We start from the raw sequence: 72,089 nt of genomic DNA, 5'->3' as shown, positions 1-72,089 counted from the left end.
AACAGCAGAAGAAAGCTATTAGCAGCATATTCTGTTTGAAAGTTTAGTTTGCCATAAACATTTGCAATAACACTGCAATATGTGTTAAAATTACATGTACAGACAGTTCAGCAGCTCTGTCGATACCATCCCTTTGCACAAAGCATGGTTTAATAATGATTGTTACCGAACTTTATTCGAACTTTATTTATACTTCTATAAATGATGCCATATTTCATCAAAATGAGGAGTCGTGAGGATTAATTGGTGTAACGGAGCACGATGAGAGTTGATGTACATCTACCACAAGTGTGTTCTACATCAGATAGTTCACAAATGGGAACTGACTTAACCAGGAACTCATACAAGTATGAAGGCAATTGCACATTGTCCTCTGGAAAAACCCCTCTCCACTGACACATTTTATGAGTGAGTAACCCACTTACATCAGATTGCATTGGTTCAAAAGCCCCCTCGGAGGGTGTGTATTGCCACTGGTTACAAGAGCAAATGCAAATGTTCTGTATGCGACTGTGGCAGGCTGTACAAGCATCAGACTGTCACAGTAGCCCGCTGAAGGCAAGTAGCATTTCCACATCAAGAACACTCTAGGAAGGATAAGTAAACAAACTCCACATCAAAATTCCTCTTTATCCTCCATCATGGAGATTAAACATGTGTTTTCGTCTGTGTGTGAGATTCACAAACATCTTCAGTCAATTCAGGTCCAAATGGGCAAATAAAGGACAAGATTATAAGCCTGTATCAATGTGAACTTGTTTTGCTACTTTTGCCATATGTGAAAGCATGTTCCTCTCAACAAATATACATAAATCCTACCTGACCCCTTTTCTAGTGTACTTTCTATTTCAACAACAAAAACAACTCGGGTGAGAGATGCCCTCCTTAAAAGGACGATGTATTACTGGAAGGGGAGTCGCCTTGAAATATTACCCTAAAGCTTGTGTGACACACATTTCAATTGAAGTGTCATGCACGTAAACAATTCATTTGCACCCTGTCATTTTTATTGTTTTTTTTTTTCACCTTCTGTTGTTGACTTTTTTTTCCCAGGCTTGAACGATTAGTGCTGACGCGCCGGTGATCTGATGGGTCTTAACGACCGGTGGCATCTTCCACCCCAGGGGTCCCTGGTCTTTCTAGTGGGGCAAAAAAAGGAGGATTAGGCTTCCTGTTTCATCGCAGTGAAAGTCAACATATTTAAAGCTGCTTGTTGTCTTGTGGACACCAGAGATTAAGCAGCCTGATTTAATCTGGTGTCTCCTCTATGTGTGTGTTATGGACCCATAACACCCTTCTAAAGGAAATATAGTAAATATGATCCGGACCTGAAGAGCATAGACGGACACAAAGCAGAGCGGCCTGCGATTAAACTCATATGCTCTCTTTGATTTAGGGTTTCGGTGGCACAGGACAAAACACTAGGTTGGATTAAATCTGTTTATCTGTGGATTACATTGACAACCGAGAAAGACTAAACCATCTTGGTGAACATCTTTTGCAGTGTATGTGTGTGTTTTTGGGATCTTACAGTGTTCAGTACAATATTAAATCCAAATTTATTGAGAGAAAGAAATATTTTCTGGAATATTCTCCCTAGAGACCTTGCCTATGCTCAAATCTTAATGGCTATGCAAAAGACCTCATCAATTCTCTGGCTGTGACCTTGCGATTGTGCCATTATTTCCCACCGTAATACTGACACAAACATAGACCTGAATGCACCACTGGCTCCAGTCCCCAATTATGTGATCAATGCCTCATGACATTTAGAGCTCACAGTTTTCCAAAATGTGCGCAGAGAGATACCGGGCACACCACGGTGGGGGGATCGAAAACATTTCCAGACGATATTAGCATGACCTTCACTGGAACAAAACAATGACTGACAATTTCAAAACTGCAACCCGAACTAACACAGCAGGCCGAAAATGTGTTTTTGAAATGCACAATTACGATGTAGTTTGTCTCTGGAATGGACTGATGATGACACAGGAAGAAAAGTCGAGTGACCCACAAAGATGTTTCCTGCGGGGTTTCCTTGCGTCGAATGAAGACAGATTGAAAGAGTGGCGTGATGTTGGTCCACGTGGTGATGTTAACTGTTTGTGTGAGTAGTTTGGCTCCAAAAATAGTAGTATTTGGAAAACACAACATGTATGTAGGAAACATAACAGTATGGGCCCACTATAAGTAAAATTCAAACAAATCTTCTAAAAAAGTACTAAAAAACATCCATTCAAAACCCTCAACCCTCAATGAATGTGTTTACCTCTCTCAGAGAAATGAGCCCCCTGGCCCCTACAATTTTAATAAGCAGATAGATACCCTAGATACGGGTGACCCCCCACCTTCGCACACACCCCTTACAATTTTAATGAGCACACAAAAACAGATACTCTAGATAATGCCATAACACCTCGCTCCACCCAAATAAACAGCTTTGTCTGTTACCATATTCAAACAGCATTACACCAGATTAGCGAAAAAAGACCTTAAACCCTGAAAACAATACAGGCATCTGATATTAGATTGTCCTCGGTAGAGGATCTCAATGAAGATAAGGGACTATTTCCGCGTGGGAGGGGGGTCCTCTCTGTAGGAGGTGTTTGTAATGTTTGCTAATGTGCCGACAAAGCATCTGGAGTTTACACTCACCCGTCCCAGCCTCCTTAGAGGAGGATAATACTGTTCCAGGTCTCACGCAGACATAACAGATATACGCAAACAATAACAATGTAGAAAAAAAAAAATCAGCGATTTGTATCTGTGAAAAAAAAAAATCAGTGATGTTGGAGCGAGCCATTAGGAAATGAAACAATGAACTCCTTGAAGTTAGTGTCGACTTGGATTTATGCAAAAAAGTTGCAGCTGGTAGGATCTTGAGCAGGTTGCACATATGCTACTCCACGGGCATCTCCTCTACTCCACGCCCCTCCCTAAGCAATGACTGGGGCACACGGTGTACAAAGTCAACAACAATGTACAGGGAACACACAAGGGTAATATGATGAAGCTTAATCTTCCTCTAAATCTTTATATAAGTTTATATAAGTACAAATGGAAAAGTTATACAAAAATACAAACGACTGGGGTTACACTTTCTGATGAAGAATGGGAGATGGCTCTTTTCAGGGTACATGCCTCGTCTATTTGCTCAAGACATGCCTTAATACAGTTTAAAGTCTTGCACCGTCTACACCAGGGGTGTCAAACTCAAATACACAGAGGGCCAAAATTAAAAGCTGCGTCCAAGTTGAGGGCCGGACATGTTCAATATTTATAACGCCGCATGGTGGGACTTGCAGTATAAGTGGTGCGTGCGACATACATACGGCCGCGGCAGGCCAGCTCTGATAGACATTAGATATCATCTGTCGGGCCAAATAAAATGTCACGTGGCCCATTCAAATCAATGAAACATTGGATGAAATCGCTTGGCAGGCCGGTTCTGGCCCGTGGGCCTTGAGTTTGACACATGCGGTCTACACTATTCCAAAGTTAGACTTGCAAGAATATTGCTGTTTATGTTATGAATATAAGTTATGGTCAAGTTAATGTCAAGTTCTGGGATTCCTATTTCAAAACAATTTCCCAAATATATAATTATAATATTCAGCCTTCTTCTGCCAACTGCCATCTTTAGTAGCACACCATGTTCAGAGGACTCCGATCCCCCAGCATACCTACAGCGGGTCTTGCTTTCTCCTCATTATTGGCTAAGCGTGCCATTCTTTTTTAAATGGAGGATTCAAAGCCTCCAACACATAATCAATGGATCAGAGAAATGATGCTAAACATAAAGTTAGAAAAAATAAGATGTACTCTAAATGGCTCAATGAATACATTTCATAAAACATGGGATCCTTTTATAGAACATGTGAATGTTACCTGGCCTAGAACTGTAAATATATATATATTGTCATATATCTTGTCAGTATTGATATACTCATATACTGAACTATACTGGGATGCTGTTTTTTTTTTTTTGTACTTGTTCTCTTTGTGTTTTTTCCCCTTTCCCTTAGGTCTGTCTGTCATATGTCATGTGAGATGTCAATTGATGTTGTTGTTACATAATTCTACATCATATAACATTTAAAATGTATTGTGTGTAAATGGTTAAAAATCACCATAAATAAAGTGTCAAAAAAATGTATACAAACGGCTAGGTGACGAGAAAAAGCATCAAACGTAATAAGATCAAACAGGACCACACATGACTTTGAATAAAAAGGAAGTATATCATCTATCTTTCCTTTTTTTTAAACTCTGTTCTGAGTATAAAAGACTACAACACAGTCTTCCTGAAAAGCTGGCCCAGTCTCTGATGTAGACAAAAACTCAATGGCTCTCTTTCTCTCACTCTCTCTTTCTCTCTCACTCTCTCTTTCCATCTATCCCTCTCAGCTCATTCTTCTTTCCTGTTCACTCTCTCATGCTGAGTCCCCACTACTCTTGTTACACAATAGGATTAATGGCCTCATTTCTATTTTTAATTTTTTTATTTTCCTCAAAGTGGGAAAGCAACCAATCCAATTATTCCATCTTGGGCAAGAGGCCTGTCAATCAAAGAAGAGGGTGGAGGTGAACAGGGCTCTTCATCTACTAATTGGAGCAAAACTAGTGTGGTCGGAAATTCCCAGAGTGTGTAGAGCAGTTTGTTTTATTCAAGTATGGTTTATTCAGGCCTGTGGAGCTATGAGGGCCAGAGACATAAAAGGACAAAAAAAAAGTGGGAGAGAAAGTGAGAGCATAAAACATAATCAGAATAGAGAGGGGAAAAAGAATGTGTGGGGGGGGAGATACAGATAGGAAATGATTGACAGCTGAAAAATACCAACCAAGGGCTGTTAAATAGTTAATGCAAAAAAAGAAATGCAAAGGGCAAATGGGAGAAACACAGAAAGAAATGGAGAGAGGAGAAAACAGACCAGGGCAGACACTGAATGGGCGGCTTGCTGTGGCATTCATCTTCGGTCTGTGAAGACGCGAGCGCCAGGTCTGTCTATGTAAATGCTCCCGGTAAAAAGGCATACCCCAGGGGGAACCCGCAGTAATCTGCAGAGACAATAATGCCAAAGAGTGGCCCGGTTGCCATGGATACCGTGGATAGAACCCTGCCATGATCCACTGGATGATGTCATGTTGGAGTCTTTTGGCTCTCAGCCAATAAGGCTGAGAGGTTCGAAAGAAAAACCTGCTGTGGTCTTGTCCGCCAGGTCCTTTATGTGCTTAATTAAAAATCCACCTCTCTCTATATATCTCACTCTCCTGCTCTGTCGTTCTGTAGTAGATATGAGGTTACGTATATGTGTTAAGAGAGTTTAAGAAAAAGATCAATCATGCCATTTGATATTATCCATGAAGAAATGTTGATGAACATAGGTTAATGTGAAGTATTGACACCCTGTAGTTGAATGAGCCGTTTTGAAAATCAGTCAGTAACTGAAGACAGGCAAGGATGACAGCATCCCCACGTGAAGTTTTTTTCCCCCCTGGATAGGATACCAGTAATTCACATACTGCACAAGTTAGTGATGTGGCATTGGGTTCACTTCAGGATACCAGAATATGATGCATGAGAGACAGAGAGAGGGAGAGGGAGAGAGAGAGAAAGGGAGGGAGGGAGAGACTCTTTGCAACCTCCACGGGGAAAAAAACAAAGATTACCTTGATTACCTTGTCCGAATTAACACTTGAATGAACGCAAATGAAAGCCACTGGCATTTATTTACCCCCATTATCACATCTCAGAGTTACTCCCCCTGGTGGAAAGTGGACAGACAGAGAGACAGAAACTGGCGAAAGAAACAAGTGTCTTCACGTGACAAGTACACTACATAAAAATGGTGTTCCTATTATCTGTTAAAAATATAGACAGGCTCAGGATTGTCCAAATAACCACTTTGTAACCAGACGACTCCCCTAGAACGGCACGGAAATGGGTTTGTTATTCCAAACTTCAAGTGCTCACTTCCAGGTTTCCAGCACGCACCGGCTATAACACGCAATGAGATGGTTGCATAACGCTGGCCAATCTATTGGGACAAGTGAACCGTCCAACACCCTTTCCTTCCTCAGTCTGGAATCCGGGGTCTAGAGGCACCTGAGTGCTGAAGCAGAGGATGTCTCGCCAGGTCTGGATCCAGTTTCCACCACTCTCCCTTCATTGTCCGGCTCAGGAATGTCAGTGGATACACTGGTCCAAGATCAGCTGTCAAGGGCCAGAGCCAGCGCTGGGGAATGGAAGAGGTTTATCCTGATAAAGAGCTTAGTTGTTTTTTCCAGCTGCACATCTGTGCAGATTGGTGGTAGAGATTCTGGGACCTCATTTGGTCGTGTTCCAATATTGCAGACAAAGCCCCCATACTAGGTGTTTTAAGTCAAATTACATGGCAGATGCCATTCAAGTGTTATCCTTTTAAGTGCCAGAAAAGCTTCTTTGTCTCAGCTCCATGGAATGAAAAAAAAAAAGAATTCACTTGAAGTGAATGGCACATAATTGTAATGGTCAACGTGTGGGTGTTTTTGAAATCCCAGCAGTCTTTGTTCTACACTCCATCTAACACTTCTTACAGAAAAAGCCTCACATCCCAGAAACACTGCTTTGCTTCTTCACGGGAGATGCCAAAGCGTTAAGAGCCCAGTCTACTAAAGACCGCCTGAAGGCGCTGTGGCCGAATGGGGGCAGGTGTTGGCAGCCATTTTTTCTCAGCTCTCGATGCCGAGTGGTGGGATGCCGAGTGGTGGGATGCCACCGCGGCTGGTCAGCCAGGCTTGACGAGACGGTATTGAGTCAGAGCGTGTGCTCGCGTTGCCAGTGCCAGCGTGTACCTACCCACATGCTTCTCCCTCAGAATGCACCATAAGGCCTCACAGCTTGAGGGCGGGAGGGTGTGATGCGGCAAGCAAACATGCTCGGAAAACCGGCTGGCAGCCTCCATCCTCCCGAACTCCATCACAATCCCTGAGCAGAGAGGGGAGAAGTGGGGGAGGGGGGAGGTGGTGGGTAGGGGGGTTAAGGAAGTCAACGCTTTGGGAAGTTTGACGCTTCTCTTTGCTTGAGCAGGCAAAGTTAATTTAAGTGAGAGCCCTCCTGGGTCTGTTGAGGCTGAACTTTTTCATACATCCGTCCCCGAAGTTCCATCTGTCACTAATGAACAGACAAAAAGACTGAATTAACGGAAACTCAGGTTTCCAGACTCATTGATTTACAGTCAGTTTTACCTCAGCCAAAGGACCCAGAGATGGAAGACAGACCCCTTAAATATCAACAGCTGCAGGAAGCTTGTAACCATGTTTCCATTTAGATCAGAATCAATTCATTCGGTAACAAATTACATTTGCTTTCACTTAAACAGGAAATGAATATTCACATGCAAATTACATTACATACATTACATACACAGTGTCATTGGAGTATGAAGTGTATTGTTACTGCCAGTAGAGTACTGAGCAAATCTGAAGCAACGTAGTATTTAGTTAGGTGTCCTAAAAAACAGAGAATGGAAACAGTCAATTGCTCACCACACTGCCAAACAGAGTACTTGGTTCACTACATGCCCCCTCCTTTCTGACGGTATCCATCTCCTCTCCCTGTTGTTGTGGAACAAGAGGTTGGCCTGGGGGGCCCAGTGGACTTCCTGTCTACCATCCACTGGCCCCTACCTGCTTCCTGTTCCCCTAGAGCAGCAGGGCAGGGTGAATCCATGGGCTGTCTAAAGGTCACCTGGCAACCGGTTCCTTTCAAACGAGAAGGGTGGGGGGGGGGATGGCAAGGGCACTGTGGAAATGAACCACACAGTGAAATATGTGTTATCACCAAAATGAGAGGGGACGGCCACGCTAGTGATACGGAAATTGACAGCTGCGTGTTGTCACAACAGGTATGTCAATTACTGGCTTGGACTGCGCTCTGAAAATGAACCGTGTGTCCAATGTGGCCCAGTCACAGCGGCAGAAAACACACTCTGCGCTCCAATTCTTTGACTCAGTAATTAGCTTTTAGTCATGCCCCGCCGCGTTCATTTTCCTCACCTCAATCTGAATCTGAGCTGGAACAATAGAAGGTCACAATAAGGCCAGAACTCGAGTTAATATGTCCCTTATCTCTTTGAAGGCTTACAATGGGCAAATACACAACTGGGACACAGGGGCAAGCGATAAGACAGTCTAACAAAACACTTCACTTTCCCGACACTTTTTGCAGCATATTTAATCCACCACTTGCATTTGCGTGACTCGTGTTGAATTGAGTGCTTGCTGCCTTGCTCCCATATAAATGAGATTTATGAGGTGAAGCACATCTAGTTTGTTTGATTCCTAGTAGAAAATGTGTTAAGTTGTTTATATGGGCAATTCATGGAAGTTCTCCCTCCGCCGAAACTACAAGTGCATAACGCAAAGATCAGAAGGGTCGACGCTGCTATGTCTGAATAGAGGCTTCCGATGTTAGCACCAGGGCTGACCAACTTTAAAAGCCTCCAGGAGGCTCTGACTGCCACATGCTTCGACCGACAGACAGACACAGAGTTCATAGAAGCACACACGTGGAGAGACGGCTATGTGAAAGAAAGGACGACACATAATAAACAACAACCTTTTGACACAATATCATGTGTTTTGAAGTCAAGAGGTCGGAGAGACCATGTGACCCCTGGCTATGAACGCAAACACTGAGCAGACGTCTAAGTGCATAAACAAGAGGATCTCACAGGACCAACACCATGGGAATGGATTAAGTTCCATCACTGCCGGTTCATGGAGTTTACAGTTGGTCTCAGCTGACCCTTGGGTCTTCAGATGAAAAGCTGCTTAATATGTTGCAGATGAATCCTGGTCAAGATGCAGCCCAACAGGTGGCTTGGGTTAGGAGACCATTGTCTTGAGAGTGTTGTAGCATGTGGAGAGTGGGTGGGAGAGAATGTGAGAGATAAACATTGAGAGCAGTGAAAGAATTGAATTGAATCACTGAAAATTCATTTTAAAAATTTGACATCTAATCAGTTCTTACAGAACCGTATTGTTGAGTAGCCAAAGGGAAGGGAAAAGTCACCTGTAGCCATTTATTTAGAGATATCAATGCATTGAGATATGAAAGGGACGCTCTATGCCATTTCTGAAACAGATAAACGCCTTCTGAAAAATGGGCTTGTGGCATTTTTAGCGCTCCACAGGCAAATGCTAATTCAGCATTTAAAAATAAAGCATCAACGGGGCTGATTTTCACCCCCACCTCATTTTTCCATTCCCTTCCTCTGGAGAGATTACTACCAAAATCCAGCCTCCTCAAATTCATCTTTCATGCTAGACTTTTCAATAGCTCTATTGGAGAGGATGATTTCCATGACAACAGGACCAGGATTAGGTATTTATAAAAAAGGGAAAAAGGGGGGTTGGTGGGGGGGACTCATTCCAATGCAATTGTGAAGGCCCTTGATTTGGAAAGGCACTTAAGATTACCTTTAGAGGGAGGAAATAGTGGGTGAGTGCTTCAGTGAGAAAACTGACTAGCTTAAACAGGAGTGAAGAAAGAAGGCCACAGGGGCTTTGAAAAATTCATTCGGAATTTCACGATATTACACAAATCAGCATAGTTTAAAGAATGAACAATTTCCACTTTGAATTTCAACCATCCAAAAAAAATTAAACACACATCCCTGATTTGCTCTTCCTAATCTGTGTACATATTCACAATTTTCAAACCATGCCTTCTGACTGTGCGATGTGGAAACATTTCGGTTTTCTTCTTTCTCATCCAGTTCCAGCTTCTCGCCTCCCTCTCCACGGCACAAGACCTGCCAATCAGAGCTTCATGAATACAGTAACGAGCAGCACACACACGTGTGGTTGGCTAGCGTTCTTGTTAGCACCTCGAGAGAAGCCTGTGGGCACTATGCCGTGATGTCCCCGATACCCCCCCCCCTCCACACACACACACACACACACACACACACACCATATCACCCCCCCCCCCCCCCCCCCATGCCGAAGCAAACACCACACCATCCTACTGAGTGTGTCTCCTGTGCACCCTGTGATCTGGGAACAATACACAGACAACACGACCGGATCCTTGTGGCCAGCGAACAACACAAACCCAGATCTGTCGCTGTACTGTAAAATACTGTGGGACTGTGAGAACGAAACAAAGGAGATTTTCTTTAAAGGCTTGTAACGAGTCCACAAAGAGGTTTTAAGACAAAGAACTAATAGTATGCCTATGGGCAGCCCCACCCTTAACAATGAACCCTACAGTACCATCATTTTGGCGTGACTTTGACCCATAACAGTCAATTACACATAACGCCCACCTCTTAAATATCATAAGTCTTCACGTGAAGGCAAAGACACCCCAAGGCACAACAAAAAGAGGATCCTGGGAAAGGGCCATAACCTCTGTTAAGAGCAGCTCCAGCTGTACCCTCACCATGGCGCCGCTTGATGATGTAATCACACAGCAGGCCATGCAGCTGGCTCAACGCGCTGGAGCCAAAGCGGCGTAAATCTAATTGCAAACAAAAAGCAATCCCGTGGTATTCCTGCTGTCTGTGAGGGATTCAATGGGTCAGGCCTGAGACAGGATGTAGATTTATGAACTTCTGGGACGGCGCTTGTGTCTGTCTGGAGGTTACGTCAACTGAGTTATGGTTGTCCTCCAAAAGCACCATAGAGAGCAGAAACATCATCTCTACCAAGATGGTCTACTAAGCATGACACAGTAACTCCCTAGGCATCAGTCCAAAGGTTGTTGTCAACTGTAAATCTCATACCACCCATGATGGCTCCTGGCTTCAGATTCAGAACCTGTACATGGGCCATACAGCTTTGCAACATCTCTGAAACAATCAAGACAGCACTTTCACTGAGATGCCCTTAATGGTCCACTGTAGTTGCGAACTGGAAGCAGTGCATATGTTAACACTCAACCCAGAAACAGGAGTTACGTTTTAGATGCTTTCAAATCAGATCAGATCAGATTGAGAAAACTAAGACCTGCATTGCACTTAAGTGGTGGAATGACTAACTATGGGCGAGTTGTTCACAGGACCTGCAGCAGATGAAACAACTCAGTAGATGCTGAAACACACAGAAGGCAGATGACTAATACAGATACCCACCTTTCCCTTACAGTTGCATAACGGTACAAACCCATGCCACCGTTGTGAGCGACTTCCATCGCTTTGAGTGGGCGTGGTGTAGCGTGTGGAAATAGCATACAGTCCAACTGTCAAAGACGACACCAAACAATCTCATTGGCTGCTGCCGGGAAATATCGCTCCTCATTTGCATAAGTTTCAACATGTTCGAATTTTCAACGGACGCGTCGCTCAGATCGCTAATTTACGTCACAATGGATTGGCTCCCATTGAAATGCATTGGGTTTAGAGATCGCGTCGCTCACAACGGTGGCATGGGTTTGCACCGTAAGACAGCAAATCCCAATTTACTGTCAAAACTAGACCACCACAATGCAGAAGGAAGGGTTCTGTGAGATATCTATTCTCTAAGCTTGGGCTCATTCCCACGGAATATATTACTCTACCTCACAATTCCCATTTCACTTTTAGGCCAAACCAAACAATGGGATTTGGGGGGATCAGTCCCCTTAAGATGTGTAAGAACATTTTGGAGGGTTTCCATAACGAGGATGTTGCTGCAAATGCGGAATCTTTGGAAATCACTGCACCAGGGGAGGTACACCTGCTGTGGCATGTCACAGGATATGATTTGGTTGATGAGCAACCAGCCTTAAGATGAATAGGCAAACCGGTAAGAACTTGTCATTAAAATAAGACAAATACCTATTTTGGTAGTGGCAAATTACCATCAACAAACACTGAAGTATGATTTTTTTTTTAACAGTATACTGTACATTAAATAAAGGGCACCAGTGAAAATTAACTGCACCAATAAAAATGGGATATGGATGTAGAAGTGCACTAGTGAGCATGTTTGGACATTTTGAAATTAGTGGAACACTGTATGCTGGAACTAGCTAAGGCATCAGGAGACTTCATTAAAATTGGTGCTTGGTTGAACGTGCCCCCACCCCCCAGCACCCGCCCCAGGAAAACCTATGCAAGGCCTCGGTCTCTCAGTCTCCTGAGCTTCTAGAAGTGAGTTTTATTTTTTAATCGAGCTGGTTTGGCGGATAGCAACGCCACTGCTGGGGTAGGAGCACGCCTGTGCGCGGCTGTCGCTCTGCCAGTTATCTGCTCAAAACAGATGTGCACGTCTAGTGCTGATCCCCCTGTATGCGGGCGAAGTGATGTGTCAACGTCTGTCGGACGCAATTTCACATTGCTTCTGTCAGCCAAAGCCTCTTACAGTGTAGCACTCCTCAAACACTTGATGCTTTCAATCGTCTACCCCATACAACGTGCAAAAGGAAACTAAATTTCAGTCTCCTACGCTCTCCTATTTATTCCCACCACATACTAAAATAATACTCAACCAATACTCAGACGTGAATGCAACCATATCTTTCCTAGGGGAACATAACAGGGGAGTCAGATTTCACATTTAGATTTCATCTCATATTTGAATATTTCATTTGAACCACTGCATTATGTGTAGCTACTGTTCAGCGTTGCTGAAATAAATCTCTCACCACTGCCCAAATCTCTGCAGGGATGCTGAACCTCATCCAATGACTGGAGATTACCCATTCCTTGTCTTTTGCTTTTTTTAAGGCCTGATATGCAAGGTAAGCAAAGCTCAGAATAGAAACAAATGGGTTTCTCAGGAGAAAACCAGCTGGTTTCGTAATCACAAAACAATGTTTGATATTCAGAAAAGGAATCTAGATTTTTTTTGCACCCCTCTAAAGACATCAAGACATGAATGAGAAACAAGTATTTAAATTCTAAATCAAAAGTCCATCTATATGCATACTGACCCATTTTATGCATGGATTATTTTTTTTTTACAGATACTACCCATTCATTATTTTGTCCACTCTTGAGCTGTCACAAGGACATATAATAAACATGGGCAACACTTTGAATTGCAGATCACTTCTACACAGTTATGTGTTACAGTAATGTATCTGTACAGGCTGCCTCGTAATTATGCCAACTTGTTTAGCCGTGCTGACCACACAGCTTTTGGATGCAGAAAGCTGTGAAGCAGCTTGCCATGAGAATAGCATTCCACAGGAATAACATTTTCATTTAGCACAAGACTAGTGTTGCCAAAAAGAACTCTGTGAAGTGTTTAAAAAGTGTTGTACTGCATTGTTATATACTGTATGTTATAAGAATTTAACAGAAAACTAAATAATCAGGAATTTATAAATTTAACTGTTACTAGCATGAAATATGTGTTCTGTGGTTCCCTAAGTGTGGGGCGGACCCCCAATGAAGGGAACATGGTTACAGAACAGGATTGGACCGACGGTGAACAAATAAAAGAGAAACCTAAACAGCCAACTACATTAAACTTTGTATGGCAGTTCTCTTACAGAACATAGTAGCCTATGCCTAAACTATTTGGGGATGAGTTTAGTGTACTTTGTACATATATTATGGTCCATGGCTTAAATGTTAGAAAGGAAATCTGGCTTAATGATAGCTACAACGAACATTCGCCTAAAATAAACATTGTATGGTTACAAGTTCAAGGCCCAGAAATCAAAACCGCCAAATCAAAAATGACACAAGGTTACAAAATAAAAGTTCTGCCAATCATGGGTGTTGGCATAAAACCTTTATCCCATACAACACATTTCAGTTAATGTTATAAGCGCAAGCGCACAACTTGTGCATATAGGATACTCTGCTTTACACAAAATATCTTTCATAACAGAAAACAGTCACACAGGAAACTTTGCAGGTTCCACTCCACTCCACCATTGTTAATCGCATTAACATTATTACGTAGCTAGCTAGATATGACTTTCAGAGATTTATGCACGCGCTTTAGTATCAAACGCGTTAAAGGTGAAGGCTAATAACAACGTGTAAGTATGTATGCGTAAGAGATGAGTGGATTCTTAAAAGAATAGTTGCAGGACATGTTAATTATTGGTTGATGTAAACAGTATTCACAACAGTGATTGTAGTTGTCAAGCTGCTCATATGCGGGATAGTAAATCATGTCCATGTAGTTCGAGAGTAAAGAGCTAGTTACTCTACCACTGATAAACGTTAGCTAACATTACTGATAGCTAGCTTCCATATTTTTAAGTTTTGTTCGCCAAGATTGTGTTGGAACATTCCAAAGACCAAATAATAACACTCTATAGTATAAAAATTCAGTAAAACTATTTCATTTATAGTTACATTATGCTAAAGGGAATGTATTACCTGACAAAAGAAGCTAGCTAACCTCTCCTAGCTGAGTTATTTCTCCGTTCTAAAGTAAACCGGATAAGTGATGTAGTTTCTTGAATCTGTGGTGATCAGATCAAAATAGTGGCTAACTGTTCTTCATGTAGCTTGATAGTCAAGTCCTTATAGTCCTGTAATGTCTGTTTCTAAATACGATTGTTGAAAAATGCCCAGTGAGTGTTGGGTAGACCACCCCCACCCCGATGTCATAATTCTGATAATTTATGGACATTGATACGCCATGCCCTGCCAGTAATATACCAATAATAACATCTCAAACTTTTGAGTATCAAAGATGTAAAACTAAAATACAGAAATTAAATTAGAGGGCAGCTGCTCTATTAATTCTGCTCCATTATCCAAAGCCCTTGGCTTTTTTCATCAGTGCGCTTGCTCATCTAATGACCATCTCAGAGAGGCAGCAGGCTGTTTTTCAAAGACACAATGTCCCCTTTTGTCACTGGCGCCTTGTTGAAAACAGAGGGTGAGGCTGGAGGCACAGAATGCTCCGGGACATCAGCTCACTGAAAGGAGCCTCTTGTGAAGTGGGATACTATTGATGAGCGAATTAGATTGCTGGAAGCCCCGGCCCCATTTAAACAGCTCCCCTGCCAATCTCTGCAACATGCCTTGATGGGACTGAACAATCTCACTCTTTGTTGGTCTCTGACCGCCGTATGTGAACTCAATGGGTTATTTCGGTTCTCCCCCCCCAAAAAATCATCTTCCCTATTATATATTCTGTGTTCCTCTTTTACCTCAGTTGTCTTCCTCATGGCTGCATTCATCTCCGAGCCAGACAGGTGTGGGTGGATGTGACTGCCTGATGTGACACTTCCTGTATGACCACCATTATCTTGCCTAGGATTGCAACACTAGACAGTTCCACCTTTATGGTACTCATTGTTCAATCAGGGTGAAGAGGCAGGTGTTGCTTTCATATAGTGTCTGTGATGCATCATGTCTCACTGCTGACTTTATTCCTTTTGGAGTCAAGCAATGGGCATTGTCAAAGGGGGACCTGCCATGAAAAGTTTGGGAACCAGGGCAATGTGCATGCTTTCTTCTTCATTTGTGAGATGTTGTGGCTAAGGTTTGCTAATTGCATAATCATTTTGTGGGCATGGCATTAGTTCAAGAAGGTATAGCCCAATTAAAACATGACATAGGCCTAAAAAATGCTACATAAAATAGTCTCACACCTTGAGCTGAAGCAAGACAAAAAAGGACGACCCTCTAGGCAAGCACCTAAGGTAATCATATTGAGCACATGAAGGTCAGGATTTCAAATATTTTTGGAATATTAAGCTTGTAGAAAAAAATCGTGTGGCTGTGTACACTTCGTGTATGACCACCATTATCTTGCCCAGGATTGCAACACTAGACATTTCCACCTCCATTGTACTCATTGTTTAATCAGGGCGCCGAGGCAGGTGTTGCTTTCATATAGTTTCTGTGATGCATGATGTGTCACTGCTGACTTTATTCCTTTTGAAGTCAAGCATGGGGTGACTCTCAGGGTCGGGCTTTGTGTTGAAAAGGGATTTGTTTTCCACGTTTGTGAAATTGTAACTTGTCTGGTTCATGGACTTCCTCCCCTCATGCCAGTAATTACATTAATGAGTTACCATCTCACTCCCTGGAAATCACCAGGCTATGTTTAGCATCATGTCAAATTCCAAATGATCTTATTTTAATGGGGCATAAAATGTAATTTAGCAATGTAGAGTCATGTACAAAAGTTAGCCCATGTCACAAGGCACCAGTTGAGGTTTATTTATATTTTTATTACACACAACTATGTTATTGTTTAGTGTCCTTAAGTGCGATCCATTCAGTTGTTATCATACACTGTGATGTAATGGGCGATACCTCTTTGATTTATGTGTTCAGTAGATCTTCACAGAACAATGAGTGCAAGAAACAGACTGGGGACCTCTCCCATGCCCGCCTGCCACCCTACTGCTTTCTCCCGGCAGCCACCCCGTGTGCTGATAGTGGACACCTCGCCGCCCTGGTGGTCGAAGACGGGCTCCGTCTTGTGCAAAGCCCTCGACAACTTCCTGACACTGGCCAGCAGCCTGGAGGGGCCCAGCCGCCTGCCTCTGCTCAGCGTCTACGCAGTCAACGTCCAGCAGGAGTGCCTTCTGCCTTTTGTGGTGTGTGTGTGTGTGTGTGTGTGTGTGTGTGTATAGATGTGTAGTCACGAATGTGTCTGTGTGTTGTGTGTGTATGTCTGTATTTCAATATCACTAATATCATGACAACCCACATTTTTCCCATCAGTCTTTGGTCTTTGTACAATGACTTATACATGTTGGACATAGCATTCCCAAACAAAGTAAATGAGCTACAGTATTACATCCCAGCATTGGAATTTGGAGGGATGGAATCCCAAGATCACGAAAAGGAGGTCAGACCCAGACACTTGCCTTGCACGCAACGGTGTCTGGTTCACAGTGGTTTGTGGTGTAGATGGTTGGGAGCCACTCAAGCCAAACTGAGCCATGCTTCTCCTTTCCCTGCTACCTCTCTCACGAGCAAATTAACCAACCCATGGATCTCCTCTTCCATCCCTCTCCTCCTCTCCCTAACCCCCACACAGCATGTGAAGGGGAACCTGGTACGCCTCCACCTTTGTGTGGAGGAGCTGCGCTCGCTGCCAGGGGAGGGGTGCGTGCGCCCCCGGGGGACCCCCCTCAGGCAGACCGTCCTGGACAGCCTGCAGCAGTACAAGCAGTACAGCCGTCACCACACCCACGCGGGGAGCGTCGGCAACAGCAACATTAGCAGCAGCTCAGTGGAGGTGAGATCCTCAACAATCACCCCACCGTCTCATTGACACTTAGGCAGCCTGGCTCCACTCACAGTGTCAGGGTCTGGCCCAAAGCTGAGGTGTTGGAGGCTTTGGAGTATATATTCTGTTCATCACACGTATGACATTATCACACCAACTGGCGCCTGCCAAGCACTTTCTGTCTCAGGGGAGATTTATTTTAATTAGTTTTAAAAATGTTAATATAAAAACACTTCAAAATGATTTGTTTGTATATGCTGTGCTGCAGTGCGTTTTGTTGCCAAGATATTTTGTTCCCAAGGGGAAACTGAGCCGTTGTTTAGTTATGCCGACTTAAGTGCTACTTTCAGTACCCACTGACTTTGCATTTGTTTGTCCTATCATTTAGTATCGGGTTCTCTGTGTGGTGTGGAAGTAGAAAAGTGGTAATGTTTCTCGATGGATGACCATGGTTGTTATTCAGCGCTCCCTCCTGTGCAGATGGATGTGCTCACATTCCTCCAGAGTGAGGGGATTGTTCTTTATCTGAGACGTGTCACTATAACAAGACAAGATTAAGTCAAATACCGCATTCTGATGTTCTCTGCTCAATAGGCCAGAGCCTTAATAGTCTAAATAGTATGTGTGGGTTAGTATCCATGACTTCACTGAATGTGTTTTTTTTCCATTGCTGAAAACAATCTCCAGATTCCTAAGAAGTCCAGATTCCTAAGATACCAGGTCTAATTATAGTATAAACTCCATTGATTTATTTGGAAGACTCGTCTTAGATACATGTCTACATCCTACATGTTCATCACACGCCCACGCAACCAGTGTGTAGTCTACCTTCAGAGAAGACAACTGTACACATGCACACACACACACACACACACACACACACACACACACACATGTCTGAGGCATACGAAACCTAGGACTGGCACTGATATTCACATTCCCATCTCCCTGAGAGCGGATGCGGAGGGGCTCCTAGCCTCCGGTAAGATGCTGAAAGAGACACGCTGAGGCTGACAGTAGCCACATGGCCCACTGGGACAATTTGCTTCACAGCAGGTCCCATTAAAGAAGAAAAAAAAAAGCCATTCTTTTTCTCTCAGCAAGAAGAGCCCATAATCAGAGGTAATCACATTGCTCCGACTCTTCTCCGACTCTTCTGCTTTGGCCTTAATGGGATTATAGGTGCATTTGAAACCACTGTCTCTGCTCATTTACAAGAGAGCTGTTGGGGACTGTGATCTCCTCTAATGGTAATAGAGGGGGGGGGATTGGCTTTTTTTCTCTTCTCTGTATGCCAGCCAAGTTGCAGGGCTCTACGCTGTGGTGTGTTTGTACATGAAAAGTGTGATTTATGGGCAATCCCCTCCGCTTTCATCACGGCCGGTCATAAGACTGGGATTAATAGGCGGCATGTGGCTATTTGAGCGTGATAGACCTGCTGATATGAAAGACGCCGGGCGTGGGCGGGGAGCAGGGCCCGCTGACGGAGGTAGCTGGGCGGAGGAGACGCTGCAAGGGGCTGGATCCAGTGTTGCAGCCCCGGGGCATAGTAACAGTCAGGAGGGGAATGGTGTGATGCAGGCTGGTTGTGTCTCATCGTTAGGGAGAGGTTCTTGTCTGTCCTCTTACATACTGTCTGGTGATGATTGATTCGCCTTGTACCAGATGTCATCCATGTTTTTTTTAATGTCCTTATTTCCTAGGGAACCATTATAGAGCATTACAATTTGGTAGTTTTAATGACTGACTTGCAATGACGTGTTTATTTATTAGCTTGTGTGCCCTTAGGGGAAGGAAAGCTTGACTGGCAGTGCTGATGTCAGGCTCCACCAGCTGAGTTGCTGTAAAAAGGGTGTAATTGCTGGCTGACTGACAGCAGCACGGTGTCTGCCCGAAGGTGCTACTCAGCTCAGTTTAGTTTTACCTCCAGAGGTCAAGTGTAAGACAGGAAAACCTTGTCGTGCAACCGTGGTTGTGTCTGTGCACATTTAAAATTCAAATTTTGATCTTATTCTACATGCCCATGAAACCGCAGTTTTTTTCCACACTTTGTCACCTTTGGGGACAATGTCATAGATCAGTAGCACATGCCACACATATCACGATTTAGGAGAATCAAGAGAAGGGACCAGAACTGAGCAGACCAGATGAGAAGATCTCAGGAACTGTACTATAACTAAAGTGATCAGCTGTTTAAATAGCTGTGTCCTCAGCTGAGTATGTTGTGAAGGCTAAATTGCTTGAGGTGAAAATCTTGTGCAAGAAATGAATTGGCCACCCAGCCTCAAAGGTCATGACCTGAAGTTCACATGACCCGGTAGCCCAAAGGCCATTCGTCGAAAAGGAGTGAGCATACTTCTCTATAACAATATCTCCCTCCATTGCACTGTTTGTGTTTACAGATGCCCTCACTGACTAAGTGATAGCAAAATTCTCAGCTACTAATGCCAAAGTAAGGCTGCTCACCTCCATGCTGACCTTCCCCAGGTGACTGTGATGACCAGTCAGCCGGGCCGGGCGGTTGTCCGGGAGTTGGAGGCGGGGCTCAAGGACTCGGACCTGAGCGACCTGCGGCGCCTCCTGGTGGTGCAGATCTCCACCCAGCAGCAGCTCATGGCCGGGGAGAACAGCTGGAGCCCCGACGCCTCCTCGCCTGAAGACCTCAACGACTCAGAGGGTAGGGACCAGCCAGGGGCAGCACCTTTCTAATTTTCCTGTCTTATGTTTCTGCTGTCTTTTATAACTCTTTCTTTATCAGGCCATCTCCATGATAGGTGTGTGTGTGTCTCGTGGTGTTGTTTGTGGTTGATGCCTGGTTGGTTTTTAATGAGATATTGACTCAATCTTGAAAGACCACAAAGCAGTATTTTTTATCAAGTCAACTGCTAGATTAGCAAGCGCACACAAACACCAGGGTTTTTCCTGCATAGAGAAAATGTGGGCGCGCGCCTAAGCTGTTTTCCCGAGCGCCTATGACAAATCCCGAGCACCTGAGGCAAAAAAAAAGTCTGCGATGAAAAAAAAAAGAAAGCTGTCATCCATGGCGCAATTCAGCTTAATGGTGTTTTGAGCCCTCACCGTCGACTTCAAGGCAGCAGCTGCCTGGAAGGTGCATCCCAAATCCCACCCCCTGAGCCAATCATTGAACAGAGGCTGCTCCAAGCAAGCCAGTTTAGAGAAGATGTTGGTTTGAATTTGAGATTTAAGCAAGCAACTTAATGTAGCTAGCTTTTAGCTGTTTTAAACCAAGGCACTTTACTTCAAAAATGTTGTTTTCAACCTGCTTACAAATCTGGTTAAAATAGCTAGTGAAGGTGTTTTAGATTAATATTAATAACTGACTAACACCACTAATTAGGGTGACCAGATTTGCCGGACCTAAAACCGGGACACTTTGAGCGTACCCATAATGCTCGTGCACGCACTTTATCCTGAACATGTGCCAGGTACAGATTTGGCCAACAACAGGAGCGTTTCTAGGTATCAAAGATATGGGGGGCTTAGCCCCAACAGGAGAGGCATGTTTGCGCGCATAGTGCGCGACAATTTTTGGGGGTGCCCATTTGAAATAAATCACATGATATTTATTGTATAATGGGCTGAAATGAAAGGCACCCAATGCATTCACTATAATCATGTCAAATTAGGATTCACTAGCATTAACTGATTATAAACAACAACATTCTATAGGTAGGGACTGATATTATTGTTTCGAAATACTAGAGCTATATTAATGCAAAGAATAGAGAGATGTCAATAGTTATTTCTTGTATTTTCTAATTTGCTCGTTCACACTAACAAAATAGCTAGCTAGCTTGTTAGCTTAGTGTTAACATAGCCAACTACAATATTCCCTTTCATTTATCTCAAGTAAACCTAAATTTGAGCAGGTAACAATCGTTAACAACTACAGATAACAGATACAGCCACATTCTGTAACTACCTGTACTTACAATTTCACTCCTTGCATCATTTACTTTGAGCTAAACTCCATGGCTATAATCCCGGCTGTCGTTGAAGAGACGTTACTAGGCAGAAACAAATACATTGTAAGGCTGGTTGCACAGGTTATGCAGACGCAGACCACTACGATTGACTGACACACACATTGTTCAAATCATACGCTGGACGCTTTATTAGTATTTCTACATGAGTTTAGTTAATGATCAGGCTATAAAAAGACCACATCGGCTATGTAATTGCTGACAACCGGGACAATTTCATAGTGGTTGATGTAAACCGGGACATTTTAGCGTCCCGTTTTTGTCGGGACTCGGGACACAAAACTCAAAATCGTGACGGTCCAGGTAAAACTAAGCCAATTCATGTTAGCTGGCTATTTAATTACCGCAATGCTAGCATGAATCTACTGTAATTCGATCTTTAACCGAGGTAGCTTATTGTACTGCAAAATGTTGATTGCGTCTTTTACAAATCTGTGAGTTTACAAATCTGGTTAAAAAGATAAATGTGAGCTGTTATTTATATATATTCATTATTTCTCAGGCATCTAATGGCTTACAGCTACCTGTAAAGCATCTAAACGTACAGAGTAAGGTAGGTTGACTGCTAAATACAGTGTAATACATTAAGGCAGCCGTCAGTTTTTGGATAGCTCTCATAAGTCAGTTATTGTATATGGCATTATTAGTATTCTAACCATCACACATAGGATACAAAGGTACACACTCACTGCTTAAATAAAACACTAAGCCTACTATCAAAGTCTTTTTTTAAGATAATGTAGGAAGGTTTAAGAAACTTCTAGCTAGTTAGATATTGAAGGCAACTGCTAGCTAGCTGCTTGCTCAAATTCAAACCAACATCTTCTCTAAACTGGCAAGCTTGGAGCAGCCTCTGTTCAATGATTGGCTCAGGGGGTGGGATTTGGGATGCACCTTCCAGGCAGCTGCTGCCTTGAAGTCGACGGTGAGGGCTCAAAACACCATTAAGCCGCAATTCATCGCGCGTGCAATGCATGTCAGCAAACATGTTTTCAAAAGTATGTTTCAAGTAGGCTACAGCCGAACCCTCGTTCTCTTTGGATCAATACTAATCGAGTTGATAAGCGTGTCTGATGAATACGCAACTGTGAGGTGCACGAATGGACAGAGCAATGAATAGTAATAAAAGATAAACTTGAATTTCATAATTTGTGTGTTCAATTTCTTACCACTGGTAAATTCTAGATTATATTGATATACATTTCAATAGAAGTAGTTTGCATATGTAAAGAGGTAAACCTTGATAATCTGAACCATACATGATAGCACCATGGGGCTTGGACTATTGTCAATCTATAAGCCTATCTATTTCATTTTAAAGTAGAAGCAAAATTATTTCCTCAAGCATAGCCTTAATTATGTATGAAATGTTTTTTTTTTTTAGCACAAAGACTAGGAAAAACCCTGAGAAACACACACACACATACGCACACAAACACAGACACACACACACACACACACACACACACACACACACACACACACACACACACACACACACACACACACACACACACACACACACACACACAAACATACACACACACACACAACCTGGATTATTTGGATGTATGGTGCTTGGTTTGTAGACCCAGCCACGTCTCACATGGGCGCATTCCTCTACCCAGCACCTCCCATTTCTACCCGATGTGGCTGCGAGGGCCTGTAAACACCTCCAAAAAACCCTGAGCAACGGCCTGGAGGACTAGCAGACAGAATCACACTACGTAGAGTAGTGAGTGTGTGGATGAGAAGGGAGGTGACAACAGCTTGCTCTCAAGCCCGCTGCCTGTTTTAAGTTCTAATTAAATTTAAATGAAAGCACTTATGTAATTACGTTAATTAGAGTTGAAGTGTGGTGTGCCGTTTCCGCGACTTAGCCCCTGGGTCAAAAAGTAGAGGTGCTTTTAGTTCTAGAAAGCAGGACCTGCCTTAGAAAATGTAGGCAAAAATAAAGTATTCAGCCCCAAGCCGTCTCCCAGCATAGTAATTTAGCACCACACCATACTAACCTCGTGCTGTAGGGATTTTTGTAATCAAAAGGAGGCATGTGAGAAAGAGGTTCAGAAGAGTCGGCACATAAGCATGACACAAAGCAAACTGTAACATACTACAACGCACACACGCACACAAATACATACAAACATGCATACATACACACATACAGTACATACATACACATACATATATACATACACACACGCACATACAAACATACACACACACACACATGTGCACACACACACACACACACACACACACACACACACACACACACACAAACATACAAACATACATAAACAGGGATGCTATTAAGAAGGGTGTCATGCCATAAACACTAGAGAGCTCCACTATCAAGCCTGGTTGAGGAGTATAGCACCACACACTCTCACTCTGGATGGGATATTTCCCTGTGTCAGCATTCATTGAGGAGTTAGGAATGTTAATGATGGTGGGTGGGTGAGAGGGGTTGGGCCTGGAAATATGTGCATTTTCTCCTGACGCCCTGCTGACACTTAAGAATTCATGGGATACTTTTTCCTCCTTTCTCATCATTTATTTACATTAGCACTGGGAGTGTATTAGGTCAGCTGTGGCCACACTTCCTTCTCTGAGGGCTAACTATGGAACTAAGGAACACTCTCTTTCTGTCTCCCCTCTTTCTTGTCTCAATTGTCTTTCTCACGAACTTAAGACGAACCCATAACCTTTCATGGATGCAAAATTGATACTGACTCACAGCCAAAGTAATCAAAAATTAGATCCTCATAGCTGGGTCTCGTACTCCAACCATCACAGCACTGCAACCACATAACTCCATTCGAGCAGTCTAGGTCGTATCGTGCTGGACTTTTTTTTTTTACCACATAGCCTTTTGTGGAAAAGGGCAGTTACATAAGCCCAGTGATTTTCTTAAATGGAAAGGTCTCTCAGTGGTCTGTGCTTGAGTCAGCCAGTCAGCTCATCTGTCTCCCAGACGGGTGTCCTACTGTGCCGTGTGCTCAGCGGAGCGGGTTCTCTCATTTGGCGGGGGCCAAGGCTGCAAGACTCTCAAGTACAGGCCGGGCTCGACCCTGGAGACGAGCCCAGAGTCTGGAGTCCCTGAGGTCCAGGACACCTCCACACAGCCGGACATATGCACACCCACCCACGCATAAGCACACACACTCTCACACGTTCAAATTCAGACTCAACATGCAGACAAATAGATACACATATATACATAAAGTCATGAGAACATATAATCTGTGCATGTAGACAGACACACAATAGCACACACACTCTCATGTATGAATTCACATTCTAAACCTGATTGTTCAAATCCTTGATTGTGATTGGCTAAAAGCCGTTGTAAAATCCAGCATTACCTTACAATTTGACCTGATTACATTCCATATTACTGCGCAGCGAATGGCAAGGCATTCATGTAGCGCATTTCATACCCAGTGTTCCATCTGGCTGTTGCGTTGCTTCAAGGGTTGCGTGGCAACGATTTATTTAGGAACTATAATTTTTAGTGGCGGAAGAATGACGGTTTATCATTAAACTATTGTTTCTTAAATTGAATTGTCTTTATTTATGAAACCATATCAAATATGTGTAGTAACAGGTTTAGAAAAGCAATAAGCCCCGCGAGTCCGTGCTTTGCGCTGATTTTAGAACAGGTAAGGGGGTTTAACGGCACTCCGCTTCGCGTCGTGCCTAACAACTCCCTTACCTGTTCTAAAATCAGCGCAAAGCACGGCCTCTTGGGGCTTATTGCTTAATACTAACACACGCACACAGACACACACACACACACACACACACACACACACACACAGACACACACACACACACACACACACACACACACACAGACAAAGTACATTTGCAGGTGTTTATCTAAGGCACTTTTGCATTGTCTGCCAAGGCAACACCCTGACCTACATCCTGTTTTTACTAGAAAGCCTCTTGTACTGAGAAGTGCATTCCTAGTAATTGTGACATGCATCTCTGCATCTCAGTGTCACATCAGCACAATGTTCACCCATCTCCAGCGAATCACGGCGGATCACTACCCTAAAGCCCCTGGGGGTGGGCTGTTGGTCATTATGATGCAGCCACATGTGTTCCTTCCTACCTGAGATTAGTGCCACCAGTGCTGTGGATTCTAGAGTCTTGCTGCATTGTTACCCCCTGGAGGGATGGAGTTTGGGTTGCATGGCTCATCCCAAATGCTTACATTAGCATGGCATTAGAGCTAGATGCATATTGTGTGCCTGAACTCAGCCTAAATTTAGATGATTCCTGATTAATTAGACCAGGTGACCTTTCACCCTCTCGCATACTGTGCTGTAATTTAAATAGATAATTTATAATGAATGCAAGGAATTGGTGTGATGCACCACGGATGTGATTGCCTTTGCATTATTCTCAGTCATTGATGTACAGTATGTGTATGTATGAATCTATCTAGGAAATGTAAAGCTTTCAATTCGGTACACAAATGTTTTTGAAAACCCAGGACATTTTAGACGAATGTCCTCAAGCAGAGTGCATGTATGTAATGCATGAATGTATCATAACCCAGTGTGTTATGGCTAGGTACCACCATGCAGTATATTTATATATGCCCATGAGAACAGTGACATAAACATGGTCCTGTTGCATTTGGTTATTGATGTTGGTTTTCCTAGCCAAGAAAAGTGGCATGTCCATGTGTGGTGTCTTGTGATGTGGTGAAAAGTGTTTGGCCCGGCAGTCTAGACGTCCGTCTGTCTCGCTTCTATCTCCCCTGTATTAATCGCCTCTGTAGCCGTGCCTCTCTTCTTTGAGGTGGCAGATTTAGGGTGCTGGTTTGGGAGCGGTGGCACCACGTTGCCTCTCCCCTAACCCCCCAACCCCCTTGGCATCACCATGGTGATGGGGTTTGGGTGGCCTGGGTAACGCTCTGATGTGAAAGGCGGGAGCGGCGATAATTTCTGCCTGCCTTAGAGGAGTGGCTGCTCAATAAGAGAGCATTTGGCAGCGGTGGGCCACATATCACCAGCCATCAGTGCAGAGAAAGAAAGGAAGATAGTGGAGGCTCAAAGCGAGGGAGAACCAGAGAGGGAAGGAAAAAGAAGAGATAGAGTGGGAGAAAAAGCAGAGAAGATAGAAAAGGCCAGAGGATGAGAACAGAAATACAGACACAGGAGGAGTTAAAAGAAGAAGTGAAAAATAACAAGGGAAAAGGATAGAGAGGAAGGGAAAAGCAGGGAAACCTGGCAGGAGAGTCAGTATCTAGTGTCTGTGTGCCTGTGTTGAAGGCTGTTGCATAAACAGGTGATGGTCGGTGCACGTGAGTAACCATATGAAAATCTAAAAGGCAGGTGTGTGTCTGTGCCATTTTCATGTGCTTGTGTATAAATGTCGTCTGTCCACCTGTTTCACCAACGCTCCAATCCCCAGACCATTGACCTTAGCAAAATACCTTCCCGGTAAAACATTCAATGTTCAACAAACTAACTTACCCTAGAAAGGTCTAAGGAACCTACAGACTAAACATGACACAGAAATTGTTTATGTTACGTTAAAGTCCCCCGTGTCCTCTGTATACTTTTCCCAACCCTCCATCCTCTCACCAGATGTTGTTTAACTTCTCTCCTCTCGACAAAGCTGCCGTCGTATTAAACACATGGGGATATAGCGAGAGCGCACGCAGGAGGGTGATAGACGGCACCTGTCTGCCGGTTTTCCTCTCAGCAGCGTTCCGCTAACACCTGGCCCTCTCTGCTTATTAGACTCCTGTGACTAGGGAGCATCCATCACTCTTGCAGACACAGACAGGGCGGGCTCCACCGCAGTCCTGTCTGTCTTTCCGTCTGCCTCTCTGTGTGTCTCTCCGTCTGTCTGCCTGTCTGCTGTCTGGCGTCTCCAGCTCAAGTAGGGGTCAAGTCAGGATAGCGCAGCCCCTCCCTTCTTCGAGCCTCAGTTTAAAAGAGAATTCCTACCAAGTTCAAAATACGGGTACATAAATTTGATATGCTATCGTTTCTGAAGCACTAGCCCTTATCAGGCAAATTGTTTCTTATACCGAGATAGTGTATTTTTTCCTCACTCATTGGAGGTAAGGGGGAGGGGGGGGGGAAGGATTTAGCTTCGTGTTGAAGGATTTTTTGCTGGTCGTCAAGATTATCTCTGGAATAATAGCAACTGGTTTTGAGATTAAATTCAGAATTTGGTTTTATCTTTTCTCTTCATCTTTTTACAGATTAGAGGAGATGCAGCCCATCGTCATGCAGCTCTCTCCATTGGAAATAGGTCATTATAGATTAAGTTAGTCTAGATTAGACTAAGTTTGAACTGTTTGGGCCTTGATTAGAGCGGGTTAGCTGTAGGTGCTGTAATGCCTTCTTGTGAGATGCCAGGTCAGCTTGGTGGGCGTTAATTACCGCAGGGTGACTGGTTCCCACCATAAGCTTTTCTTACATTGTAGCATATCATCGGCTTACGCTAATTACACATGCCCAAAAATTAATTACCTAAATTGCTCTCCTGGGGTGGAATCAAGAGACGATTAAATCGGATTTTGGGGAAGGAAAAGGGGGCAGTGGCAGCTTTTAATCCGCGTTAACAAACATTTGAGCGGACTTGGGGAAGGCACAGAGGGGCGTATTTGGAGATAGGCCGAAATAGAGGATTGCGAAAAATAGAACGAGGGAGAGTGGGACAGGGATTGACTGCATCAAAGAAAAACAGGAAAAATAACGAAAAGAAGAGAATATGGAATGAGTTGATGGTGAGTTGGAAGCAACTTGACAGAATGAAAAAGAGTTAAACTTGCAAGAGGATGAGAAGGGAAAGTGCTGCATGAGGCTGGTGCCAGCTCAGCGAGAAACAGCAACGCAAGAGGCTTCAGAGGACAATAACATAAAACATCACTTGCCTCAAGGAGAATTGAGCGACCAGAAATGACACCATAAAAAGCCTTTCATCCGGGGCCATGACTGATCACCCAAACATGACTCATCCTGATAAAGCAATCTGGGAGAGGACACAATGGCTCCACTTTTAGCATCCCATGAAATGCTTTGAATCTGGAGCAGAAGATGAAAGGAATATCCGGTGATGCATTCTGAAATCGTCATGCCAATTATGGGCATGTTTAGCTCGCTGACTCATGAACCAAGACTTTTTTTTTCTACAGAAACATGCTAGCTATGTTAATGCTGTCTCTTCTCTCCTCAGTAAACTATGCTGTGTTTATGTGCTAGGTGGAGGACTGTCCTCTAATTTTCTGCAAGTGAACTGTCCTATCTTTGTGCAATCACCCCTGAGGTGGACAAAGCACTAGCCTTCACTCGTAATTAATGGCCTTGCCCTAGTCTGCTGCATTGCTCTTAGCAGGCAGAGCTTGTGTTTGTGTGCGCAGCCTCAGCCAAATTCATCTGACACGCTGCAGGCTTAAGCTTAGGGAAATCGTCGCTTTGTTGCAGTCTGGTTTCCTATTATCTCTTGGCTTAAGGCTAAGGTAAACAGATCCTCCATTTTAAGTATGTCGGGAAAGAGGGCCTTCTTCTTACTCTATCTGTCTCTCAGCGGCACATAGGCCTACTCAGTAGAGATAAAGCACCTCTTTGAAATCAGAGATGATGGATGGGTGTGTTACGTAGCGAGAGAGAAAGAGAAATAGAGAGAGAAGGGAAGGGATTGAAAGAAGAGACTGACATGGTGGTCCTTGCAAACTCTCCACATCACTCAGTGTGCATTTTCTCAGGAGGATTTGGGCCCGATTATGCTATTTGAGGGATTTAAGAGGATCTCTTCCTCTCCCCTCCCTTGTCTCTCCGTCGCTCTCTCTCTCTCCGATTTACAGCCTGAATCTGTGCATAAGAGCCAATAAAGCACATCCTAGCTCACATCTCTTCTCTTAAATTAATACAGAGATAATTTTTTGGGTACAAGATAAAGGATTTGTGCTGGAAATAGCTGGATAGTCATCACAGACGTCATGTTTGATCCAACACCATTATTTTGGAGTGCAAATCAGCTGAATGTTGAATATGGCACATGCTTTGGCATGCCTTCAGGCAGACATCGTCACAAATCATGCAGCAAGGCACCATCAACCCTCTCGTCCCCTCCAACCATGCCAAAATGAGAACATTCGAATTGGTGTTATTGTGTATTGGGGAATGTTTCCATTGTTTAGACAGGCTATGATAAAGGTTGATTAAACTTGAGAGGTTCCAGAACCCCTGCGTTATTTTTCCAGCCGGCACTGGGGGGAATGGGCCCCATCAGGTCCGTAGTTCAGGAAACAGCCCCCCTGCTCCAGCAGAGGACAGGGAAAGGTCAGATTCTCTTGCCAGAGCAGAGGCAGGTGTGCACCCAGGTGGACGTCACTTGGCACCGCTTCATATCGCTGAGCTTTTCAAAACAGCTTTCTGCACTGCATCCTCTCTCACGCTCTTTCTCCGCCTCTCATAAAATGAAATGACACCACCACTGACGATCATCATGGCATCATGTATCTTAGTGGAACCAACACCTTTAGAATTTAGAAGGATGGCTTTGTGTGCTACGAAGATGCTGGTGAACTGTGGCCTGTGACTATGCATCCAAAGATCTCCACAGGGCTGCTCACAAAGGCCCCATAGGCTAAAAGCTCGTTGGAAGTAGGGGGGGGGGGGGATTTTGCTTCGTGTTGTAGGATTTTTCGCTGGTTGTCAAGATTATCTCTGGAAAAATAGCAACTGGTTTAGAGATTAAATATAGAATTTGGTTTTCTCTTTTCTCTTCATCTTTCTACAGATTAGGGCAGATCCTTACTGAGGAATCATCGTCGTTCAGCTCTCTCAGTTGGAAATAGGTCATTTAAGATTAGTTTAGACTAGATTAGACTACGTTTGCACAAAGTTAGTCTGTTCACCTGAGCAATGGAAAAGGCCCCCATAGGCTAAAAGCTGCTCTGAGTTGGCCTGGCCCTCACAGCATTCTGCTGGCAATGGAATCAGTTTTGCCTCTGTCCTTCCTGCTCTGTAAGTACATGGAGCTCATCAAGCCCCATTATGGTCTCTTGAAAGGAGAAGGTCCATCATCTTTGGCAATCACTCTACCCAATCACTCATGGTTCATTCATTCATCTTTCCCCTGAGGCACACCATCGTCCGGAAGCTTTTCCCTATCTGCTGGCACCATCAGGATGAGACCTGAAGCATTATTAGTCCCTAATGAACCCGTGGTCGGGGCAGTCAGTGGAGGACCATTTCCACTCATCTCATCGAGCCTGAGAGCACATAGTCATCACGTAACAGGATGTAAGACACAGAGTGGCAGAGTGTTCCATCAGCGCTGATTACAATCTCCCCCTTTGCGCCTCAGCTGGAGATTGGTTCCAGATATAAGAAATGATAGGAATGATAGACCCAGGAATTGTCGATTGACCCTTCTTGCATCTGAATGCCTTTGGCTGTGTCTAACTCCAGCTCCCTAGTAGCATTGTGTGATAGTGCCATCTACCCAAATGTGCCATAGCAGGTACATTCATGGATGGCAGTTGACAGATGACACTGCTCTCATGGATTATTATATGGGTTTCCGGAATCATGGAATTCAACTAATGCTCTTTAGTTAAACCAATGAAGATATCTGCATATATTAACTTCTCCGTCCGTCTTGAGGAATAAGAAACCATCAGATTGTCTAGCTCTCATCATGATTCAATTTCACACAAGAACAGACTAATTCTTTCAGTTACATCAAGCTATCGAATGATGAATGAACCTGAATTCACATTATTAATCACCAGTCCTGTCTCGATATCCCTGAGTAAAGAAAAGTCGGACGTGATGCAAACACTTCCGGTCTGGGATTCTTCACGATAAAAGAATTAGAGACAGAGTGCGTGGAGTGCTGTGTGCTACAGGTTCATGAAGTCCATGCCCGGAAGCCTGGGCCGTCTCAGCCTAAGCACTTAGTCATCTCCTGCTAATGTCAGGGAAGAACTGAAGTATTATCTGTATTTTTTCCCCTCATAGATTTGGCAATGATGACTAACTGTGGCAGGGCGAAGGAGGAAGAAGTGGATGATGAGGGTGCGGAGGGGTGGGGGTTTAGTGGAGGGTGGATGATAATTGGACTTAATCTGTATGTGCTGACGGGCGATACGGGGGCTGTGAGTGTGTCTGTCAGTGCGATCCGCTCCTAAGCCTGCACAGCTCTCGCCTCAGATCTCTTACCTCGCTCACGCCATCTGCGCGACATTTACAGCCATTTGAGGTTTTTTCTTCTTATTTGATGGGTGTGATCAGGCGAAGCACAGTGGATCTCAAGAAGGGTTGAAGTGGGTTTATTACGAGCCTATATAAACACATGAGCACATGTGAATGCATTCATTCCAGATAATAATTGAACTGTTATACACACATTGTCATAGTTCTGAGGATCTGAATTACTGAAGCACCAAACCTAGCACCTAGCAGTGGCTTAGCCCTCGTGCAGTGTGTGACACAGACCATCTGTCAAACAGTACATGTCATAGAATGCCAAATGCTAATACAACATACATGAATGAAGAACTTTGAATGGCTTACATGGTCGTTAAAGATCCCATTCACTTCAACAGATTCCTTTAAATTTGCTTTCTTATTGATTTTCCTTCTTGTGTGCCCAGTTACAAATAGAGCATCCATTAGTCAATTAATGCTTCCCTTCCTTTCCGTCATTGATCAGTGGTCTTATTGATTTCACCCTTTTTTAAACAGTCCCAATTGGCTGACTTTCTTGTACTGCAGTTCCAATGTATTGTAACATGTGTGGACCTACACCAACTGTTCTCCCTTGTTTGTCTTGAGATTAGGTAAGCATCTGAGCATCTCCTTTCACATTAGACATACAGACTAAGCTGAACAAACAGATGGGCTGGGCTTGCATTCTGTGCTACTATTGAGCTAGTTTTTGTCACTACCTAGCGAGTGAATTAGACGCTCCAACCCCATATGGTACCCTGGTATGGAGCAGTGTGTGCTGAAGGAAGCAGACTCAAAAGCCAACAACACTTACTTCTCAATGAGACGTCTAATGGTAGCAGACAAGCCACAAACAGCTCGTACTCATCAATATTTATTCACAAGTGCACACAAATCACTAGCAGCGACCCATGTTTGACTTTCAGATCCGCTGTGGGGAGGATAGCCTGACCCTGGCCACTAATGACCAAGAAAAGCAATTATCTGGAAGGAGCCCCGGCTACAGATCACGTCATGTCCGAGCCTTATCTTCTGACTCATCTCCCAACCTCCCCCTGACACTTATTGGCACAGATGGGATCGATTTCCCAACTTCCTGTTGTCTTGTTTTTCTTCATCTGCATCCTCTCACTCTCTCTTTTTCAATCCCTTTCTCTTTTAACCGCCCTTTCATTCTCTCTTTTACCTCCCTGTCTGTATTCCTGTCTCCTTCTCTCCCCTCCACTCCTCTCTTTCTCTCTCCTGTCTCTCCTCTCGTTTTGTCCCTGTGTGAGAGGAGGTTGAGCGATTAAGCCTGTCTCACTGGTTCCCTCTAGACTGCAGAAGGCCCTGCTAGAGGTGGATAAATAATTCACGGGGAAAGGTTAATGTGGTGATGCGCAGGCTGCCATCTCCCCGTCTCCCTCAGCAGCGGTTACACACTCGCTCAGGGCGTCTCTGAGCCGCTCCAGGTCTCACTGCTCGCTCAGGCTCTTTGTGTGCGTAACACACAACATGACGGGAGGAATGACTCTCGATGTTCTTTCATAGGGTGTCGACCTAACCTTGGTGTGGTGCCTCACCTGTGTTATGGGATCCTGTAGGCTTAAGATTACGAAATAGGCTCCTTTGGGGTGCTTGGCTGCATAGAAGAGGCCTGGAAGGGACTTGGAACTAAAACTAAACTGAACTGACAGTTTCACCCTTTTGCCTTTTGACATAGAACCTTTGCTTTTTCTTTTTAAACCAATGGTTTCGGCAATGGGCCATGGGTCTAGCTCTGAATTGCAACACTGAAGTTGACTGTGATCTGGAAATAAGTGTTTTTCTCGGTAACTTCAACTCTATTTTGACACTATTGCTCATTAAAAGTATACCATTAACCTCTATAGACCTCTATTAACAAAGCACTGAATATACACATTTTGAAGGAACTTCAAAACTTAAACTGTGCCTTGGTTCTGTCAGAGGAGAAGTCAGCCCTGGGATGGAGCAGTGACTCCCTCTAGTGGCAGACAGCAAAATTGCGTTCCAGGTTACAGCTAAATGTTTAAGTTAAGAGTTAAAAAATGGTTCAGCAAATTCTACAGCATTCATCAATGAACTATCATTATTTATACCATTCATTTGCTTAAAACACCATTTTATCAGAAGCTGACATTAATAACATCGACTCACCACCACATTTACATGATTGCTATCAAGCTTCCCAGTTTCCCTATCGCTGTCCCATTATAAATGTCACACTTTAATTGCAAGACCACTGAGCGCAGGTAGGGAAATATAAACCACATACATAATTCAGATTAGATAACTTTAGGCACACCACTTAAATTCCCCCACCTCTCTCTCCCTCTCTCTCTCTCTCCCTCTCTCTCTCTGTTTCAGAGGGGATGCTGCTGGGGACTGAGGTGGACCTGCAGGTGGTGGAGAGCAGCGCGGTTGCCCTGGAGAGCGTCCTGAAGGCGTGGCTGCACGAGCAGGCGGGGGAGCGGGAGCATCTGCACCTGCTGCTGCCCCCCTCCCTTCAGCAAGGCTCCACCCCCGGAGGCCCCCGCAAGCCCAACTCCAGTACTGGCTCTCTCCTCCTCCGTCGACTCCTTTCATCTCTACCTTTGGCTAATGCATTTTGCTTCTCCTCTTTTCATTCTCTCTCTCTATAAATCTTTCTAACTCTATCTCTCTGTATCTATCTATCTACAGTATCTATCTAGCTCTCTCTCTCTATATATATATGTATATATATATAAATATTCTTCTATGTCATACATACAGTGGGGAAAATAAGTATTTGAACCCCTACCGATTTCGCAAGTTTGGCCAGTTGCAAAGAAATGTGTGATCTAGAACTGTAATAGTAGGTGTATTTTAACAGTGAGAAACAGAATATCAGCAAAAAAAGAAAACTGCATTTTATAACATTTATGACTGTATTTGCATTTGATGCAGAAAATAAGTATTTGAACCCCCGAGCAAACAGCAAGAATTCTGGCTCCCAATGACCAGTTATGTGCCAAGAAGCACACCGATTAGTCCTCATTAGGTCTAACAAGGTACACCTGATCTCAACTGGTGACGTTTATAAAAGAAACCTGTCCAAAGAATCATACTTCACACCTTCAACCTCACCACCATGGGCAAGACCAAAGAGTTGTCCAAGGACGTCAGAGATAAGATTGTAGACCTGCACAAGGCTGGAATGGGTTACAAAACCATTGGCAAGCAGCTTGGTGAGAAGCAGACAACTATTGGTGCGATTATTCGTAAATGGAAGCAACACCAAACAACTGTTAATCGCTCTAGGTCTGGGGCTACATACAAGATATCCCCTCGTGTGGTATCAGTGATCATCCGAAAGGTGCAGAATAACCCCGGAACTACACAGGGGGAGTTCATGAATGATCTCAAGGCAGCTGGGACCACAGTCACCAAGAAAACCATTGGCAACACACCACGCTGTAAAGAAAGTACTGCAGCACTCACAAGGTCCCCCTGCTCAAGGAAACGCATGTACAGGGCCATCTGAAGTTTGCCATTGCACACTTGAATGATTCTAAGGAGGATTGGGAGACAGAATGTGGTCAGTTGAGACCAAAATCAAGCTCCTTGGCATCAACTCGACTTGCCGTGTTTGAAAGGGGGAAGAATGCCCACCGTCAAGCATGGAGGTGGAAACATTATGCTTTGGGGCTGTTTCTCTGCCAAGGGTACAGGATGACTCAAGGGGACTATGGATGGGGCCATGTAACGTGGAATATTGGGCTTGAACCTCATTCCCTCATTCCCTCCCATTGAAAACGCAACCTTAAAGGCACCCAGTGCAACTTTATGTAAACATTCATTCGTTGTGTGGTGAGAACTGATAGAAAATCGTAAACAACAACAATCGCCGGTGGGGAGAGGCCATTTTTCCATTGACTGGAATCCTGCTGTATTTATTGTAGGTTACAAAAAATAAAGAAAATGCGATTGTTGTTGTTATCGATTTTCTATCAGTTCTCACCACACGACGACGTCTCATCTTTGCTCCTTGAATGTCGATATGTAACGGTATGGAGTTATTGTAACTTACTACGTGTAAAAAAGACTAGAAATTGAATGTTTATTTTTAAGCTTCGAAAGTTGCACTGGGTGCCTTTAAGGATTTGGAGAGGATCTGCAAAGAGGAGTGGACCAAAATCCCTCCTGAGATGTGTGTAAACCTGGTGACCGACTACAAGAAACGTCTGACGTTTTGATAGGGGTTCAAATACTTATTTTCTGCATCAAATGCAAATGCATTTTTCTGGATTTTTTTTGTTGATATTCTGTTTCTCACTGTTAATATACACCTACCATTACAATTATAGATCACACATTTATTTGCAAGTGGCCAAACTTGCGAAATCGGCAGGGGTTCAAATACTTATTTTCCCCACTGTACACTCTGTTTCCTCTGCCTCACCCTCTCTGTCATTCTGTTAATCTCCTGGTTACCTCTCTCTTGGTTTGTTCCGCCTATTCAATGTCCTGCTCCTCTGCAGGTATATCCATGTGTGCACTACTCCGTCTGGAGAACATTTGGTGAATTTATAATAGTGTTGTTCTAGATGCTACACTTAAATGGCAGGTCACTTGCATTATGCTTACAGTGTTGAAAATGCACAACGAGTGTCTCGATCCAAGTCAGTTAGGTGAGATAGAGGGCAAATTACACAGGGCTGTAACAAATACAGATAAAGCAGTGGCGCCGTGAGGTGAGCTAACCAAAGAACGAGATGACAGCAGGATAGACACAGAGTAAGGACATCATTATGGAGAGGCTGCACACACTGCAACAGCTATCACAGGGGTTATTGTCCTTCCATGTGTGAGCTGCTGATGTTCAGCAGCACCAGAAGAGCCTCAAGCTGTTAGTTGCAGTTCTTGCCAGTAACCAGTAGAGGCTCCCATAATCACACTTTGTAACAGTTGCTACGCCCCTGACCTGAGTGTATTTGACTCTCAGTGTAGGAACCTACTGTTACAGACTTGGACAGACTGAGCAGTAGTGGAGCGATAAGGAGTGTTGTGATGAGAGTTTCGAGACTGTTCTGATCTGGACTGTCCTGAACTTAAAAAGTAACATAAAACGTTTGTGCTGGTGCATGTGTGCATGTATTTTTGTCTCGTGTTTTTTGTTGTGTGTTTGTGTGTATGCCTGTGCTTTTTGTACATGTCTTGTGGGTGTGTGTTTCATGTGTACATGTGTGTGTGTGTGTGTGTGTGATTTGTACTCCCCTGCAGTCTGCCTGAAGTGTGACATACAGGAGAGGCTCCTCAGCCCCAGTCTTCTCCCCGGCTCCTCTGCCCTGGACCTCGGCACCAAAACAGAGAGCGTCCGGGACTTCCAGCCCCCCGGCAAGGGCCCAACCAATCACATTCCCCCTCCTCAGAGACTCCGAGCCATCAAGTAGGTTAGGTTGCGCTCTTGTCTTCAGCTCGCGTCCAGTCTGCTGCCTCTAGTGGCTCTCTCAAGTCTGCCCCCCGGGCCACACTGGGACATGAAAGTGTAGCATGAATAGCCTCATTCATAGCATTCCTGCCGTATCAAAGGCAGGGCCACCAGACCAGATGGCTTTATTGTCAATAAATGTTGTTGTGTTCCTCTGTCCTCGCTGGCCGCCAACCCGCAGCGTGGTTAAGTGAGGCCAGTGTGGAGTAGTGTAAGAAAATTATCTGTTCTGGGATGAAGTGCTACATTCCACATGGCGAATGTTTTCAAGTTCCTCATGGATTGGCATGATTGCAAAACGAGAGAAGCAGTCGAAACTGCGTGTGTGCGTGCGTGCGTGCGTGCGTGTGTTCTGTACTGCACTATACTGTACATGCGAGAGGCATGCCAGACATAGAAGGCCTTTTGTCCATATGTAAAAGAGAAGATATGAAAAACTTCAGAGACGTTAAATGCCTTGACAACAGACTCTGTTCATAAACGGCCTTCAAGCCTAACGTCATCCATCTGCTTACCCTAACTCCTAAACGAGTAAGAGAGAGAGAGAGAGAGAGAGAGAGAGAGAGAGAGAGAGAGAGAGAGAGAGAGAGAGAGACGCAGAGAGAGAGAAAGCGTTATGGGAAAGGTATTCAAATGATAAGAGGCTGGAATGAAAGGGTAAAGCGGTAAGGGAGAGCTATAAAAAGAAAAAGGATTGTATTGAGGGGAAGAAAGACAAGACCTGTTGGAGAGGGTTTGTAATAGATAAAAAGTTAAAATGGGATAATGGGGCAGCAATGGGATGGAGTGATGGGGGAGAGAGAGGAAAAGTGAGGTTGTAGAACAGAAATAGAAACTGGGGGGGGGGGTGAATGACTCACTCTATGCAAAAGAGCGTATTACCAGCGATACCACTTCCACTCGTGCGCTGGGCTGGAGACAGGGAGGCCTGTGTCAGAGCGATCATCAGTGGTAGAGCCAGCGGAGGAGAGCGAGAAGAGACGCTGAGTCTCCTCTACTGTTTGTGTGTGATTTGCATGGGCTCCTGTGCTTTGCATGTGTCTGAGGCCCCCTGAAGTAGGAGAAATATTGACTCTGGGGCAGAACACTGTCATCATATCCGCTTTATGGTGGGCTGATTAAAGCCTGTGTTATGTCACACGTCTCTCACTCACTCTCTCTCACGCTTTACATTATATGGATTTTGTGATTCATGGAAGAAGCATGGGAAATCACTGTGTGTGTGTGTGTGTGTGTGTGTGTGTGTGTGTGTGTGTGTGTGTGTGTGTGTGACCTTTAAGGATGCAGACCCATAAAACTTAAAATTGCAATGAAGTGTTAACATGATGTGCATGTGTGTGTGTGTGTGTGTGTGTGTGTGTGTGTGTGTGTGTGTGTGTGTGCATGTGTGTGTGCACGTTACAGGACCCTGCACGCAGACGGCGTGTGTGAGTCGGTGCTGTATGGTCTCCCTCTGGTCATCAGGCCCACCATATGCTGGCAGCTGGATTGGGACGAGATTGAGAGCAACCAGCAACACTTCCACGCACTTTGTCACACACTTAGGGTTAGTCCATGTGTTTGAGCAATGAGTATGAGTGTACAGGTGGGTGTGTGTGTGTTTAAGCAATACGTATGAGTGTATGTGTGTGTATGTGTGAGTGTTTGAGCACTGTGTATGAGTGTACAGGTGTGTGTGTGTGTGTGTGTGAGTGTTTGAACACTGAGTATGAGTGTACAGGTGTGTGTGTGTGTGTGTGTGTGTGTGTGTGAGTGTTTGAACACTGAGTATGAGTGCACAGGTGTGTGTGTGTGTGTGTGTATGTGTGAGTGTTTGAGCACTGTGTATGAGTGTACAGGTGTGTGTGTGTGTGTGTGTGTATGTGTGAGTGTTTGAGCACTGAGTATGAGTGTACAGGTGTGTGTGTGTGTGTGTGTATGTGTGAGTGTTTGAGCACTGAGTATGAGTGTACAGGTGTGTGTGTGTGTGTGTGTGTGTGTGTGTGTATTTGAGCAATGAGTAAGAGTGTACACAGGTACAGGTGTAGGGGTGTGTGTGTGTGTGTGTGTGTGTGTGTGTGTGTGTGTTTTGGTGGCGTAAAAGGACCGAACCTGTATCTGTGTGACAGGATGTGCAGTGTTTCTTATGTGGGCGAATGATGAAAAGATGCCTGATAATTGTATGTGTGAGAAACAGAAAGATTGTCACGTACCTGTGAGAGGGAAAGTCTAAGAGACAGATGGGTGCTTGTGATAAAGGTGTGTGTGTGTGCTTGCAGGCACGTGAATGGTTCCTGCTGGTGCGTTCTGAGCCTGCTGTGGGTTCGGCGCTGGCGTCCGCCTCGTCCGTCTCCTCTCTCTACGTGCTGCAGCCCTCTCCCTCACTCTCACTGCTGCTGCTCAAGCCTGTGGTCACCCAGGAGCTGCTGCTGCCCTGCTGCATGCCTGACTCAAATCAAGACCCCCCGCTCAGCGCACTCATCACTTTGGAGGTGTGGGACCCCTCTTTCTGTGAAGCATGCATACACTGGTGTCAGAGTTCTCTCGCTCTATCTGCCTCTGCCTCTGTCTCTGTCTCTGTCTCTGTCTCTGTCTCTGTCTCTGTCTCTGCCTCTGCCTCTGCCTCTGTCTCTGTCTCTGTCTCTGTCTCTGTCTCTGTCTCTGCCTCTGCCTCTGCCTCTGCCTCTGCCTCTGCCTCTGCCTCTGCCTCTGTCTCTGTCTCTGTCTCTGTCTCTGTCTCTGTCTCTGTCTCTGCCTCTGCCTCTGCCTCTGTCTCTGTCTCTGTCTCTGTCTCTGTCTCTGTCTCTGCCTCTGCCTCTGCCTCTGCCTCTGCCTCTGCCTCTGCCTCTGCCTCTGTCTCTGTCTCTGTCTCTGTCTCTGTCTCTGTCTCTGCCTCTGCCTCTGCCTCTGTCTCTGTCTCTGTCTCTGCCTCTGCCTCTGCCTCTGCCACTGCCTCTGCCTCTGCCTCTGTCTTTCATGAGGGAAGTCTATCACCTAAAGGCCCTCCAAATGTTAAACATGCATAGTCTCATACTCTGGTGTCTCATATGCTCTCTCTCTCTCTCCCTCTCTCTCTCACTCCTAAATAATAAATAAATAAATAACTGTGTGCATATATTTATGAAGGACCTGACCCAGAAATACCTTATTGTTAGGGGTCCACAAAGTTAAGTTATTTGGGGGGGCATGTTTGGTATGTACCTCGATTTTGAAGTCACGGTTCGGTATTTATTTAGATCACGGTTCAGTTTACTTTTCGTTTTCAGTACAGCAGGGAACACAAAACAATGCTTTAATCTATTTTGAAAACTGTAAACAGTGTCTCATTGGCTGAACCCATGTACCATTACACCCATCCTCACTATGATCAGTGTTCTCCCTTCTGCACTGTCTGACATTCTGTCACTCTGTCTGACACTCACACCCACACAGGCAGTTATCAGCATTAAGGCTTTGGCATGCACTTGCATGAGTGCTCATCACTTTTCCTGTCTGTCTCACGCACACACACACACACATCACACGCACACGCACACGCAGACGCACACACACGCACACACACACACACACGCACACACACACACACACACACACACACACACACACACACACACACACACACACACACAACACAGCTCATGTTAGGGAAGAGAGCAAGACTTCTCCGACCCTGACCTTCCATGTGCTGCCACAGCTACATTTGTGCATTTCTTAATCAATCAGCACACCATGTCCCTGTCTCCCAGCACTCAGCACATAGCTCACGCCAGCGCCACCATCATTAATCACAGGAGGCTTGAACTTTGGAGCCAGCCTCAGTCTCAGCACTCACACACCACTGCGCCACCCGAGACCTTTACACTGGTGTCCAAATGCCCCCTAGTCACCGCGGCCTGGAACAGTAGCTCGTGTATCATCGGACCGAATCTCCTTTCATGTTGGGATCTGTATCTTTTCACTGGTTCAGTGAGGAAAAAAAAAGAAGTTTGAACTTCCTGTTCCCCTCGCGTGTCATTTCCCCCCGCTCCCCGAGGCATCTCTTACTCATCAAACCTGAGCAGAGGGTCGCTTCTCATTTTGCAAATGTTTCTTCCTCTCCAGCATCGTTGTGTTCAGCTCATTTGTTTCTTCCTCTCCAGCATCATTGCACTCGGCTCATTTGCAGATAAGGTTCCCAGTCCTGCTCCATATCCTGTGTATGATAGTAAATGATGTTATGGTCCAGGGTTTTAAATGCAGGTTCTGTCTCTGTCACCTTTCCCCTCACACTATTCCTTCAGAACTCCCTGCAGCAGCTGGAGGACGACCTCATGTTCAACCCTCTGGGCCTGGACACTAACCTCTACCCGCACCTCAGGATGCGAGGCCTGGCCTCCCGACCGGCCCACCCTTACCGTAGGCAGGGTCCTGCCCAGACCCACGAACCCGGAGTGAGCCATGAAGCTGGGCAGATCCAGCGCAGGGAGCCACTGCGGCCACAAGAGGGCTCCACGGCCCGACAGGTCAGGAAGCCCCTTTAGGCTTGCAGACCTCCAGCAGCATCCCTCCCCACCCCAGCTCTCTGCTCCGCTCCTCTCCTCTCCTCTCAGGCCTTCTAAAGAGGCTTTTCAGCCCAAGCTAAAAGCTGGGAAGGGAAGTGAAGGGAAGTGAAGGGAGCGCTGCTGGGACTGTTTGGGGTTAGTATTGTGTGGACGGACGTGACCGGAATGTAGACTTGAACTGCAGTAGCCACTCTTTGGAGCTATGCAGGGAGCAGTGAATGAGAGCAGGTGTGTGTGTGTGTGTGTCTGTGTGTGCTTGTCTTTTCATTATAGGTGTGTGTGTGTACAGTGTGTAGACAGTATGTGTAACTTGAAGTAGAAAAGGGAAGTTTGGCCGGTGACAGCCAAGAACGAAACTGACTATTGCGGCAGTTGCTCTCCACCCACGCAGATATCCTTGAATAACACACACAAGCACACGCACACACACACACACACACACACACACACACACACACACACACACACACACACACACACATCAACGCTTGTAATGTAAGCCTCTACTTTCTCTATCGGTCAACCTCTGATATGAGGCATAGAAGCAAATGGATGTGCAAGCAAGCACATGCACAATTTATCAGGTCATAATATTTACTGGTGACATGCATGGTGTTTGCTTTGTCCAGTCTGACCAAGTTTAAAGGCCAAACGGCAGGACTACTCTTGCGTACCACGGTGGCCCTATTATGTTTCCACATGATTTGGACAGTGAAATGGTACCATGATTTGGGTGGCCTGTGTCTGATATGGTGTATTGGGACACTGTTTTCGTTGGCTGTTGCGTAACCTGAAAGACGGCGTTGTGGCCATTAGCCTGTGTCATGGTCCTGTCCTCAGCAGCCAGAGGGAGGGGGAGGGGGAGGGGGAGGGGAGGGTTGGCCGGCAGGAATGGGAATGAATGTCACTTCCAGTTCTCACTGTCGCTGCGCACTTTTCCATCAGCAGTTTCTTTCCTTTCTTCGGTTCTTCTTTCTCTGCCGCTTTGTACCTTTCTCTTTCTATAGGTCTCACACCCATCTTTCATTCTCTCTCTCTTTCTTTTACTCCTCTCTCTCTATCCCTCTCTATCCCTCTCTCCCTGTCTTCCTCTCCTAATTCTGTTTGTATCTCTCCACAGCAGTCTCATGGCCGTCAGTCTCACCAGGGTCGGGCGCGGGCGACCGTGGCTCCCCTCCCGCCCTCCTCGGGCCCCCCGGCTAAGAGCTCCCGGCCCCCCCTGACCTTCGGCAAACGCCCCCCCGTCTCTCCCTCCCCCTCCGGCCTGGGCGAGAGTGACGACGAACTGATGATGCTGTAGCTCCTGCAGGTGAGATGGCCGACTCACCATGACCCCACAGAAGCAGAATGATATGATCCACACTCACTATGACTCCACAGTAGCAGAATGATATGATCCACACTGACTATGTCTCCACAGTAGCAGAATGATATGATCCACACTGACTATGACCCCACACTAGCAGAATGATATGATCCACACTGACTATGACCCCACACTAGCAGAATGATATGATCCACACTCACTATGTCTCCACAGTAGCAGAATGATATGATCCACACTCACTATGACTCCACAGTAGCAGAATGATATGATCCGCACTCACTATGACTCCACGATGATCCGCACGCACACAGATCACCAAATGGAGTGAAACAGTTCAGTGGGAAAGAGATACTCTATCCTTCCCCTGGTTTAAGCCTTTTTTTCTACAGGGTACCTGTAATCTTTTTTTAAGCAATGATGAACTTTGACCCCCTGATAGCAACGCTGAAAAGCTTTGCTCTGCATACATATACAGTCCATACAATACACAGAGGAGTGTACACCAACCCTTATCAGCTCAGCTGTCTAATCTCTACGTAGTTGTGCATACTTTCGCTCAGAAGGAGTGTTTGTGGCTAGTGAGAGGCTCATAGTTCAGCTAAATCATTCTCTTACACACACGCACACACACGCACACACACGCCCACGCACACGCACACACACACACGCACACACACGCACACACACACACGCACACACACGCACGCACACACACACACACACACACGCACACACACGCACACACACGCACGCACACACACACACACACACTCAGCACAGCTGTAAAGCATTAGTACGCGGATAAAATACTTCATTATGTCGGAAGAGACATGGTGTATGCCAGCCCCAGACACCATAAAACAAGAAGCCCTCATATCTCTGTTGACAAGGAGGAGAGCCTAGTAACCCTGTTAATTAGCACGGCCTTTTAACTGCACAGAAACATTAGACAGTTTTATGTGATTAAAGGCCTTCCGTTCCCCCCCTGCAAGGAGGAGAGACGGGGCTAGGCGCCACTGGACCACAAGTGGCACGAAAAAGAAAGTTCTCTCAAATATTTCCCCTCAAACCAGAAAGAGAATGCTGAGGCAAGCGAGAAAAGAGCAAATAAATGCCGGCACCACAAACAATAAAACAAAAATGTTTTTTTTTTTTTAAGGGAGCAGTTCTCTTCTGCTCACAAAAAAAACGCGAGGGGAAAGACAACACGGATATGACGAGAGCACGGAGGAACTGGTTGGTGAAGTGAAAGAGTGAGGGCATTGTCACTCGCTTGCTTTCGTTCTCTCTCTCCTCTCTCTCTCCCTCTCTCTCCTCTCTCTCCTCTCTCTCTCTCCCTCTCTCCTCATGACCTCCAGCCTTGTGCTCAAAGGAGTCCACTGTGCTCAGGGACTCTGACCAACACGGGGTAATAGAGAGCAAGAGAGAGAGAGAGAGAGAGAGAGAAAAACAAGGAAGAGAGAAAAGAGACATCTATTCATCCCAACTCCCATAACTAAGAGCTGGTTAGGTCCTCTGGAGGCGGGCTGCACTCGAAGGTGACGAGGAAAGGAGCTGGTTAGGTCCGTACGGGGGTGGGGGGGGGCACTGCTGGGAGGCTCATCAATGCGCCCCTCTCTCCCTCGGAGCGTTTGCTCTCCACTCATTAGCCGTTCCACCCACCATCCGCTGCCCACACCACTGCTTCAGCCACCGTACGTCAGAGCACGCCAAAGCTTTTCACACATTCACACACACACACACACACACGCACGCCTGTTCTTGCAAAGCAACACCATCAGACACAGGGGTGACACAATGACAACTTCAACGGTGACATTTTAATGTCAGCCGTATTTTTTTTTACCCCTCAAAGGCAAATCGCGAAGGATTTTTAGGTTATGATGTTGAGGCAGAGGAAAGCAATTAGCATATTAGCAGTTAGCATGTGTTGACTCAGAAGGTCGAGCCTCGAGCAGGAAACCACTCTGCCTCTCGTTGATGGCGCCAGCATGTGTTCTCCCCCGAGAAGGCTAGCGTGGAGACCGACCGAAGGCAGCACAGGGCGTCGCTTAATGAAAAAAAGGCAGGGATAAAAAAGTGAACAAATGAAATGAAAAAAAAAAACACTATAACATCTAACAGCCTTCTAGAGGCATGCAACATTCCACATGCTGAGATGAGGTTCCCCCTCGGGAAAACGTGCCAACTTTTTAGTTTGCTTTGTTAGTCGTCCGCCTTTGGTCACACTGTCAAGAGTTGAAATGCTGCAAAAGGGGTGGTAAACTGGAATTTAGCACTGACACAATACAAAACTACATTAAAAAAAATCATGATTGAAGCAACATGGCACTTCTTCATGCAAATTCAACAAAGTATTCAATCCTCAACAGTCAATACTCAAATCTCTAATAAGTGTCTGTGGTTACTTATATGTACAGTCAATCTTGGTGACATGCCTTTTGGCCTCCTTTATTTAGAGGGAGGCCTCTAACATTTTCTGTGACTACCCACGGTCTCTGACAGGATTGGGCTTGTTGAATCCCACCATGAGGAGACACTGGGCATGCACAACTCGTCTACTGACAGACCAGATGTGGACGGCTTCTGGCAGTCGTCGACCGTTTCTCCCTTGCTGTGGAGTTCATCTGGCCTCCCTGAAGCACTGTTGTGGTTTTGCAGCTTTTGGTCACATTTCAAGACCAGCCTACTTACTAGCCTCCTCTTTCTATTGTTGTTCCCATCTGTGTAACTTGGATGGAAAGATTCTCAGATTTGTGTTTATTACCCAAGAAGGATGTTGTTATGAATTGCTCTCTAAATCATTTCAGGATGTTGCTGATTTAAAAGAAGAATCAATGTGTTGAGCAGACATGTAAAGCCAATGGAATAAAATTCCAGGGCTGTTAAACTGTGTCCGACTTTCCAAACAGGCATAGCCCTTCAGTGCAGCAAGGATGACTGAAATGTTTTGTTTAAAAAAAGAAAGAAAGTAGACAGTGACGGAGGGAAGTGGGTGCCTGTAGTGCAGCCCTGACTGAAACTCTTTGGAAAACGTAAGTGGAATGTCAGAGTGGGAAGTGGAATGACTTAAGGTTTTTTTTTCCATAAATAGTCCTGATGAGTTCTGACGGACCTTGAAACTCGTAATAGAAGCACAGCTGCTCTGATTGACCCCATTCCAAACCCTCCAACTATATGCAAACAGTCCACGTTTTTCGCCTCAATGATGTTTCTATGCAGGCAAACTGGCCGGCGGACATTGTGTTGACTTAATTATTCTGACTGTGTCAACTATGAGCTCCTGGGTTTGTGCATTGCACTCTTAGAAAACCTGCTTATTACAGGTATTTACATTTTCTGTCCAACTGGAAAGTAGTAGTATTACTTTCGACCCAAACAGAATACTTAACATGTAGATTCTACATCAACAGGGTCAATCATAATGACTTTATAACATTCACTGCTGTGGTTTTCACCCTGTACACGTGTGGTCTCCTAATACAGACGGACAGAAATCAGCTCCGTCCTAGTAAAGCCTTAATATCACGCAAAACATTTACCCAAAAAAGTCCTACTAAAAGTACAACTAATCCACCAGTGTAAGCTGGTTTTGTCTGATACACTATGTCACATATCTGCTGGACTCTTCTGCCCTCTCCTCTTCCTTTCCTGTCATTGTCTCAGGCAACACAGTGGAAACAGGAACGCAACAGCCTCAAAAAGAGGAAGCCAAATTTAGAGAAATTGGACAAGCTGGCCAACTCAAAATGACCCATCTTTTTCTCATGTCTTTTTTTAGCCAACAGTGTCTGTGCTGCTTCATTGGATAACATGGGTGATTTATGAGTTAATGTTTGTGAGTGCGTTTGGGGCTTTTAATAGGTACTGCAGTTGGATGACAAAAGAGCACTAGGTTATAACATGAGGAAATGGTTCACAATGACAGATTGTTGGAGCAGGTTTCACACTGCAGTGAAATAAATCAGCCCACTGGATAGTCACTGGCCATTGAAAAGGTCATGCTGGGGGAGGAGAGGTGGTGTGAAAACAGACCGAAGTAGGGTACTTCCTTGTCAGCGACTTTTCGCACAGTGACACTTCTTTTTTCATTCCTGTGTTTACAAACAGTTGTCTTTCAAAAGCTCACTTGCTGTTTTAACAACAGATATAGATTAATGTTCAGTAGACAATTATCCATCACTGCACACATTCAGCTGAATTCATCTTATTCCTTCTCAGCTGAAGGGATCTGAGTTCAGAATACTCATACCCATAAAGGCCAAATACTTAATATCTGCACACTTTGATGTGCCATTGTATACAGTATGCATCTGGGGATAACCACACTGTAGTCACCATAGGCTTGCAAGACTGACTTCAAGCAAGCACAAAAGCAATCGAAGAACTAGACCGAGAAAGAATGACAAAAATTGATTTTTGCAGTTCTGTCTCTTCAGTAGTACCCTGGCTTAAAGTATTTTCTTTTTTGTATTCATTTTTTTTATTGGCAAACACATGAGGACTGTTGTCTGCCTTTGTAGACAGTTTCTTTTTCATTCACGATACTCTGATTTGAAAGCAAGAGGAACAATGTGATAAATAGATCAGGGCTTTGGCAGGGCGACGGGGCTGCCTGCTTAAGAAAATAACATCTCTAGACAGGGGAAGAAAAGATTCAGGGAGAAGGGAAATAGAGGGAGAGAAAAAGAGAGTAAAAAAGTGGGAAAAAACAGACAAGGAACAGCCTGTACTGCAGCGCAGAGCCAGGGGTACACGTAAGATTAATTTAGCCAAGATTTTAAGATCTTTGCTTAAACCTTCCCCCCCAAAATAAGGGTCCTTTTTTCCTGGACTGGTTAATATTCACCGGCTAGACTTGCCATGCTTGAGCTGTGCTGGCTGCCTTCAACAGTCACTCGGGACAACCGGACAACGGAGAAGAAAGGATGGAAACAGAGGATGAGTGGAAAGAGAGAAAGGGCATTCAGGGTGATTTCATGGCCTCTTGGCCTTGGTAACCACCTTGGAAACAAAAACAAAGTCATTAGATATTTTAGGGCACAAAGAGAAAATTCTAGACCACTTTGGTGATGACGCGATGAGAGGAACAAGATGCCCTTTGGTTTGGTTTCTTTTTTATTGCTAATGTCCTTAACATATTTACAACAGCACAGCTGTTCTTTTGATGGACACACACAAAACACACACTAATAGTTATGGGTTAACTTCTCTGCATTAAAAACAAACTGTACATAGAATAACACAGGTTTTGTTTCTGTGTAGTGATTTTCTGTCCATTTCACCCATTGCATCTGTGAAATGTAAGAGTCAAGGAAACAGGATTTGTTAAATAATTTACATTTCCGTTCTCATATTTAAAAAGCATCACCGACTCTTTTGTTGGGTCAGTGGTTTGTAAAAAGAAGTGCAAAACCGTGTCTCATTCCAGTTAAGAGCATCCTCTCCGACATCCACTCCAGAAACAGAATTGGTCATCAATATCCATTCCACCTGACGAGTGACATCAACTATAAAGGCACACAATTCACGTACATGTCCTAAGATTAAATATGACCGTTTCTTAATCCCTTCTGTGCTCGACTTTACTTCAGTTCTAGCTTTTGTGGTCTGGCTGAAAACAGTCACGTGCCAGGAAAGCAATCGCTTGCAACCTTCTCATCGACAGTGCTGTGGGCCCTGATCAGAGGGGTTCCGACTCTAGCTCCACAAATCTCTCCAACCACCTCACCAAAGTCTGCAGAAATGGCAAGAGAATATAAAGGGGGAGATTTGCTCAGATATCTCCCAGGTTGTCATAAATGATGTCTGGGGTGCGGAGGGCAGCATTAGGGTACCAGGAGTTGGCTGGAGGCTTGTGCTTGGATACCTTGCTGTAAAGCTCCACATGTTTACCCACCACACCTCCGCCCCCTCTGTTCTGGTTGCTGCTGCTGTTGTTGTTGTTCAGGTTGGCCCCGGCCTTCCCATGAGGCAGTTGGGGAGGCTCTTTACGGGGTGCTTTAATGGGCTTGGGGGCAGTGAGAGGCTTGGGAACTTTGGGCCGGGCAGTGGCAGATGGTTGAGGCTTGCTGTAAACTGGGACCGAGTAGTCGTCCAGGTCTGGGTTGTAGGGGGCCTCGTGGCCCAGAAACTCATCCATTCCTCTGGTCTTCCAAGCCTGAACGTCTGGGCGAGCCTCGTCATAGAGCGATGGTAACGAGGAGTACTGACCCGCCCGGCCCTCTGGCTCATCGTAGATGTGCTCAGCCCGTCCTCCCTCGGCCGGCCGTCTTACGACCCCGTCCAGCGACATGCCAGCAGTCCGCTGGGCCAGGTCAAGGTGAACCCGGTCATAAATGTCTGAATAAAAGGGCTCGGATTTGTTGCCAGAGTGACGCCTTCCACCTTCATCACCCTGGGGTCGGAGCCTTGGGCTGGAAGCACCCTTGATGCTGTCCACTGGGTCTGAGTACAGGCACTCGCCAGGGTTGGGGGGAATGCGCACTGAGTCGGCCGGCTCAGAGTAGAGATGGGTCTGGTCATCCAGAGATGTAGGACCACTCCTAGGCCCTCGGTGCATAGGGGAGCGTGGCGGGGTACCTCCAACCGGGGCGGGGGGTTCGGGCAGGGAGCGACCCTTTAGATGCTTGCCATCGGCACCTTCTCTTCGGCCAAAAACCCCATCGGCTGAGCCAGGTTTGCTGCCCCCCGAGTCACCGTCTGGTTCACGAGCATTTCCCTCTGCAATGGCAATGCGAATCTGCTGCATGGCAGGGCAGTCAGGGTCAAACGAAGGGCAGCTCTGGTGGCGGTCCTCGGCCTGAGCTTTCTGCTCGCGGATGGCACTCTCCACAATCTGGAAGATATCATTGCCCTGCTTAGTCTCAAAGGTGAAGTTTCCCGGACCGGAATCGCACCGTCGACCCGCCTCAAAGGAAAACATAACCTGGAGAGAGTTAAAACCAGAATTTGTTTTTAATTTGGTCAGTTATTCATTTATATATTTTCAACAGTCTGATGTGATACAATGAGTCACCTCTGTTTACATATTTATTCATTTATTTGGGCACATGCAACCAATAAGCATGGTGAGAATAGCATGTTCTGTCGTGGTAACAAGGCCTTGACGGTTCCGTGCTCAATCACCACCTTCCTGCTCAGTCTGAAGGGGAAAGAGGAAGGCCACTTTCCTGTTCTAAGCTGGTCACCATGGCACCCACAGGAAACAGACTTGGAAACAACTGTGGCTTTCAAGTTCCTGTCTGAACTGTCAGATTTAGCATGAGGACCCTCATCAGTATTGAGGTTGCACGTGTACACACAAACTAATTTACACTCGTTCCAACCCACATTCCACATGTCAGAGGCCGAGGCATGAAAACTTGCTTTAACAGTCATAAAACCTGAGATGTAGGTGTAGTTTAAGGTGGACTTTTAACTCTTAACACACCGTGGTTTGAACCCTAGGGCTTGGGAAATAATAGGAACCACATATTCACAAGTTCATGGTCATGGGGGGGGGGGGGGGGGGGGAATAGTAAATGAGAAATGTAAACAAAAGTGAATTGAACCACCCTGTGTTGAAGGTGTCCAGCCCCTAACCCTGTGAATGTAGATTAAAAGTGCTGTTAAAGCGGAACTCATTGCAGTCCTTACCCTGTCTCTGCCGTAGCGTCGCAGCAGCTTGTAGGGCCACACCAGCAGGCTCCTCTTGCTCTTGGGCTCTTTGAGGATCAGGCTCTCGCCGTCCGCCTTCAGCCAGTAGCTTCCAATCAGGTCACAGCGCTCTGAGGCCTCCGTCCGCTGCACGGTCACCCAGAACTCATTCACTGAGGGCCAAAACAGGGTTCGGTGTGAACATCTCTATTTGCCACCAACACCCCACCACTAAACGACATGACTCAAATAACAATATTCAAGTCAGTGTAGGCTGTGAAGTTATTTACTTTAAAATTACATGTCTGAACACTTCAATCACTGGGTTTTGAAAATTGTAGTTGTGTACTGTGCATGACTATGTACATCAACAAACCACAAGCGTTGATGACTTCACAAGACACAAGGTAGATTTCTTCAAAAGAAGACAGCAGCAAGTAGCGATGGAAACTGTTCCCCACAGATAAAAATACAACTAACTGAGAGACAGTTAAAAAAGAGAAAGTGGAAAAGGCCCTTCTGTGGTTAACAGTTGTTCCATGTATGTGCAAGCACATTCATAAACCGACCAAGTTTATGAGACACGCATGTGACCGCCAGAAGCTTGTGGCTACATCTAATTTTAATTCCTCAATGCAATCTCATAGATGAACACATAAAATCACTTTTATCACTTATTCTTTTCACGTTCCTCTAGCTGTGTGTCCAGTGTGCACTCAAAGAAAGTCTGGTGTTTGTGTAAATAGGAAACCTAACAAAGTGGGGTGGACAGAGCCACATACTATTCCAACCAATCAGCTTCATGGGGTGGACAGAGCCACATACTATTCCAGCCAATCAGCTTCATGGGGTGGACAGAGCCACATACTATTCCAGCCAATCAGCTTCATGGGGTGCTCCTTGTTTCAGGAGCAAATGAAGGAGGGGTGTATTTTATTTAGCCTGGTGACACCAGCCTACGTATTTCCGCCTGAATTGATTTCAAGCTCATACTCAGTCTGGCCCAACCCCATTGACAATCGTCTCCAGAACTCAAAATTTTGCAGGACCAATCAGCGAACAGTTCAGAGCTGTGACGCAAGACTCGCCTTGGAGGAAAAGACACGAAAAGCTATCGGAAAAGTTGTCTCAACTCTCCAGAACATCAGAAAATTAAAAGGAGAACAAGAGTATTTTCTTGTAAGTTTTATGATTGGAAAGGACGTCGTAGCTCTTCTCCCAACTGGCTTTGGGAAGAGTTTAATCTACCGAATGCTTACTAAACGTTGCTGATTGGTTAAGGGAACTCCAATGATTTAAACCTCAAGATAAGCACCCGCCCATCTCGGAAACCAAAATGCATTGGGTTGGCCCAGACTGAAAGACGGAATGAAATGGAGTCACAGGCTGGTAATGGCCAGGCTATATTTTATTGGCTGTTGAGCTCAAATATCAATGACCTTCCGCCAAGATTGAGGACTCCACCTTTAGCAAATATAACTTTGCAGATACAAAATAAATAAATAAAATAAAATGATTGCCTCCGTTTCCTTAAGAAAACGAACTTGAAGGCACCGAGTCTGTCGATGTGACTCAGCACAGTCTGACGAAGAAATACCAAATCTAGCTGCATGGACAACCTCCAACAGTATATGACAGTGTCTTCAGCTCTCTCAAACCCTTGAATATCATGCCTAACCTCCAACTGTATATAACAGTGTCTTCAGCTCTCTCAAACCCTTGAATATCATCCCTAACCTCCAACTGTATATAACAGTGTCTTCAGTGCTCTCAAACACTTGAATATCATCCCTAACCTCCAACTGTATATAACAGTGTCTTCAGTGCTCTCAAACACTTGAATATCATCCCTAACCTCCAACTGTATATAACAGTGTCTTCAGTGCTCTCAAACACTTGAATATCATCCCTAACCTCCAACTGTATATAACAGTGTCTTCAGTGCTCTCAAACACTTGAATATCATCCCTAACCTCCAACTGTATATAACAGTGTCTTCAGTGCTCTCAAACACTTGAATATCATCCCAGTAGCGGGGGAAGGAATGAGGCCATGGAGGAACGAAGCGTAAATGCCTGAAATTCTATCGATGCTCTGTACTCTATTGTCTAGCATGGCAATTTATTTTACCCGCTGTGATTCACACAATCCTTTTGGCAGTAAGCGGGTGTGTGTGTGTGCGTGTGGTTATGGAAGGCAGAGCGAGAAGTTCCCTCTTCCTAACTGTAAAGTGTAAACACTTTAAAAGTGCTTGTTTTTTCCAAGGCTGTGTGCCTAACATGTGACAGGAGGGGAATTACCCTTCCCTGTTCAAAAGGCTGCCTGTCAAGGAAGCCAGATGCCACAGGAAGTGATGTAAGGGAGACCCCTGCCTTAAACGGTGAGGGTAACTGTAACAACGTGCAACTGTGGCTTGTATTCTTCTGTTGCAAGCTAAGCTCTTCCGTGTGTGTGTGTGTGTGTGTGTGTGTGTGTGAGAGAGAGAGAGAGAGAGAGAGAGACCCAGTCTGTTCAAAGTTGCCTTGTCACACTAAGGAACAGGCACGGGCAGTATGCACACCGAGCCAAAAAGAAACCATCTAAAATAAGTCTCTGTCAGTATCAACATGGCTACGCAGAGAACCGCCAATTGGGAGGTCTTCTCTCAGATATGTTGACTACGCATATGCATTATTCAAATGATAATGTAAATTGTTAAATAGCCATGCATTTTGTGATTCCAATATCATTTGGACTAATGCTGTATGTGTAAAATCACTCACAGGAGGGGAGAAACAGTCTGCTTCAATAAAATGATACATTAAACGAAAGTGACACCTGGTTCATAAGATGTCTCGCCTGACATCTTATGAACCACCGGTCACTTTCGTTTAATGTGTCATTTTATTGAATTAGACTGTTGTGGTCTTCGATTGCCTTCATTAACGCTATATTATGATGGCATAATGTACATTACAGATTTGCAAAATAAAATATATGATCTGACCTTGCATATGGGTCTGATGTTTTGATCTGAACATGCATACGTATGTTCTCTGTAAATACACATTACTGGTTCATAGATACACAATTACTCCAAACCCATTAAAACACATTTGACTAGTCTTTAAGTTTAGGCTGTTCTCCTGTACCTTCTTCTCTCGAGTAGTAGATTAGGTTCTCTGCCATTTGAATGTCTTGTCCATTGGAGTCAGAACCAGTCAGGGACCCACTTCCTCCCTACAGTAGAGAAACACAATCAGAGGCTTTGCATGCAAAGTGAGACAAAACACATTCCAATTTCCCACACAAAACAGTCACTTTTCCAGCAGGAAATCTTAGTACGGAAGTAGAGTGTGTGCATGTCACTGCTGGAGGTTGACAGTTGCTGGGGTTTCGGAGACAGTTATTGTTTTAGCACTTCCCTCAACCACATAAAAACCACAATGTGTCCCTGGACCAAGTTACACGGAACTGACAAAAGCGCAGCACCATGGGTTGCATGGAAGTAGCGTGGACATGTGTGTGGGTTGTCATTGAAGGCAAGGCCCAGTTAGAATAGCCATGTATGACCAGACACACAATATACTACATATCCCTGCATGAGGTGTAGGAGAATCCAGGCTCCAACTATCAGGAATAAGGGAAACGTTTCCAAGCCTGTAAATGGCCCTCTCTTGTTGGTTACCAGTGTGCTAGACCCTGGCACCCACCTGGAGGCACTCGCTGCCAGTCGTCGTTGGTAGACTGAGGACAGACAAGACTCGCCTTTCTAAATTTCCTTTCTTTTTTTGCCCAGTTCTACTTCACTAAAGCCAATGCCATATTCTACTTTCTCGAAACACGCAGACAAGTGATGTCTCAGTGTTTTTTTTTGGCTGATTCTTCCTCCTGCTTGTAGCCCATCTGAGGTAGAGACCGAGGGGTCACTGACACATAAGGTCAGTGATAGTCATGTAACATTGGTGATGCGGTTTGCACCGGCGTCTACATGAGGTGTTAAAATAAGTTTGAATATAGTTTCAGCAATCTGCACGCAATGGAAAAAAAACATTTAATCAGAAATAGGTCTTTCTGGTTGACGTCACACAAGACACCTTTTTTGGGGTTCTCTTTGTGACATGTCAAAGTGCGGTTCCTCCAGTGGAAAATGTTCTTCTGTAGAACATCTTTCTTACACACCCGTGTATTCCCCCTTTCCTTTTGCTTTGAACACACCAGCTCACACACACACACACACACTCCCTCACCTGAAAGGCGATCTCGCACATCTTCTCTACCCAATCAGTGGTGGCGTGCTTCTCGGCGGCGAAGACGTGCGTCTTATCGTTGGTTTCCACGCAGAAGGCGGCCATGTTCTCCTTGGGGCATGACTCTGTGACGGCGGGCAGGATGCTGATGCACTCGGACAGGCGGATGATCTTCTTGTCCAGCTTCTTGGTGTTGCTGGGCTTCTCGCTCCCGCTGCCGCCACAGTCGTAGAACTCCAAGCGGGCGATGCCATTCTGACTGGCCGGGTAGAGCACAAACCAGTTCTTCTTCCACTTCTAAATGAATGAGAAGAAAACATGAAAGGGTTGGATTCAGTGTCTGATTATATATATTTTAAGGTAAAGGAACTGAAAGGCACAGAAACAGAAACTCCACTGTTCAGCAATAATGTGAAGAAACACGTTTCCTGCTTTAAGACACCATTATTTGGAAAGACTAGTAACCAGCTACCACTTCACAGAATCTTCAGTTCCATTCCACTCAACATGTCTGCCTTAATAGTGGATCTATCCATGCATGTTCATAGCATAACTCACACAAATCCACATGACAAATAAAACTACTCTGGAGAAATCACCACCTCCACATATTTTCCAGACACTTTAGTTAGCCAGGTTTTTGATGTAGGCTGTGTCATTGGAACAGGTCACTTTCATGTCCACTATGGCCAACTAAGCTTTGCTACCTTACATCAAAGGTTTGTGATGGCCAGGAGACTGCTATCCCTTGGTTGAGGAGATGCTTTAAAAATGTACTTTTAAGATGTGCTGTGTAGACTGAGAAAGATACATATTACAGTTTGTTTCATTTAAATCCTACCAGTCAATAGATCTAACATTTCAGCTATTTAATTTGTAATGCATTATTGGATTATATCAACACTTGAAATGTCAAGGACTTCCCAGGTCCAAGGCATGGTCATTACATCCCAGCAGATACAGAAACAGCAAAAGTCAGTCCCTGACCTTTGGAAAACACAGGGCAAATCCAATAGGGAAGTTGGGAAATCTCAGATGGGAAAACCCAAAGTGCATTAAATTACAAACATGTGTGTGCATGAACGCACAAGAGTGCGCAAGCACACACACACACACACACCACTTAATCACATAAGATTCAGCCTGAGTTCAAGTAGAATCAATCACCGATCAATCAAAACAAAGCTTTGCTCTAGCAAAACCCCTAAAAGCTCCCATGACATCCTTGTTAAGAACTACAGTCAAGGCACTTAGATAACCAAAGGAAACTTAAGTTGTCAGTGAATATCAGGGGGTTTCCTCCGCCAGGACAAAAGAGGGAAGGAAAGCACAGATTGCTGAAGAAAACAATGCCAGCAACAGACCCAACAGCACCTGCACAAATGTTTGTCTTTACAACTGATGAAGGAAAATACTCAATGATCACAGAAAATCAGTGTGCTTCAAAGTAAAGGATTTACCCAAGTGCAGAACATTCTGTCCAGTGACTAGACGTTTCAAGATATCTAAGAAGGCGTTGTGTTAGGCTAGCTCTGAACAATATTTGATGTATTCAAGGTCACTGGACATTTAGGACTCCTACACAAACTAGATCGTCACTTTGGGAATTTCCCCTTCCAATTAGCTTTGGACGTGCGTATGTGTGTAGGCTGTATGTGCACTCACCATCTGGGAAGCCTAGCCTTCAATTTAGGCTACAATTTAGCTTGTTAGCATATATTAGCTGTGGCAGTAGACCAACAGTGTGCTAATATTTCATCCACAGCTCAACGTGTGTCTCAAGAATCACCACATTGCTGAGGTTTTCTGTTAATACCTAATACCTTTTACTAAATGCTAAAAACATAACCAAGACAGAAGCCAACACCGAAATGGATACACACCTTATGGGTAATGCATCTGGTAGACCTGAGCCAGGTCAGAGCGTGATGCATGCTTTACTTATTTTTGGGCTCCTAAGTATATATATATATACGTATATACAGTACATATTTACTATTTATGACAGGTCCCAGCAAGTGTCAGCAGGCCTGTTCTGATTAGGGCCATACTGCAACCTCACATATTTTCATATGACACAGTGTATTCACAAACATTGTACAATTGATAAAAAAGTACATGGAATTAATGTGATTAGAGCAATCACACAGCATTGCAAAGTATTTTTATACAGGTTACCTCCTGCAACTTTAAGACTAAACCATTTTTGCAATATAATAAGGTTGTGGTTACATATTGTAGCGTGAAGATATCGCCAATCAGTAGTCACCCCACCCCAACACCAGGTCTGCTCATATGAACAACAACGTGACACGACGTTTAACCTTCACAGCCCCACAACAAAAGATTACTTAGTGTCTCCATTTGTCAGCCTGTCCTAATATGCCACATTATAGATACATGATCGAGGAAAGCTGTTCAGAAACTCCCTTCTTCCCACGCATACTCAAACCCAAACACACACACACGTTCTGTAACTCCTTGCAATAGCACATGTGTTAACAGCAACTGCCACAGTAAAGGAAATGTGTGGGATCACCCAGCATGCTTAGCTTCCTCTGATAAAGTGCAGGTGCATGTTCCATCAGCAAGACTTCCATGAGACAGGGAGGAGAGGGGTGTGAACAGACCAGCTCCTGCAACCGCTTGCACAACTAGGGCACAGCCATGCTAGCATACAAACCTGAGTGCAAAGTTCACACACTTTCGTCCTCCATTTCCATACACACACATTCACCAGAAGTATGATGTCACCATCTGGGTGATAGGCCTACCACTTCTCTGTCAGAAAAACAATGTTCTTATTTTTCACACAAAACAAACTGCACTGATATATATTTTCACACATCTTTTATGTTTAAGATATATATGCAAGTGTATAATTATGAGGCCGCAAGTGTAGGTTACATGAAAGCTGAAAATATGAAATCTGTTATCGTCATTACACTGAGAGAGTATTTAACAGACACTTCAAGCAAGCAACTCAGGGGGGTCCAGGCCCTGGGCTCTGTAACGGGCCTGGAGACAATTTGATTGTGTTTGCACTATATAAATATAATTCAATTGAACTGAAACATCTGTTAAAAGAGACGGTTGACAAATTTGCATTTGAGCACTGTATAACAGTATCATCCCAAGTACCAACTGTAGGATGGGGCCACTATATTCAACATCCAGTGGTCAAGAAAACATAATTATTATTCAATATTCAATTATGTTCAGAGGATATGTGATTCTACTAACTTATGTAGGATAAATATCAACAGACTGAATGCTTTTGCATCAATGACATGCCTAAATCCCTATTGTGTGCTTTGCACAAATGGGCAAGACGAATACCAAAGGAGCGCACACAGTAGTTCACCTAATCACCTCACAAGCTGTGGGGGAAATATCTCCAATACCCATAGGACACCCTTGAGCGTGTGCATGATGTCAAGAGGAACAGCTACCTAAGCACGAAGCACAGGCGCTACCTCAGCTCCATATAAGGCAAGGACCGACAGCACAGGATGGAAATTATGCAAATCAGAAAGAAAGAGAGAGAGAGAGTGAGAGAGAGACACTTCCTCATAATTTGCCACGGCCTAATCATATAGAATAATGCACTTGTATGTGCTTTGAGTGTTATCAGGCATGCGACCACACATAGTGGTAGCCCATCCAACTCACTGCGTCTACAAACAGCAGTCTGCCTTCAGTGGGGATCACGTGAGCCCGGCCCACCCCGAGTTTGCAGCCTGTTCAAATGCATGCCTGGCTTGCTACCAGTTGCTGCCCACGTTACATGACGTTTCAGACGTGTGAATCACAACTGGAGAGAAAAGTGAAAAGGCAGACAGAAAGCGCTGAGGACGGGCTGCCACAGGGCGAGAAGACGAGGTTTCCACTTGATGAGGGAAGAAAATTAAAGTGGCACTGAACCATGATTCTACAGCAGCAGCAGTTGGGCCCTGATTAACTTTTTAAGAGTTGATTTTGCCATAAAGCCTGCGATATCACAGTGGCTACAGATGGCATTACTATACCACATTACCACAGAACAGTACATCTGTGGCAAGTGTTGCATATTAAAAACTTTGCATATACCACTCCCTCACCAAAGATCTATATCGACAGGATGCTACAGCCACCTTTGCTATCTGTTAAACCTGTTCTGGTTCAGTTACCTGATCAGGAGAAGCAGATCTCCTTCGTTACCTTCACAACGAGTGTTTTTATAACTGGCACGGCCACTGCACATAAGCTGACCGAGTTAAATGTGTGAAATAATAATAGGTCAGTGGAAGGCTTTGTGGTAGACCATGTCTCAGTGCTAGTGTGGAAAGGTTACTTAAGTGAGGTTTTCTTACTGCATTTTGAGTAAAGAGACTGACACTTGCCACTGTCTTTCACAGTCTTACCAACCAAAGTGAATAGGCGAGGACATTCACATAACCGGAAGAACCCATTTACTGGAAATAAATGGGTTTTTTTTTTTCTGTTTGTTGCCCTAAACCTGTGGCATCAAACTCTAACCCAAATTGTATACATATTAAACACTTGTCTAACTTAATTTATTTATACCTCTTATAAAATAGTCATTAACTAATATTCATATTCTACAAGTACTGAACCTGTTGCAGAAATACATGCTAAAGCAGCTATGACATAAATAGCTATCTAACTTCAATGCATTGAATACCAGCCCTTCAATGAAATCATGTTGAAACATTAACATAACATGGAAAACTACAGTTCAATCAACTCCCTCCTATTTCTGTTTTAGCGTTTATTGGGGGGGAAAGACTCTATGGACTAAGGAAAAGAGTTGTTAAGCCCTAAAACGTAACATCAGCTTTGCCCCGGTAGACAAACACCAACCCTGTGCAGCCCAGAGAACATAGTGGTCCCTTCTTCATCAACATTTCCATAAATAAAACATTAACATCATCCCTAATACAGTATCAGAGACTTTTGCCCTTCAGACGCAAGTACATGTATTGAACATATGACTGATTTCCTTGTTGTGGTCAGAATATGGTGGCAGGGGAGGGATAAGGGGGGAGGGGGGGAATCAATGTTGCGTCATAAAAACAGGGTACAAGAGAATTTGTGTTTTAACACTACTAGTGCAGTGCCCGTAGGAATTATGCATTCTGTAGTGTTAGCAGACATAGGTGTAGCTGTTGGGTAGTGTAATAGCAAGACATATTTGCACTCCACGTAGGTACAGGTTACACTGAAGTATTATTGTGATGCATGTTTCCTTTTCATTAAGAAATGTTTTAATGTTGTATAGCCTTTTTGGAGATATACCAACAAATACAGTTTGAGATTATGTAGGCTAGTGGATGCAGTTGAATATAGATGTCAAAGTTGCCGTCTAAACTATAAACTAAATGTCATAAAGAAAGAAATTATTTAAAATGAAATTATGGTTGAAATAGGATCACTACTTCATTGTAAGGGTAAGTTTACGGTAAGAATGGTCATGTAGTTGGACTCAGATGTAGGTTAATTTTAATGAATGTATGTACTGTACTGTATGTATGATGAACTTTTCAACAGTGGAAAATACATAGCTGCAAGCTAATGTAGCTAAATGATGAGTTAGTTTAGCCTGGTGGTCAACCTGTTGACATCGTTTCTTGGTCGCATCGGGTTTAATACAGTTTGACACGTCTCTTACCTTGAACGTCTACTCTTCATGTCACGAAGTTGCAACACTAACTGTCCGTAACACTATGCACAATTTCAAAATATACACAAAACAATAAAGCACATCGATATACAACCTAGAAATGCTAAGCCCCCTGAACTCCTATGCTTTGTTATGTTATTGTAATCAGTTTGCGTGGAAAAATATGTCTGCAAAGAAAAGAGCAACCTTAAAGAAGCTTAAAAATAAACGAATAGATAAAATCAATCACTGTTTTAAGATTACCTGAGCAAAAGTCTGCATCTGTTCACCAAGAAGAATTTGAATGAGGACCTCCTTATTGTATCCAACGCTATTCTGAACTTTGAGTGAAGGCAGGATAGTTTTAATACCGCTAATATTGTTTGTGACGTAATTTGTGATGTCATTTCGGTGCTACGGGAAACGATAACCCATTAGTGCCTACGGGAAACGGTAAAATACAAATATCTCGCAAACTATGAATTCAAACATCTTCAAAATCAAGGATGCACAGGTTCATGACATGCGTAAGCTACATGCGAAATCTCATAACTAACGTAACTACCGTCAATGAGATACGCCCTAGACAGACTGACACCCACACAGAGATTCCTGGATTTATAGATAGATGTTATGTGGGCAGCCCATCTGTACAGGTTAGTGTACTGAAGCACTGGAATGTTTAGAGTACAATTATTTCAAGTTAAAAAAAGCTGTACACGTTCACTGTCCTTTCCATAGATATTTCACCCTGGTTCCAATCTACAAGACTGCAATATATGTTACATAGTTGCATATAGGAAAGCAGACCGAAAGAGAGAGAAAGTGTATGAAAGTTACACAAATCCTGCTATGAGTTGACTCTTCACTGGTGAGGTTGGGCCAATGCCATCGCTGATGGCTGACAGTCATCACAATACTGAGCCCAGCATCCTCAATCCCCCCCCAGCTTCCCTGTGCAAAAATATATTCATTACTTATTTCTTATCTGCGTGCTGCAATTTAATCACGGATGGATATTCGCCGTAGAACTGATAAATATGTTCATGTTATCATCCATTGTGACGTTTTACTGTAGACATTGTTGTATGACAATTCAGTAGACTTCACCCAACCCTAGATAGTGGCCTAAACTACTAGACAGAGGTATCTCGGTCAAACACACATAAACACACACACAACAAACAACAAGCTGCAACGACAAGCTCTGATGCCAAGCTTCCCATTCCATTTCCACGCTTATGCTTCACCTCTTTTCTTCTTTCTTTTCCCTCCATCTCCTCTCTCTCTCTCTCTCTCTCTCTCTCTTCCCCTTCTCCCCACATGTCTTGCGTGGATGCAGACAGTGTTGATTTCTGCAGCTGCAGGCGACCCGGAGAACACAGGGCCAGCTGCGACCGCGGGCCAAAGTCAACATCAGCTCTCCTCCTGCGCGCACAAACACACAGTCTGGGTTTGGGCCCCCAAAAAATCCAGGCCATGGGACGGCCAGCCAGCCAGCCAGCCAGCCAAGAGAGGGTTGAGAGCAAGGGGCTTCTATTGTCTCCAAGGCCAACAAACAAACATTTCAAAAGCCCTGAACTCGTGTCCGACAGAGGAAACAATGCAGCGCAGAGCCATGAAGATCAACAGAGTAACACGCAGTTTAGGTGTGTCAGGGTGCCAGGTCTTATGTTTAAAGAGGAAAGGTTTCGAGTGATGATTCATTCATTTTTGTGGTGGGCAAAAATGTTGCCCTCCCTCTTGCCAGCTCTCTCTCTCTCTCTCTCTCTCTCTCTCTCTCTCTCACACACACACATACACACACACACTTGAAAGAATAAGAAATCTTTGTAATGATAATCAGACTGGGGTCAACCATTCTTTACTGTGATAACAGACACGTGGTGGTCTGTAGTAAACGAACAAAACAGCGAACCCTGAAAAGCAAACAATGGCTAAATGTTCATTCTCCACAGGATTAAAACTCATAACGCACACGTCATGTTATGTTAACATACCAGACCACTAACACATTTTTACAAAAAAGTTCCAACACTGTAGCTGAAAGTGGACACAAATCAAACCGTTTGGCATCTGGTCTGGCAAACATTAGGATCAAATGAGGTGTATGTGGGCCTCCATCCTGCTCTGGAATTTGGTTAAGATGAAAGGACCGACTGAGAGGGAGCCTCCACCGATTCGGGCAAGTGTTTGTAATCAAGTTTAGTTCAAATGCATATCAGCATATGGGGCTGAGAAAGAACAATGTTCTTCCTTCCAAACACACACACACACACAGACACAAAGAGACAAAACACTCAGTTGTTGCTGAAGTTGCATGGCTAAAGACCAGCAACAACATCCCCGATAACTCAAGACCATATCACTTGGTTCAGGAAACAATGTTTCCATAGCCTGATGGTATACGCTGTCATCCCTCTGCGAGAACCATGCAATGTGATCATGTCTAGGCAAAAGACAGGCTTGGCAGAGCCGAGAAAAGACTTAAAAAGACAAACACACCTAAACCATGCGTGTGTGTGTGTGTGTGAGAGAGAGAGAGAACACCAACTGACAGTGCCGAAGGCATACTTCTGCGTCTTATACCCACACTTCACCCACCAACGTTAACACGGGCTGTACAACCAGTGATGAGCCAACGTGTGAAGTGTTGACCGAGCGCGTGCCCAGCGCCCGGTGTCTACCCTGCCTGCTTTGTCACACCCACCTGGTTGCTCGGGGCGAAAACATGCCGCCAGTCACAAAACTTGACTCGACTGCAAAGGTTTGTCTCATAAGAACAAGTTAAAGGAGCTGGGAAGTTACAGCATTCCCCGGTACACGCATTATTAACCAACAACATGTACATGGTAATTACAATTCGGACACGTGATAAGTTAATGTAAAGAGCAGCAGTAACATGTAGGCTATATGCGCGCGTGCGACGTGAATGTGGTTACGGTGTATCTGATGATGCAACAAAGTGTTCAAATACTTTCTAGAGGTAACTCGAAAGTCATAACCCCGAACTTCCTTTCTTTGCCGAGAATGTGTCATCCGGCTTGAGAATGAGCAACATCGTAAGCCGTGGAGTGCTGTATGCGAGTTACGTATAGAGCTGAGTTTTTCAGCCTTGAGTCTCATTCATGTGACCACCTCACGTCGCAGGAAGAATGGCTGTAGAGTTCTCTAAAGCCTTCTCACTGTGGGGTAATAACAAGACGTTTTCACTGTTGCATGACAAAATCGTCGCCCCCAAAACATTGCTAGGGACTGAGAAAACGCAATAACGGTGCATTAGCTCAAGTGGATTAGCTCAAGGAGATTTATATCCATCTACTCCGAAAGACAGTAACTCTGGCATAGGGTACCATAGAAGCTGCTACAGCTCTCTGACGATTCCTACACGTTGTCTATGAGATAAATACTATTAAACAGTCGTTGTGAATTAGTTCGCTTGAAACTGTGAGTTGGCGGTGAACTGTTGCGACCCTGTCAGGTTTTGAGAGTTTTGTTACGTTTGACGCTGCTGGAATGGCTGTAGCCTATAGAGGTCTTTCTTACCTTGCCGAATTTCTGGTGTTGAACGTAAAGTTGTCCCTCTTTGACGTGCGTATCCATCTCACCCTTTGCTCCTCTTCGGTGGCGAAGACGTTACTCGATATGGTCTAGAATTGCGTAGTTGCTGAATACTGTCTGACTTCCTAAAACATAAACTTCCGCTAGCCAAGTATGTGCAACACGGACATCTTTAGTGTAAGTCATTTGTAATGAACGAATTACACAAGGAAGTGCCAAGGTCTTTGGTACAAGTGTGATATAGTTAAGATTATCCAACGCCTAGAAGTCGAATCCGCGCGCCAGCCTTATCCGCGCTCTGCTGTCGCCTCCCTCGCGGCAGAGGAAGCGCTCTTCTTCAGCTCGGAGACTGAACGATGACTACAGGAGATCACTACGCAACTCCCACCTACTTTTCAAAGTCGCCTGCAAACCTCATTGCTGGGCCTACATCCTGTGCAGTCATGGAGCATGGCATATGTAATATGGGGTGTACTAAAAGTCTTTTTGGTTTCTTTTACCGTTTTTTCCAATAATTTTAACTATTTTATTAATACCATGAAAATGTTTCCCAAACACTTAACACAGTGGGCTTTACAGACACACAGCTCAGAATATCAGTTAACCTTTGGTGCAAGATGCACTACAACCACCAAAACACAAATCGTGCTACCATAACTTTAGCACATGTTCTCTCTCAGAGTACAATGACCTAAAAGACACTAACAATTTAAGCTTTTACTATTGCATAACATGCTGCTGTGTCCTCATGGGCATAGATTACTGTAGTGTTGCATTGCAAAAAAGAGAAAAAACACACACAGACAAACACTTCTTTGGACTACAGTAATAAAGTTGGTAATATTACTATTATAGTAGTTATATTATAGTAAACAAATAATTATTAAATTCTGAAATATGTTTCATTACAGCCATATGCTAAAATTGCACGTGTTACTGCACAATAAAGGCTTACTATATTACAACTAAAAGGCATGAATATGCTACGTATTTACTGCTGTATTTACAAAGCAGTAAATTACATACATCACCACAAGATACAGTCTACCAAAGTTTTGTAATACCACTAGAAGTCTGCTGTAGCCCTGATGCTGATCCATTCTGTCCTCTTATTTGGTGTCAAACTTTAAGATGTTCGAACTTTGCATTTACGGTAACATTCTCCTCTGCATTGCATCATGGAAATACGTCAATCCAAGCCAAGTCTGAAGACATTGTTAATATGTTGGTTTGCCTCTCACGAAAGATGTCACAATTGAGTGTAGTACATTTACTGTAATTGTAAATACAGTAAATTAATGTTTTTATCAGAAACCAAGAATAACAATTTTCAATTGTAAAATACGTAATATATGATAAAGAAACAAATCACAAACACAACAGTATTCTTAAGATTTACTGTGTTTCCTGCACAGGAAACATAAAATAGAAGTCTGCTGTAGTCCTACCTAATGCTGATCCATGATGTCCTCTGTATTTTGCCAGTAACAGCAGATCTCACTGTTGAGTAAATCAGTATAGATACCACTATTGAGTGGGTACATTTACTGAAGTTGCATTCTTCAATCACTGTCTTTCACTGATAACCCATGACTTACATAGAGCAGTTCTGTAATAGTGGAAAAAACTCTTCAGGAACAGCTTAATCTATGTTTGATGGTAAGATGGTAAGGGTCCTGCAAGCCAAGAAAACTAAATAATTTAAATAAACGTTCTGCTAAAGCATATAACTTGATTTGTCTGTCCAAATACAGCATCTTTCCATCTTTCCAAGTAAGTTAGGTTTTGAACTGAAAGTTAACTGTTTTGAACAGAGTATCTAAACATTGGTTAAAAAAAAAAATGCTGTAGTTGCACAGCGTTTTGCTGGTAGTGAACATTGAATGAGACAGGTATTCATGAATTTCGGAATATGTCATTGACTGCATTTGTATCTGCATAGGGGCAAGTATCCACAGTTTGGTTCACAAAGTCTACTGGTATGCTTGATGTGTAAAGTGTTTTCGGAACGTGTACATGGTATTGATACAAGACTTAAAATGATTGAAAAAAACTGTAATAGCAGGCTAAAATGGCTCTATTTTACTATGTTGAGAATACTTTACAAACATAAATGTACCACTAAATTCCCCGTACAAAGCACATGTCAGGAAATAAAGTAGACCTGTGCAAAAACTCCTGTGCCACAGGCCATTTGCTGACAAGTGATGTCAACATTATGTAAATTATGTACAGTTTTTCCATATTCTTTTTTCACCACTGCAGTGTAATGATTGCCAGCAAGCGTTGTGTGTAATGGTAGAGGAATTGTTGATTTTTTTTTTTTTGTCACTACATCAGCATCCCAAAGCGTTGTTCAGTCTTTTCTAGTCCACAGAGTAGGCTACAGTGTGGGCAAGAGCAGGAACAAGGAACAAATGTACATTAACACTTTTTTTAGTTTATTCACAATGATCTACCAGTCACTTGCCATTTAAATAATGCATTTAATCAGTATGTTTGCTGTTTGCAGTATGTATGTTTCAATTACAGATTCATACGTTGGTTGTTTTCTTTGCTCTTCCGTATTTTTTACATATATTTCAGTTGAACACAGTTCCTCATACCTGCAAAGCAGTGTTGGTACATGAGGAAATCAAGAACAGGAGGCAAAACAGAGCATTTCAGAGTTGCTGTTTTAAAAGGGATGCCAATACAAGGGATACGTTGATTTTTGTCACCCCAGTAGCAAGTATTATCATAAACCAATATGCTATTTGTAGTAAATAGGTCCCCTGTACATTTAGTTTGTTTTGGGCTTTCTTCAGAAGTACCTATTCTGGGTCTGTGATGTGAGTCTCTATGTGTTAACAGGGAGTTAACGCACAAGTTTTGTTTGTGTGTATCATGTCCGTTTCCTCGTCTTCCTTCTTCCTAGCCACAGAACCAACGTGTTCAGTACAACAGGATGTTGATTAATATGGGGCCAAAGGTCTCCTGTTTGTCCTGATGGCCTCTTTGCTGATTTAGGTGAGAGGCAAGCTCACCCACACAAAGGGCAAGATCCTTAAAATGAATCTCAGTGTCATCATGGCTTTCTGCAGAGTGGCCTCCAACTTCACTATTTCGATTTCCCTTGCAGGAGAACTATGCATGTTGGCACTCTCTGGACTCTGGGTGAGAGATCACCTATAAAAAGCAAAGATTATAATTTATTATAAAATTATAATTTAGATATTCCTAGAGTGCATGTGTCCAGGTGAATCAAGCAGAGATGCAGACCTGCAAATCATCTCATTAACACGCAGTTAGATTAGTCTTTTAAAGAAATTATAGCCTACATAGATTACAACTTTGATTATCTTGTGCAAATAGCCTGATCTGTGAATGTCATAAAATAATGTAGCACAATCTGGGATGTTGTGGCTCCATCTAACGGTGAGAAAGTAAAGATAGCAGTAACAATGAAGTAAACGAATTTGTGTTCTCTAATGAACTTCTGACCTGGCTTCTGAGTCTACAGTAATTGTATACATAATACTTATTGTTGGTAAAAGACTAAAAGAAAAATACTCTATTGCTGAACACCTATTCATAAGAGCCGCTGACACGATTTGTTTCCTGTCTTTTTTTTTTTTTTTTTTTTTTTTAAGATAGGGCGTGTTCTGTTATATTAGGCTATTCAGAAATCAAAGGTCACATAATAAAACAGTTAACATAAACCTGGGATGTGGAATCGTTTTATATGTAGCCAACTGTAATCTTATTGGCCAAGTGTTGACGGCCAAGTGATCACATGATAGAAACAGGAAACAAGATCATGGGTTTTGTGTACGGCGGTGTGGAAGGGTAAGTGATTGTCTTACATTAATAATAATATAAATTGTGTGGCGAGTGATTCAAGACGGCTTTTAGAGTAGCCTACTTACAGCAGTGTATTCATAGAACCGTTACTGTACGTGGTTGCTCTATCAAGAGACGACCAGTTTGAGGCAGTGTCGTGACTCGTGAGCTTAGTTCAGTGAAACTTAACGCTTAACACATCGATTGCTTTTCTTGTGCGCCAGTAGAAGAGCGGAGAGAAAAAGAAACGCGTGAACGCACTTGTTAAGTGATTGTCAAATCGACCTATAGTACAACTGAGTGTAAATCTGTCTTTGGGCAGCGGTGGAACTCACTCCATCGCACTCATCGTGTCTGACGATGGGAAGGTGCTTGCAAAGACCGACGGACCCAGCACCAACCACTGGGTGAGGCACACATTTCTCCATTTGTACAGTCTATCCACCGGTATATTCATGAATTGGTAGTATTATACCCCATGTAAGGCCACTTTTTTCAGTAGGAAAGGTAGGTTGCAAACAAAATGTAGGTTAGTCTTCAGTAGGCTACAGGAAATGTATTAAAAAGCAAAAAGGACTTGCCTACACATAGGGCGTTCAGCAATAATGTATGTAAAACTAATATTAAAATGAAACTATTTACACTCCTGTCCAGCTTGTTGGGGTGGATAAGTCCATTGAAACCATCAATGACATGATCCAGAAGGCCAAAGTTGCGGCAGGTCTGGATCCAAACACGTCCCTCCGGGCACTGGTAAGTCTTAACTTTATGACTTAAATGAATCTGTAGACCCTTTGTAAATGGAGGTCCTTGTCAATGTTGAGGAATTAGATGATCTCATATTCTCTTCTTCAAGTTCAAGTTCAAGTTTTTTTATTTGTCACATACAATACATTGAAGTGAAATGTAATAGGGTATATGCTTCACACATGCTCTTCATGTGTGCACCTGATAAACCTCCACAGGGCATGTCTTTAAGTGGCGGGGAGCAAAAAGACGCCATTCAGAAGCTCATAGACGAGATGCAGCAAAGGTTTCCAAAGCTAAGCCAGAGCTATTACATCACCACAGATGCCATCGGGGCCATCGCGACTGCCAGCGACCATGGTATGGAACCTGGATTCTTTAGAACATCTTAATTCAAGGCTCCCAGACATTGAACAAATGCTTGCTCCATAAACTACCTCATTTTGGAATCTAACCTTGAATCAGACTCCAACCAGCATACAAGCACAGGATAGAATAAAAAAAAGTTTGGTTTTGATTTGATTTAAACCAATCTAGACCTTCAGTTGTGATGCTGTGCTGCTCCCACAGGTGGCGTTGTAGTGATCTCTGGAACGGGATCAAACTGCAAGCTGGTGAACCCGGACGGCTCCGAGGTGGGATGCGGAGGCTGGGGCCACTTGATGGGCGATGAAGGGTCAGGTAACCATGGAAACTAAACCATAAGCTTAAAGCATTGTTTGTGCCTCATCACCCTTTGATCAAAACAAAGTGCCGTACCAAAGTTAGCAAGCTACGTAAAGGTTCTACCATTAATCTACCTTTTATGTGTTTCATTTAGCTTTCTGGATTTCCCATTTGGCTGTGAAAACAGTGTTTGATGCCAAAGACAACTTAGTCAGTCCACCTCATGACATTGCTTATGTTAAGAGGGCCATGGAGGAGTACTTCCAGGTAAATTGAGGAATAAGAAGGGGATGTGGCTTTAATCATTGTAACGGTAGTCAGTGGGTACAGTGCGTTGCAGTGAGTAAACCTCACTCGCTGTCACCTTAACAGACGTGCTCTTGACAGACGCTAGCACCCATGGGTTTCATTGCTAGCACATGATTGTGAGTTAGAGTCTGACGCGGGACTGTGCTTGTCCACAACACAGGCTATAGGAACATATCATTAAGTAGCGTGACATTGAGAAGTGTTCTCAATAGGATAGTATTTCAGTCTTTGTGGTTACCTGTAGGTGTCCGACTTGATGGGCATGCTTCCCCACCTCTACAGAACCTTCCAGAAGTCTCACTTTGCTGGATTCTGCAAGAAAGTAGCAGAAGGTAAAAGTATGATGCAGGCAATATCCTTCAGACCGTTGTTTAATAGACACCCATGATCCAGGTCGTACATCCCCACACTTTAGTAAGGATTCAGAGATTGTATTGCTTGTGTCATATGTCCTAGGTGCTGATGCCGGAGATGCCCTTTGCCAGCACATTTTAACGCAGGCTGGCAGAGTCCTGGCACAGCATATTGTTGCGGTCCTGCCCTGTGCCCAGGAGGTAACACTATTTAACCACCTTTCTCTGAGGTTAAACCCTTAACCACAACCTGTTCTATTAGCAGTCAGCAATAACTCATTGACTAAGGTTAATTTTCCTTGAAGCAGGACAGGATACAGTGACAGCCTGCATTCTGACAATATATACACATTTTAAGGACAATCAAACCATTGATCTTGCCACCAATCTCGGTATGTTGTCCAGAGGCACTTAGTAATGGGCACCAGGTGCATGTAGCCTCATGTATCTCCGCTGCTGTGGTCCCTGCAGGCTCTGTTCTCTGGGGAGCTGGGGCTGCCCATACTGTGTGAGGGAGCCGTGTGGGGCAGCTGGGAGCTGATGAAGGCTGGTGAGTTATCCTGTGCGTTTTTCAGCTGTATTACGCTGACTCCTTGTGAGCTGAAGGTTCGTTTGCATTTGGATTTTAGGTCAAATAAAGTGCAGGCAGTGAGGGTGGTGTCTTCAGCGGTCTGCCACAGTGCGCTTTGTACGTCAGACCACCTGCGTCACCACCAGACTTGTATCTTATTGAGATATCTGCACAGGCACAACCCGTACTATACAGTATGTGATACCGAGACTAGGCTCAGGATATGTTTATACCACATAATGAACCCTTTGAAATAAAATGACACGCATAACAGGAACCCATGCTGCCTGTGGTTTTCACACCGGCAGGTTTCACTGACGTATTGGCGCAGGCACAAGGTTGCAGTGGGGGCCATTTCCGTGGGTACAGCCTGATGACCCTGTGCCAGTCGTCTGCCCTGGGTGGTGCCAAGCTGGGTGCGCAGAACAGCGGTGCAGCACTTCCACTGGACTACGCTGCTAACGTCAACGTTTTCTACCAGCATAGTTTTACCAACTAGTAAAAATAAGGGACATAATCTTATCGAAATCAGTTAAATTACTGACTTTGACCAACAGTAAACATTCTCACCCTATGGAAAGCAATGACTGGGGGGGCTGCATAGAATTTCATTGTAATCATTTTGACTGAGTAATCACCTGACCCGATGAGTATGCCATTTCACCCCTGGATCTCGTTCCTTATTAAGGGGCTGGTCATATTATACATCAATTGATCATGAAACAATATGAAGTGATTTGCAACAAATCTGAAACAGTTTGTGTTGATATTATTATGCTTTTTAAAGTATTTTTGTATTTCTTGAAATGGATGTCAGCTCAAAGTGATACTGTTGTAAAACAATGATCACTTTAAAGATTTTATGTTTTTTTTATTAGTAGTATTCAGCTGTTTTGAACATTGATATGCCAATTTGGCCTAATGGGATACCTCCTTTTCAGATAATAAGTCTCATCAACAACAAAACAACTTTTCTTCTAATAAACAGTTTACATCACTTTTGTGGTTGTTTAATAGGGCACAGGTGGCTTTGGCTTCAAAAGATTCCATAAAAGCAAGGAACAGTTACTGGAAAATAACTGCTTGTCTAGAATGGCAATATCATGATAGAATGTTATGACATCATGACTTGTGGCCAAACATCAAGGCCAGTCACAATAGGCAGCCAGTCCAAAGCATTGTGACATCATTGCACTAATATTCTATTCCGGCCTAGAGGGTAAAGTGAAGGCCACTTTATATCAAACAGACCTGAGCTGGACATCTCCATACTGGAAGTGCAACACGTAAAAGACTCAGACAGCCTATAACAGCAGTCACAACTGACTACATGAATTCCACTTTGAGACAATGGAAGGTACTGTGTGAACTTTATTCACTCTGCTCATTAAGCCAGTAAAGGTATTTTAAGTGATACAGTAAGAGGAATTGTTCTGGAAGGTCCTTGTTAGAAGTTGTTACTACTGGACCTTTACAGTAGTCTGTAACTATTATTTATCCAAACAGACATAGTGGGATGTGCTTTAAGAATATGAGGATCAGTTAGTACACAGTGCAAGTCGTACGTATTCAGAATACAATTGAGTCGTTTGCAGATGCAAAATTAACTGTTTTCTGATTTAAATATCTAATTGTCTCACTCACAATATCCTGTACAATTAAAGTCTGAGAAGAAATTTTCAAAAAAGTGAGTGGTCCCTGTCCGGTGTCCTCCTACCTCTCTCTGTTCCTACTCATATTCTTTCTCGGTTCCGGTCTCTGTTCTATCTTGTCTACCCTCTCTCTCTCTCTCTGGTCCGTCGCTTCATGGTCATCCTCAGCCAGGTGGGATGATGCAGAGCACCCAGAGGGCCGACTATAAGCCCTACACGGAGGCTTCAC

The 72,089-nt window shown here is 44.1% G+C and overlaps 3 protein-coding genes across 3 annotated transcripts; 2 read left to right on the top strand and 1 right to left on the bottom strand.

Moving 5' to 3' along the window:
• Positions 1–16,246: 16,246 nt before the first annotated feature.
• Positions 16,247–46,403, top strand: m1ap (meiosis 1 associated protein; the record flags this gene model as incomplete). The annotated part of the gene is made up of 13 exons (XM_080839859.1): positions 16,247–16,495; positions 16,942–17,142; positions 19,621–19,810; positions 24,144–24,244; positions 25,145–25,214; positions 33,719–33,901; positions 36,596–36,761; positions 38,208–38,349; positions 39,062–39,274; positions 41,063–41,284; positions 42,444–42,619; positions 45,156–45,252; positions 46,317–46,403. The coding sequence occupies 13 exons, from the start codon at positions 16,247–16,249 to the stop codon at positions 46,401–46,403; spliced, it is 2,097 nt and encodes a 698-aa protein (XP_080695985.1).
• Positions 46,404–48,224: 1,821 nt separating this feature from the next.
• On the bottom strand, positions 48,225–63,846 carry dok1b (docking protein 1b). The gene is made up of 5 exons (XM_080839394.1): positions 63,726–63,846; positions 54,518–54,814; positions 53,420–53,507; positions 50,289–50,461; positions 48,225–49,578 (listed from the first exon to the last, which is right to left on the bottom strand). The coding sequence occupies exons 1-5, from the start codon at positions 63,780–63,782 to the stop codon at positions 48,427–48,429; spliced, it is 1,767 nt and encodes a 588-aa protein (XP_080695520.1). The 5' UTR covers positions 63,783–63,846; the 3' UTR covers positions 48,225–48,426.
• Positions 63,847–67,515: 3,669 nt separating this feature from the next.
• Positions 67,516–71,205, top strand: nagk (N-acetylglucosamine kinase; the record flags this gene model as incomplete). Its single annotated transcript, XM_080840014.1, has 10 exons — positions 67,516–67,568; positions 67,885–67,969; positions 68,217–68,315; positions 68,528–68,669; positions 68,880–68,990; positions 69,130–69,242; positions 69,529–69,616; positions 69,741–69,838; positions 70,109–70,187; positions 70,517–71,205. The coding sequence occupies 10 exons, from the start codon at positions 67,516–67,518 to the stop codon at positions 70,705–70,707; spliced, it is 1,059 nt and encodes a 352-aa protein (XP_080696140.1). The 3' UTR covers positions 70,708–71,205.
• Between the last annotated feature and the right edge of the window lie 884 nt (positions 71,206–72,089).

The sequence above is a fragment of the Sprattus sprattus genome, assembly GCF_963457725.1.
Source record: "Sprattus sprattus genome assembly, chromosome: 5".
Taxonomy (NCBI): domain Eukaryota; kingdom Metazoa; phylum Chordata; class Actinopteri; order Clupeiformes; family Clupeidae; genus Sprattus; species Sprattus sprattus.
The sequence above is the reverse complement of the archived record's forward strand: the minus strand, read 5'-3'. Positions and strand labels throughout refer to the sequence as shown.

Coding starts and splice junctions, on each gene's coding strand:
- dok1b (XM_080839394.1), bottom strand. CDS start 63,782: ATGGATACGCACGTCAAAGAGGGACAACTTTACGTTCAACACCAGAAA. Junction 53,508..54,517: donor TGTGCGAGATCGCCTTTCAG/GTGAGGGAGTGT, acceptor TCTCTACTGTAG/GGAGGAAGTGGGTCCCTGAC. Junction 50,462..53,419: donor CTACTACTCGAGAGAAGAAG/GTACAGGAGAAC, acceptor TTTGGCCCTCAG/TGAATGAGTTCTGGGTGACC.